A 72,089-nucleotide genomic window follows, 5' to 3' on the forward strand; every position below is an offset into this window, starting at 1 on the left:
GAGGCCTACAAACGGACTCAGAGTTATCTGAGCTGTGGCGCTAAGAGAAGAGGGTTGAGCATGCCTGTAAAATGTGCCGAAGAGGTGCACTCTGATGAGTGTAATGTAAGAAGTTTGAACATCACATACTGTTTTAAGGTTGTTTATTTGCACATACATTTTAACAAACCACAACTGATTCACAATAGAGACAGTTTATCAGACTGGTCCAACCTGTCTTGTTTAATTGACTCTGCTCATTGCTACCACATTAGCCAACGATGACTTCTGCAGAGGTGACACCTGACCTGGTATTTGTCTTGCAGTAATACCAGGCTTAGCAATGCTGTGCTGTCAGTTTATATTCCAGAAAGTTCTAGTGGCCCCTTGCCTGTTGACTCTCTCTCTTTCACACACAGACACACACACACTCAGAGAGAGAGAGAGAGAGAGAGAGAGAGAGAGAGACTTAAAGAGACACACTCACAACCAAAAACAATCACTGACCTTCCAGTCCCCCATTACACCATTAGCGCTTATGATCAGAGCGGGCGGGTGGCGGCATCACCTTTGATGTCTCCCTGATACACTCCTCCCCCCCCCCCCCCCCCCCCACCCCCCCACCACCCGCTGCAGCTGCTCTCAGCTCTATTTTGGGGAGGCTGCTTCGGGCCCTCAGAACAGGGCTTCCTTAACACACACATACACCCACAATGCGTGTAAACTCTCTTGTCATGCAAAGTGATATCATCCATCTCAGATCACACTCTGTTGCATGCACACGGGTCGTTCTGGAAATTCTGGGACGCTGTAAACATACCTAAAAAAGCAGACGAGCAAATGAACAGTGTAGAGCGTGACAGATACATGTTTGTAAGTGGGCCAACATTATCAGGACAATGTGCCAATCAGAATATAAGAATGGTCATATATATTTTTTTTTATATAAACTTATTTTATAGAACATTTACTTCAGTAGAAAGACAGAAGTCCACATTACAATAACTTAAAAATGTTTAATAATGTTACATATCTTTTATAAAGTTACCTTTTAAGGATAGCTGTATTTTGAGTACTTTTGCTTCGTCAATCAGTGCAGAATTGGTGCACGAGCCACAAAGCAAATTTGTACTTTTCATCCAGTGTATCCTTAATTGGCAAATAAATGTTCTCCTTTAGAGACAGCATTGGTATTCATTAAAAAAAAAAAAAACCCTGATTATTAAAGGCAAAATTATTTTTAAAAAGTTACACAGAAGTAGAATTAGTGATGTAGGTATGTAGAGCAGGCCTTACAATAATTTCACCAGCATTCCTAAGGATTCACCTCGGTATGCCACCAGTTTGAATAGAATGGAGCCGGTCAAATGTCAATACATTGGATCATTGTGAACTGTACAGTAGCCTAGATGCAGAGGCCTTGAATGAAACCAGGTCAGAATTTTAGTTATGATAGGGGGAGATGGGGGAGGTGTGTCCCTGGGCATTTCTTCTGTGAAAAGAGGAAAAGGCTTGTCACAATGAATTTGAGGGTACTGTTGCTTTTCGCCTGCAGCGAGTCGCGGTGCCCTGAAATTCTCATGTTGGCCTATTCTCATGACTAGTTCTGCAGAGGGGCATCCGTACTTGTGGCATGCCATGAACAATTTCACCTAATTTAAGAGAAGGATACCAATATGTAAAGACATTTAAGAAAAGAAGAAGTTAGAATTCAAATGGGGAAAAAAAATATTTGAATGAAAGCTTGGTGTCTACTTTGTGTACTGGAATTGTGTTATCTACAAGAAACCAACAAATGTCTAAACTCTTTTATTTGTCATGTGAGCTTATTAGATTGAAAACATTTTCTGTAAATCGTATGCTTCTATTTTTACGAGATGATGGTTGAGTCTGGCATTACAATTTAATAAGAAATATATATTTATATTCTGTACTACTGTTTACAAGTAATTTTATTTTTTTTCCCCCCAAGCTCTTGATTTATTAATCTCATATCCCTGGAGTTACAAAAGCACAGATAAAACACAGAAATAAGCTTAACTTACTTTATTAGTAAGTGTGGGCAATGCCTGGCAGAATGGCATGCTGTGGTCTGACCAATCACAGTGATCATCTTATTGTTTTCTTTTCTAGATCACAAGAAAATGATCCCATTTTCATGATTAAACCAGCATCGTTAAAACAAGATAAATCAGTTGGGAGCTTGATAAAATAATTCAAATGTCATCTTTATCGCAGGAAAAACAGCGTTGCTATCGAGATGATGAGATAAATAAATGGAGATCTCAAGAAAATAACTGGATTTGACTTGTTGTCATGGGAATATGAAGTAAAAAAAATGTACGGGTGCATGTTCATGTAGGGCTCCTTTAATTCTGCCATGTGACACCCTTATACACAGCTATGGAGTCTCTTAATCATATATATTTCCTGGATAAAAAGAGAGAGAAAATAGGATTTTATGTCCTTTATCAAAATGTATCAGAAAATGACACCTGCACAAGCCAGAGTAGTAACACAATATACTCTGAGTCATTGAAGCAACATTAGTAGGACTGTGATTAACAGAGCGCCCTGTAATGTAATAAACATTCAAAGCCACAGACTCATGCAGCCATTAAGACTGAGTGGTTTGCTCATAAGCTCAAACTGAGAATGAAGCATAGAAAAAATTATTCAAATCATAAAATAACCGAAAAAGATTTTTCAGCTTGTTTGTTTCTGTATCAGTGTAAGTGCACCGCCCCTACTCCACGCACCATGAAAGCTTCAAATGGCAGAACAGATGCATAAAAGGAAGTGACAACCATTTACATTCAGCAGCCTGAGGCTAATGCGCTGTGTTGAGGCCTTGTTTGTTTGAACTGTAATGACTCCCCCAACAATCCCCTTTCTATTAAAACCCCCACCATTACTCAGATGTCATTAAGTAAACACGACATGAAAAGTCTGAATGATACACAAGTGAATTGTGTTTATATTTTAGTTGTCGACATGGATTAAAAATTGCTTTTGGGTGTATAAACATATGCATGTTTGAGTGATAAAACACAGCTAATAGTTTAAATGAGTGCTACGTCTATGGTTTTATTACAGACATTTGTTTGTGTAAATATAACAGATGAAGTGATGCTAAGCTAAGCTTAGCTATGCCAGGCATGGAAAGGGGATCTGCTTAATACTGATGTCTTCGCAACAGTTTTTTAAAAACTCTGGCCGCTGATATCCCCTCACTGCTTACAAGCTTTAATCCAATTTTAGAAACACAACCAAGTTGTGTGTAGTGAGAAGGTGGAGGCTCGGCCTCAGAGAGGGGAGTCAATTATACACACAAAAACTATTTTTTTGTATTTTCTCTTAGTTAGGATACTATACGAACAGGCCAATAGTAATATACACACGTTAGTTGGAAGAATAAAAGGTTTGAAATCATGCTTGATTATTTTGTTTAACGACTAATTGGCAACAAATTTGCACAATGGGCCAAACAGCAGTAACTCCCACCCATACAGTATGGAGCATTTATAAACACTATAGAACAAGTTATCCACATAATAAAAATAAGTAAATATTACAATTTTCTATGTATTTATTTTGTATATTTGAGCAAACAGAACTCCTCCGATCACACATCTAATTCAATGAGCTAAATTATCAAAAATGAATAACATAACAAAGTGCTTGTTCACAGGTTAAATCGATATAAAGCCTTCATTCACTGCTTAGAAGTTGTGTGCTTTATATAAAGAGTTATTAAGAGAATTTATGATTAAAATGTACAAAAATAAGTTGATTCAAATGTAAAAAAACAAACATTTTTTGAATAGTTAAAATTGATTTAAAGTGCTGTGTGGGTCAATGAAATGTAACTCACAAATCTCATTTTGCTGACTGAGAGAAATCTGTATAAATTTCTCTTTTTATTTGGACCCATAAAAAAATAATGTCTCTTAATCCTACTTGGTGGGGGAAATGTCTTTATTACATTTACTCCAAGTTAAGATTTTAATCAATTCTCTTTTCAGTGGCACCAATGGGCTTCCATTGAGAATCTTTAAATGGGTCTTTTCTTTTTATAGAATCACCTTAGAGAGCTGTAATAACTTGACATGGGGCGCCGGTGGAGTGGTGGGTGTTGTGCGCGCCCCATGTATTGAGGCTGTGGTCTTCCAGGCGGGCGGCTCGGGTTCGAGAATTGGGGCACAAAAAAAGCCCCAAAAAGTCTAGAAATGACACAAAAGTGGCCTGTGAGGTAATCAATCATCAATTGGAAATCCTTCAGCCTACCAGAAAGTATAGTACAGTGAAAATAAAATACATGCCAGGTTATGATTGGCATGTTCTGTGCTGTTATGTGTGGGTAACCACAGTCCTGAGGTATTGAATTCATACGGTGTGTTCCAGATGGATACACACTTTGCTGAACATAAAATGTGAAGATGACCGTAGCTCTCCATCCCTGCCAGGGTCATAGCTGTCACTGTAATAAGTTAAATGGCCTCTATAATGGTAGGATACACTTATATGGTTTGGGTTTATATTTGTAAGGAATGCTTGTGCAATCAAATTGTATCCAGCTTGTTGTGCCTTATCAGAATAGTAACAGAGATATTCTATACTACTACTGACAAGTCCTGATTAACACAGAGGTTTTACATGCCAGGATATTTAAAAAAAAGTCTCTTCAGAGGCAGTGACACCATAATAGTCGGCGGCTATAATGACATCTGATGTTTTTACTTTACAAAGTAAAGTATTTCAAAATCTAAGGACATGCCATGTGCAATAGGTACAAAAATAGCAATGTGATTTTAGAATTTTGTAAATTAACTTTTGACTCTTTTCTAATCAAAAGAAGACTAAAACTGACCCATACGCAGCCTGTGGGGGTTGACGGACGAGGGTTAAAGGAGCGGATCGGGCACGCAATGCACACGTATCTGGTGGAAGTTCTGGGTGATGCATGAAGTTTTGCAGTGTCTGGTGATGTCGCAGGTTTTGGTAAGTGTATGACATGGTGTTGCTGATTCCAGGCAGGTGCCGCTGCTGCTGTAACATTACACGAGGCTGATCTGCAGTAGAAACAGTACAAAATGACCCCAGACAAACTGGGCCACCTGCCTGTGAAAGCGCCGCAGCTCCCCACCCCGACAACGATACTTTGATTTCATGTCTCATTTCTTTTCCCCCTGGATCTCATTATGAAGAAGTCAAAATGAGGTCATCACTAGGACAAGGTTCAGCCCAGATTAGACAGCGCACCCATCAGAAAGCTAAGAGTGAACACGAGACTGGAATTCAAAACATTTGACAAGTGGAAATACTTGAATAGTAAGTTAAATTCAGAGACGATGAAAGTATCTACTGTATGTTATATAAATGTTTGTTGTATGCTGGGCTGCACTGTTTGTATTTGTATTTTTTACTCAGTATATTGGAAATAAATCAACAAATCAAATCACCTTGAAGATTAAAAGTTAAGATCCTTTGGAAGTTGAATATTTGTATGACGTCTAAAACCACCATAATGTAATTTTTTTTTTTTCTGTTGTTATCTCAAGACCACTGGAAACTGAACATTATGGGTTATTAACCACAATCACATGGAAAGAAAAAGTGATTTCCTTTTATTACTTTAAAACAACGAGGGCTATAACAGCATGCATAGGAGGCATCCTGGCCAATTTAGCATTGAGTTAGATCTGATTTAATATAATTATGTCTGATTAGGGCTCCATGGTGGTGCAAAGTTTAGTGCTGTCGCTTTACAGCGAGGAGGTTCCGGGTTCAAATCCCCGTCGGACAGGAGCCTCTCTGTGTGGAGTTTGCATGTTCTTTACTTGCGTGTGTGTGTTTCCTCTGGGTTCTCCAGCTTCCTCCCACAGTCCAAAGACATGCTCGTTAGGTCAATTGGTGACTCTAAATTGCCCGTAGGTGTGAATATGGGTGTGGCTGGTTATCTGTATATATGTCAGCCCTGTGATTGACTGGCAAAAACTCCAGGTAGTACCCCGCTTCTCACCCAATGGCAGCTGGGATCGGCTCCAGCCCCGTGACCCCGAATGGGAAAAATCTGTAATTTGACATTGCTCAAATTACATCCGAGTGGTTGTATAGATAATGGATGGATGGAATGTCTGATTGAGGAGGGTATATTTTTGAGGACAGGTCAGGTGCAGATTTAGCTCAGTTGGTAGAACAGGTACAGAGGCTACAGTTCTCAACACATCTGCTGCAGTTCTATCTCCTGGCCTCTTTTTGTAAGAACTAATCAGTCGTTACTCTAATCACTGTTAAGTTATAAACCATGTTGATCTTGAAATGTGACATCAAGTGTGATCAAACGAACAAGGTACTCAGTTTTGAGGTTTCCATAATCTTAATCGTAAAAAAACAGGTTTCTTCTTGACACACACTGTATCCCATTAAGCAGCTGTTGGTCAAGACAATATCACCTGTTATCACATGAAAACAAGCTTTGCTATGTTGGTACCATATAATCATCTAAATCTGATCCAAATGATGAACTCTTGATTCAAGATCAATAATTGCGAGCATTCCCTCTCCTGGCTTCCATTCACTATTGTGAAAGTGATATAATTAATTATCCAAGTTCTTGATGCTGGGTTGATACTGAGCCATGGACAGAGGAACAAAATCATCAAGGTGTGGTTCTAGAATGAACAGGACACATTGGAAGCATGGCAGTTCTCAGCTTCCATCTATCAGTGTGTTGTCAAGCAATAAAATACAAAGGTATTAGCAAAATGTCGTTTATCAAGGCATAACATCTTTATTGTTATACACATAACTTCATCTCCAAAGACTTTGCACAAATCAGTGGGGTCACGTGAACCTTGAGATATCAAAAGTCTCCCACAGTTCATTATATCCTTAAATATTCAAACGAGTACATCATCTGTCTTTCACATCCCCAAATGGTACATACAGTACAACCAATCAGAAATAAAGATTTTTTTTTCTCCACTGTCAAACATTATCATATGTGCATTACATTACCAATTACAAACAAGTTATATTCCATTGTCAAAATACAGGTGTGCAAATTGTTAGAAAAATACCAACTCATACCAGATTCTGGATTGTGCTCTGTAAAAATCCTTACAAATAGTATATAATATTCTATATATAAATGACTACAACATGCAATGTTGCATTTCAAAAAAATATCCCATAAACAGGCTTGTTCTGTTAGACCCTCCTGAAACGCCGATCTTCACCATGCTTGTGTGAAGACAGTTCGAAACAAGAAAAAGAGGGTGTTGTACAGAAAGGGTGAAGAGTTGCTCCTAAATGCATCACGTTCATAATATTACAATTCTTTTGAATCATTCATTTCTTCGTCTGCTTTTATTGTCGAATCAAGATTTTGAACATATCGTTATATCGTTTTTTTGTTTTTGTTTTGTTTTGACGTGAACAGTTTGCAAACTAAATTTGGACGTGCTAACAGTTGCAGAAAAGAAAACGTAGCCATATTAAAGCCCTTTTTTGTGATTACAAATGTTCACAAACACATCAGTTATACAATGAATAAATAACGATTCTTGGTAGATGACACTAAATGTCAATCATATAAATAACCATTTCTTTTTTTTATTTTTATAAATCAAATAAACTCATGCCATACCTGCAACAAAGACTACAAACGGCTACAATGAGGCAAGATCAAAGCATGATTCAGGTGATGACAACAGTCAAAATATCCCCCGCACGACAAAGTTAAGACAAGGATGGCACCTCTCTCTCCCCCCCCCCACCTCCCCCCTTCCTCATCTGTTTCTGAGGTAAACAGTAGTACTGTTAAAGACTTTTTAAAAGGCATATCTCCTTCCTCCCTGCTGTCACATTCCCCATGGCCTTAACCTGAATAAATTCACCTTCAACTGTCCACAGGATTCTCTCTCAATCCTGTCTCACAAGCACGCGAGCACTGCTGGGCTGGCTGAAGCAGCTGAGTGAACTGCGTCTTTGCATTTGAGAGAAAAGAAAAATGAAAGCAAAGAATAAAATGAAGGAATTCAAGCTAAATGGTCTTGGCAGGTACAATGACATCCTTTTCCTTCTGAATTTAATAAATAACATAAGACATCTGTTACTTCACTCTCACAGAGCTAGGTAGCTTTTAAAGTGTGATCCTGCTTCCTACACACAGTGCCAGCTGCTCATTGACACCTTCTCTCAATACCAGTCATTCAAATGATGAGGTTGAAAAAATTAAATCCAACACTGGGTTTTCATTATTTCCTCTTTTTTTTTTTTTTTTTTTTGGCAAAATATACTATAAGCTTTACTTATAAAAAATAAAACATAGTGGTATTGCACTTTCATTAGCATGGATGCATAATGTCAAATTGCATCCGATTAGTTGAAATGAGTAAAATTTTGAAATAAAAGGGGGAAAATATTTACTCAGATTTTCTTTTGAACTACAAGTATATGACTGCAGGTTACCAACATTCAGAGAACAACGAAGAACAAAAAAGAAGGTACAATGTAATAGAAAACAAACAAAAAGAAAACGTTGAAAACTGTACCATGCACAGGGAGTGTGTCAAAGCGATGTATCCTGGGTTTACAATGGACAGAGCTCGACAAAGCTGCAGTGATGATCGGGTAAACAGAGTAAGACTGGAAAGTGACCGTGCTAGCACTGACTGCTGGCAACGGTCGTGCCCAGTTTCCTGCTGCAAGAGTGGTGTGAACCCCCCCTCCCCCACCCCCCCCCCAAAGAAAACGCACGCTCCCGCTGTGACTGTGCCACCCGCTTCCCCCCTCCTCCCACACTGTGCCGTCAGGCTCACATCTCCCCATCAAAACGTCAGATGGCAAAATAGAAAGGCAGCTGTTTGCTCCCGTCATCTAAAAGTGCATCTCCACACTCGTCCAACAAAGTCCGTCAGCCCACCGTTCTCCCTGCCAAGGCAGTGGGAGTGGGCTACAGAGACCAGTGCTTGGATCAGCATACGTGTGGGTTTCAATAACTTCTGTATTTCAGCCTGTGTGTGTGTGTTTGGTTGCATTTTTAAACTTTTTTTTTTTTTTTTTTTAATCTCACTAGACACAACATTTCCCCTCCAGCTTTTAGAATAACCAAGGGAGTGCTAATTCACGGGGCTGGCCCCTAAAGAAGGCCCATGACAGGTTGGTGGTAGTGTTGCCTCCCTCCTAGATTCTCTTCTCTTCGGTGTCATGTTGATTCCTCAACACCTACGTACGGCCACCCCCGTGTCCACTGGCGCCATTTTCATTTTCAAGGCCGGTGATGCAACTGTACTTGTTGCCATGGTTTCACTGCAACATACAACACGTTTGGTGGGATTTAATTGGCTGGACAGACTATTTGCACAAAAGCAAACGCAAAAAAAACATGAGGCAGATTCATCTTCAGAAATACACCAGGTCATCTCGCCTTGATTCTGTTTTCTTTATCATTAAAATATCCAAATGAAATCCACTCACCTGAGAAACAGCATCATCATGTCAGAAAATGGACAAATATAATTGCAAGGCCAATATTCAACAGCATTACCATTGCAACCAGGATTGAGTTAGGACCCTGCAAAAGGATGACATAATGATAATAATCAAATATCATATCATGATGAACAAACAACAATTTAATGATTTGTGCTGCTAAATAGCTCGACATTTAGGGATATGGATGTTCTCTTTTGAGCCAAAGATAGATGGCTGGTCCATTATCATTCTGTATGGTGGATATAAAACTACACCCAGCAGCTGGTTCGCTTATTAGTACAAAGACTTGAAACAGAGGCAAACAGCTTTACTGAATCTCCCAAAAGGTTACCAAATCCATCCAATCCGTATTTTCAAATCGAGACACTTTAATTTTACCGCCCATGTATTGATCCACGGATCAGTGACCTGCACTAATAACACAAGAAGGTTAGGTAAAGGTGCCCTCCTGAGCAGCCCGTTTAAATTGGTTGTCAGCTGCATTGCCTCCAGCCTGTACCCGTCGTTTGTGTTTGCTCGTTTGAATATGGCTTTGTAGGTCGGCAATTTCACCTTGTGCGACTGAAATCGGGACACTTGCAGGAAGCCGCAACTCTCCTGAAGCTCTTTTCGAAAAAACACTGACTTCCTTTTCGGCATGACAGTGAGCCTACCTGTCGTTAGGCAGCAGATCCTGTTAATATGTATGATTAGCTGGGCTAGCTATGCAACAGCCGCAAACATATTGAACTTTGACTCGTGCTGCAATAGTGATGTTTTTCTATTTGTTAAAACAGCCACAGCCTTTGCGACAACATGACTGACATATATACAGACAAATCAGTGATGCAAGCATGGTGTACTCTTTTGATTGGCTAACACCGGGTCAGGGACTGTTCAAAACCGGGTCATTTGAAGTGTTAAAGTGGTCACGGTAAAATCTTAGCCATATGGTCACCCTAATCCAGGGGTCTCAAACAGGTAGCTACCGGTAGCTCGACGGCAGGTTTTAAGCAGCTCGCCTATAGGTTGACCGACTGTGTTCAAAACAAAAATAATAAATCTGACGCCAGTAAATGCACCTCCTCCCACTGTTCATATATTCGGCCTATAAAAACTGTAAAAAGTGTGGAGTAGTAATGTTTTCTAGGACATTGATGTGAATTTTCAGCAACATAGCTTACTTTGTGGCACAATAAGAAATGCCAAATATTCATGTTTTTTGTCTTGGACCCTTGATGTGAATTTAAGATTATTGATAAGCATTGGCTTATTGCAATTTCACATGTATGTGTACAAACAGTAGCTTAACTCAGCTGATGTGTGCTATGTCAATAAATGCAAGTGATTTAATGCAAGTAGCTCTTGGCCACTTTCATTTTTTCAAAGTAGCTCTCAGATTAAGAAAGGTTGGAGACCCCTGCCCTAATCCAATTTTTTAGTTTTGACTACCCAAGACACTACATTCCACTTACAACTGGGACCTCCTGCACCTCCTTAAATGTAGATATTTGCTTTTAATCTTCAGACTCTGTTAGGGCTAGCTGTTTTTCAAGGTTTTTTTGCTAAGCTAAACGGTCCCAGCTTCAAATCTACCTCATTTCCCCAAAAAATCAAGCTGTTCCTTCAAAAACGACCCATCCTTTTGTATCCTAAACACTGATACTTACTGTTTCTTCCATACTGTCTGCAATCTCCATACTGGCTTTCTTTGCGTCTGCGAGGCTCTTTGGCTTTAGGGAATCCTGCTTCCTGAGTTTAGGTTCGCTCTTGCTCTCCCGTATGGAGGCTGCTTTAGGGGTAGGGGTACTATAGGACTTAGGGGGCTGTGGGGGCATGCGCGCCAGGGCCAGAGCACTAGGCTCTTCCTCTATATCGTCCTCAGGGTCCGGAGGGGGAGGGACCCTTGTGGGGGGCTTGACATAGTAACTGTGGTACTCGGTGTGGAGCTCGCCGTTGACTGGAACAGCAGGAGGCTGTGGAGGAGGCTGTGGAGGAGGAGCGGTCGCTGCGGGAGACTGCTGAGTCTTCGCAGGCTTCGCTGGAGCCTCAAGGTGCCCATGAGAAGCTTTAGGGCCGTCAGATACAGTCGGCCTCTCCTCTTTACTCAGCTTTCTACTAGACCGCTCGTCCTTGCTGGGTTTATGACTCGACTTCTCTTCTTTGCTTAACTTGCGGGATGGTTTCTCCTCTTTGCTGGTTTTGCGGCTGGTGCTGTTGGCGAGTTGACTTTTCTTCTTGCTGGAGTGAGGTGAGGGGGGAGACGTTGCTACAGGACTGGTTGCGGGGGATCGAGGAGGAGTGGTACCTTGGCGGTAAAAGTGGGGAGAATCTTTTGGGGACTTTTCCTTCTTTTCAACAGGGACCTCTTTAATCTCCACCACGGGCTCCTTCGACTGTTGTTTAACGTAGTCAGGTCCTGCAGAGGGGAGAGAGGTGGCACAGATTACCAATCAACATTATTATATTCCACAAATACACACCTAAACCTGCACATCTGCACCACTTTGTCTGACACCTACCCCGCAGCAGTGTTTGCAGGCATTCAAAATAGCGACATAGAAATAGTCATTCTAAATGCTGGTGGCCTTTGTTTGCTTTTGTAGCGCATAATGAGGCATCAGTCGTAATTTCAGTCGGTTTCATTGCCCCCTTAAAAAAACTTTAATGTGACGTGTAATTGGCTGTCTCCTGCCCATAAAGTCAGCGCTGTTGTGAAGTCAAGCATGGCATAGTTGACAGAATTTGCAATTGTAAAAGTCATTTAATGAGGAGCAAATCGAGTAGCATTTTTACACAAATGAAAGCTTCCATTTCCATGAAGGTTATTGAATGTGATAGAGAAAAAAAAAAAAGTGTTTCAAATGAATCACTCAATTACTCTCAGCCTGTCCAGGGAATAACTGTTTTGACTTGAATGTAATGAAATAAGGTCTCATGAGAGAGTCACAAACTAGAGTTAACAGCTGTGCAGCTCACATGTACGGGAGTAAAACATACAGGCTGACAAAAATGCAAATGCCCCTTCAAGGTTCAAGCATAGTTCAACAATGTCGCAGGAGACCCGACCTAATCCTGAAACAACAGCGATGCTATTCGGACATTTCTTGATTCCAGCTACTGTCCAAAAAGCCAGATTAGGGCGCCACAGCACTTTTAATTTGCAAACCATCCTTCTTAACTGCAGGATGCCAGCTTGATTGCTTTACGAGAGAAGCCTTCTTGCTCTGATGGACTTTCAAGGCTCGTCATTTACAAAGATGAAAGTGACGTTCAGAGATGAATAAAAAGAGAAGTAGCTCCCTCAATTTTATTTAGACTGCGATTTTCTAAGAAAGAGAAAAGACATACACTGTTCCAGGCTCAGTAAACCCATTTATTTTGTCCACAAAACTTGCACCTGTAAAACCAAGTATTTTTTATAAGCAGCAGATCAGTTTGGGGCTCGAGCAGGCTGAGGTGAGTACCGCAAGGAAAGGATTCGCTGTTCGCTAGATATAGATTAGAGCTGGCCCTAAGCAGAGTTGAAGTCTCAATTAAAATATTCATGAATCAACATTATATATTCAATAATCCTGCGAAGAGGGAGACAGGGAAATGGACCGATTAATGCAGGGTCACAGACACCCTTTGACAAAGCGAGCCTCCTCTGCAGACTCTCCTTCATCATCAGTAATTCTCTTTTATCAGTATGTTGTTTTCCTGGAAAGGCCCTTGTCACATCAATTCTGAGCATCCAATCAAACACTTTCACAGATAAAGAGAGTCGACCTTGAGGTGCAATTATGCCTTCCCTTTATGTCTCGGGAGGCTCTTACTGTAGCTGCACTCAATCAGGAGTTTATGGACAGCACTCCTTGATTATTTAACACAAATATGTTGATACTACTACATCTAGGATAAATGTGCACTCCATATCTTTTGAATTTCCATGATGGACATTATGTCCTCTAATGTGTGGACAGAAGACGCTGAATCTGAATGTAAATGTCTTCCTGCATGTGTGAAAAATGATACTTTATCTGTCCTTTTGTTCTGGGCTGAATTAATATGTATTAGAGACATCAGACTCTTTGTTGTTTGCCTGGCTTTTTTTTGTCTCTTTATCTAAACTAGGCAGCGTCAGTGTGACTAACACAGGGACAATGCTGCTTTGTGTGAAGTACATCAGATGGCATTAGCACTGAAGGATCCTCCGCACCCCGTGTAACCAATTTCAAACAGAGAGACAGAAATACAGAAATGATATAGACTGTATACTTGACATGTAAGTGTTAAAAGAAGCACACGAGAGGCGGATTACAGAGTTTATTTTACAATTATTTTGCATCTCCTTTTCACCCCCTGGTAAGTAGAAGGTACTCATTCAGTGTCAGATAATGTGATTCTGATGTGCTCTTGTTGGTGCATTCATTATTGACTGGGTTATTGGGTTGGAAAAAAGATCTCTTAATCTCAGAGATCAATCAAAGGGATCTACAAGAGATGCCACCTTTCACATTTGTGCACTACAAATCAATTAAAAAGGAATGCGAGTTGATTTGGAATTGACGGGCGGCTGTGCAAACCTTAATATCCAGAAGGGAACAAGTGTATCCCATCCCACATCAGTGTAAACAGCCTCATCACAGAGTCTTTTGGGCCTCAGTACGCATAAGCCCAAAGTATTTTTTGGCTGCATGTCATTCCTAATTTGTTTCATAACCTCCACAACTAATAAGACCCACTACAAAGAGACGGGGGGGGGGGGGGGGGGGGGGGGGGGGGGGGACATCAGAACATCTGCGGGGCTTAATGTATCTACCGAGCTTAATTTCACACCATAACTCAATAAGAGTGAGGCCTGCCTGGGCGGGGGCCCCCGAGCAGTTTCACGCTGTTTGGAGTCAGATTCCTGCGAGGGGGGTTCCAGGCATTTTCTGAATGGTTCACGGCGCTAAAATGACCCCAAGTCTCACACTCAGATAGAAGTGCTACATCAGCAGTCATGAAAAATGACAACCGTGACTCTTCAAAACACAATGAGACGATATGGAGTATTCATTAATCGTTTTTTAAACGTTGTTGATTTGTAAGTACTACAGCATGTGGCTGTGATGAGTGAGTGGAGATATATTGGATGTACTCTACCAGGGAATTCTGCTAGGTCAACTGGAACATGTACTGGGGACTCAATTACCCAAATTGCTGCGTGCTGTGGTGTTTCTTTCATCTGAACATTGATCATCTGGGCTGCAGACAGAGCCCAGATGATCAATGTCTCTCCACCACTCCCCCCCCCCCCCCCATAGTCATAAAAGCAGACCATGGTATTAGTGATGACCAAGACAAAAATACTCAGCCAGAAACCAAAATAAAGCACACAAACATTTATCACAGCATGGTTTCTGTTTGTCTCTTACATTTAAGTACCCATTATAATTGAGTTCCTTAAAGAAAATCACTTATTATTTACGTATTTCATTTTCCCCATCTTCATCATTGTCTCCTTGAGGACATAAGAATGCAAGCCTTTGGTTAAGCTCTGGTCACACTTCTGCTCATGTTAATCAACAGCACATCTTCAGCTCCAGTGATCTCTTAGCAGAGCACACGCACCGGACCAACGAGCACATCGTACACTTGAAACAGAAACAAAACAAAACAGATCGGCTGTTTAAGACCCGGCCTCACCCCTGCCGACCTTAATATGAGATAAACACCAGTAGCACGAGGGGAGCTCTAAGTACAGAATGTGCTGGTAACACATCTGTTGCAATAGTGAGTCATTGCGAGTACAGTGGTGAATCACAGGAGGACAGCAGCTCGACTCTGGTATCGAGAATGCTTTTATTATTTCACGCCAAATTTCCAAACTTAAGCATCTCGTGTAGCATTCATTATATTTTGACATTATATAAACCTAAATTAAACGCAGCTTATTTTGCACTATATACACCATTTTTTTAACAACGTGTCAGAGTAACACATTTGTGTAAAATCTCCATGGCCCGGCACACAGCAGTTGCACATGGGACTATTGGCTTAGTGCAGAACTTTTTGGTGAGTGTCAACAGAGTAAGAAGCTATCAAGGGAGAAAGTATTCATCTTAACTGGACATGAGTTGCCCATCAGCAGTGGCAAAACAGTTCAACATAGTGGAGGATAAACAAAGATCTTTTCCCAGCACTTGCTCGTCTTGCCCGGAAAGGAACTTCCTGCCCAAGTCTGATTCGCACATAAGTGCTGTCCATAAGAACATTTATACTCCCGCTGTGTGTCTCTCTTTCTCTGGGGGAGTAGAGTACTTTAAAACATCATTTAATTCATATTCCTCTCGGTTACGGTGGGACACTTAAATGATAAAACCTCAGTGTGTGAGCGTGTGATTAAAACATTTCAGCTGCCATGGGATGGGCCACTTTGTAGAAGTATGCAAACTGATAATGAATGCAAATAAAACAAGATAAAAAAACGTCTTTGCAGCCCTAAATACCATTCACATCCTCATTCAGGTAGTGGGAAACAGAAACAATAGCTAAATGAGATAGTTACTGATATTTGTTGGGTAATTTATAATTCCTTCAGGATTCAGGGAGAATGTAGCCGGAGAGAGAGAAGCAGCTAACAGTCTCTGTTTCCTCGATCTATTTATGAAATATATTTAACAACTAGGGATAAAGACAGTGTTAATGACGACTGTCATTTTTCTAGAATGTGAACATAGTGCAGAAAATACAATTCATGTGTCATTGTAAAAGATGAATTAATACTTTTGAGATGTTACTTTATAAATATAAAAACACCATAAAGCCAGTTTTGAAAAATGAAGCCAATGGGGGAAGTGCAAAGAACTGCAGTTCCTCAGGTGTCCACTAGAGGCTGGCTGCAAGCGACCCGGAAATCACATACAAACGCCATTCAAAAACGTGCCAGTTTTTAAAAAAATGTTTACAGCCTGGTACCAAAAAACAAACAGATTTTGATCTGATGAGCTTTATACAAGCTCAGTGATGAGTCTGATGAGGTATTGTCTTCATCGGCACGCACTGTTCAATGACGGTGAATTTTCTTTTTTTTTACAACTCATCTGTTTTGATTTATGAAGGAAACGATTTATGGATAGTTAGGTGCTTGTAAATAGTAATGGTAAATGGATTTGAGCTTGTAAAGCACTTTTCTAGTCATCTGACTACTCAAAGCACTTTTACACCACAGGTCACACCTACCCATTCACACTCATTCACAGGGGCTGCTTTGTATAGTGTACATCAGTCATATCAAATCCATTCATACACATTCACACGCCACCACCGAAGCAGGGAGCAACTTGGGGTTAACCGTTTTTCCCAAGGACACATGCCGCAGAAGCTGGGGATTGAACCCCTGACCTTCCGGTCACGGCCATGTGTGTGACCTGATTGACGGGGGTGTGATGTTTGTAAAAAGGCTTAAAACCCACCTCAGCTCCAGCCTTTAGCCGGTTGTTAGGCTGACTGAAAGTTAGGTAGAGACAGCATTTCTACGGCCTTCCAAAGCCCCCTGCAGTAACAGAGGGGTGATTTCACTCAGGCTTCATGTGTTAATCATCGATTAACTTGAATGTTTTGTATATATGTCAAAGCTTAAAAAATGTTTGGCATTGAATGGCATTTGCATTTTCCCTGGTTGTATTTCGTACGTATTAGTCACGTCCGTGGGTTGTAACTTCTCTTTCATCCTCCTACTCATGCAGACAGATGGACTAGAGGAGCTGTCATTGTTTGGCCAGCTTACTTGTACTACTGTTACGCATACATATGTACAGGCTTACATTTACACTGTCAAAACACATGCAATCGAAGTCAACCGCATCATCTGTTGGGTCTAATCACTGTGTTGCTGTTCTTTTCTATCAGGTGGCAGCATGAAAGAGAACACAGAAGGGCTTTCACTCTTACATAAACTGACATTAGATTGATGGAGAAAAGCAGACTGGAAGACACAATGAGGAAATACAGACTTTAACAGGTCCTTTAACAACACCACTTACGTGTTATGGATCTAAATGCATTTATATATTTGGGAAAAGACAAAGTGATTTTACCAGTCTACCTTGATGAATATCATTTCCATAAATGGGGAATAAACTTTTTAATTAAATGTTGTTTTGGAAAGGGTCAGATCAGTTCCTCTTTTAAAATAATTTACATTCTGTATCCTTGGAAGTCCAATGAAGTTGCTGCATGACTTTAAACTTCAGCTGATCTACTGTCTTGAAACTTACTCTACAACACCTGCTGCCATGAATTTTAAAGCAGCACCTGCTCACGTCTGGCGTTCAGCACTGACAAGTCCTGGCTTTTATGGTTCCACCTGGTCAAGTGTACCTTGAATAGGTCAAACAGGGCGGAGCGGGATCCCAATTCACCCCTGACACGAACCCCTCCCCCACGGTGAGCGGCTGAAGGAAGGGACAGCTGCTCTGCGTCAGCCCTTGAGAGGGCGAGCGCGGGGCCGGGTTCCTCTCAGTGTATAAGGATTTCAGCTATGTCTCCATTAGACCCCAGCGAGCACCAAATATAACCCAATTAACGTCACAACGCAGGCCCCGCCTTGCTAACCCTTGCTGCTCCCCCCTCCCGGGTGCTGTATGTGAACCAATCATAAAGGTCAGGGTCCTGTTCTCTGTGACCCTCTCTCTCCTTTTGAAGTGCACACTCCCAACCTGGGTGATAACCTGCTATGAGTCTGAAATGCCAATTACAAACAACAAGGGGTTTAGACCCCTAGTTGTTACCCTAGGGGACTTATGAGAAGCTGAGGGATGGGGTAAGTGAGAATATTTCCACCACAGAGGAAGACATTTAATTAGCAAAGGAAAGTCACACATGTACCTTGAATGATGGGCTTTCAGATTGAGTATGTGTTTTCCTACTTTATTACTGGGAGAAACAAGATGATAGGGAAATAAAATATAAGCATTTTATTTTATTTAACACGACACATTTTTTATTTATTTTGTGATGAAGCTGCAAATAGAGGACTGTGTTTATCATCAAACATAATATAACCTGAAGGACAAACTGTGAACCAGCAAGAAAAGTAAAAGTAGGCCATTCATGATTCCCCAAAAACTGCACCAAGACTGAGAATTTCAAACGGTAAAAATAAAATTGACATATGGGAAATGGGTTTTGGAACCTATGCAGGTGCCTGTCTGGCTCTCAGCTTGGCTTACCAGACTTGCTTACGGCTCAGATGTCGCCCGGAGCTGCACATTAGCATGACATCAGCCACTTTCTCATTCATAATCTGACTTAAAAGGCAAGGATGCTCTCTCTGCACAGACTTGTGAACCCCGGAGATCCCCCAGTTCTGCCAAGCATGACCACTGTTTTCCACAACACAAACAAGCGGCGGGATGTCTCTGGCCCGGGCTGACCGTTTCTAAGGCTTAGTGGAGGGGCATGCTTGAATGGGTTCCATTGTCAATCTATTTGTCATCCACTATTTTGTAGCGGCTTTTGGCAAGGGCCCAAGGTCGGCTAGCTCATAGGACTAAATATATTATACACAGTGGAAGAGGTGAGGCAAGTTCACAAAGCCTTAAATGGAACAATTCTTCGAAATTAATTTTCTCAACTGGATCAAATGTAAATATTTTGACAAAAGGGGGACAGTAGATTCATGTTCTCTGAGGTAACGCTCCATTAAAGATGATTTTTTTTTAAGCATTTCCAGTTGTTGCCCTCTTGTTCCACCTCTGCCCCTTCTTGCATCACAAGCTCCTTGACAAAAAAACAACTTGTGCCCATCCCTATTTGTGTAGTCTTAAAACTCGTAAAACTCAGCTTACCTTGTAAAATGAACTAAACAGAGTCGAGTTGACACCCTACGCTGTGTGAGCCTGTGTATAGTATGGCAGTTAGCTCGTTAAACCTTGGGGCAAAGGAAAGATGAGAACTCCTTGGTATTAGAGCTGGTAAGTTTCCTTGACCATCAACCTTGTACCTATAAGGCATTTCTTTGACATGTACCATCAAAGCACAGGTCAAATATAGTCTGAAAAACACCACAAAAAGCACAGAAAAATGTGCTTTCACACTTTTTCTGGCAGAGTTTACGGCTGCAAATTTTAGCAAGTTTTTCCGAGCAGCTAAAAAATGCCTTTGAGAGCACAGACAAGGCTTCCATCCAGAATCCTGTACCCAGTTTCAAACTGGCTCTGCTTTGTCTGAGCGCAAACACAGTCCTCCTTTGTAGTGTTGGAAATCATCCTCAGTACTTTAAGTCTTCGATTACGGTCCTGGAAAGCCAAACCCGAAGCTTTTGTGCACCTAAAACAAGCTCATTAGTGACTCGGTGTAAACATCTTTAAGACGTGCAAACATCATTTTTCATACCAAACTTCTTCCACTAACTCAGTTTCTGAACACATGAATGGAAAGACATTTCGCTTGATGGCTGTGTAGCATTAACAGAAACAATGGAGGTAAGCTGGGATATCAGAAAAGCACTGTTGAGTAAACTCAGGTGGGGAGCTGTTGTGTTTCCCCCAGCCAATGACAGCGCGCAGGTGAGTTTAGGAGTGGATTCAGCGGTTGGATGTGATTCAAAGCAACGAATATGATGGACTTGGAAAATAGCAGCAAATAAAAGAAAATATAATCATAGTGAGGCGAAACGCCAAGCGGATTAAGCTCGTTCCAAAACGAGGGTGAGCCTTGTGTTGGCCTTTTCCAGTGAACAGAGTTGGTCTATTTTCTGTTGGACAGGCAGGTGCCAAACAGCAGCGGTTTGCTTGTGATAGCTTGCTAAATTGTCCATTACAACAAATGTAACATTCTCATGTAGCCTGCAGTGTACGTAAAAAGCATTAAATGTACACACTTAGTCCTCTAGTGGGTGTGCACTCCATGAGCCGGGAACATTTCTACTAATGAAGAACTAAGACTTTGTAACAGTACTTAAATTGAGTTTAAAGGTATATGTACCTTAATTAAGTTTTTATTTTGCGAAATATGGGTCCAAACAGAAATATCTGTGCTTTTTAATCCTTTCAAGTTGGTCCAACTGAAATCATATGAAGTACAATTTCTAGAAGTTGGACTATTCCATCAAGTCAAACCGGAATGAAACTGGCATAGTCGATCTGTGAATGCTCAACAGTCCAATGCTGTGCTTTCTTTAAAATGGTGTTACACATATTGAGGTACATGGATGGAAGGAGAACAGTTTGCTGTTTGTAATGTATAAAACTAGAAGGTCCAGTAGCAACTAGCTGAAAGAGGGCACAAAGCCACCAACCTAAACAAAATCTGACATACTACCATCAAAAAGACGATTCTTGAATAGTGTAGTCCAATCAAAAGGCGTAATCGCGCGACAACCGTTGCTCTACTTTACTGTGCATAAAGAGTGAGTGGACTTCACAGAGGGAAAGACGCATCTGGGGTATCCATTGCATAACAGGAGAGCTTAAAGCATAAAGGAAATCAAACATTTTGAAACCATGTGAGAGCAGATATGAGCAGCAGATAATCCATATTCAACTTTATTTACACATATATTTTCTTTTTATGCTTTTGCTTACATTTGAGTACTACTCAAAGGATGTACTTTTTCACAGTAAAGAAGTTAATGAGTTGATTCTGTACTCTTACTTGAGTAGAGAATGTGTGTAGTTTTGCTATTTCTGATTAAAACCCTCCTTCAGGACTCCTTAACAGCCTTAGCAGGGACTTCATTTCTTGGTCCACCGCATCCAAAATATCTTAAAATCTTGCTTTAAGACTCTGCTCCTGTGAGTTCCAATCCAAATTTGTATGCAAACTGAGTCCCTTTGAAATATTCAAAATATGACATTACTTCAAGTGCAGTGAACACATGCGACCTTATTGACCCCATAGTGCACCAGCAGTCCAAACGTAACTAATTCAGAGGGGGGCGGGGGGGGGGGGAGGGTTATTTAAAGAGACTCTGCGGGACACTTTACCTGCTTAATCTGTTTGATGTCCACACTCTGCCTCGAGGAACATGCTTTAATATCATTTATGTGTGTTGTAAATGGTTACCTGGTTGGTAAAAGTTTGGAGAAAGCTCCCTTGCAACCGCCCTGGCAATTTCAGAGTCATGCACGGCTGAGATGGCAGCCTGCTCTGCAGCCTCGCTTTTTGTCCTGGCATGGGCCGTTCTGGAAGAAAACCACACAGAGACAAGAGACATATTTCAATTTCATCACCGACTCCAAGACCCAACGAAGCAAGTGTCATCATCTATTCTCTTTTTAAAGATGATTATTGGGCCTTTTTGGCCTTTATTATAGGACAGCTACCGAGAGACAGGAAACATAGAGACAGAGTTTTGGGGATGAAATGCACCAAACAGCATCAGGATAGAAAGTCGTACCTGCAACCAGTGCAACAAGGACTGCAGCCTCTGTCTGTACATGGGTTGCACACTCTACCAACACCTCCCTTTGACTCCCCCATCCCTGCCTCTTCCTCCTCATCTTTGAGCTGCATCATCCAGCCTGTCCCTCTCGTGGGGATGACATAACACCTCCCCTTGTGATCTATCTCAAATCCAAATCCTGATTTTCCAAATGGAGCGCAGCCACATCCAAGCAAGACCTTAATCCAGTCTGGAGCACTGCACTGCTGCTGAACCACACGGGAGCAGTGCCCAGAGGGTACACATGCACGCGCACACGTACACACAAACAAACAAACAAACAAACACACACACACACGTGGATACATATGGTACTATTATATCATATCAAGGTAAAACAGTAGGTGGTGTAGTGAAGGCTAAGGTTTGATTGCTATGCCGTGTGCAAAAAAAAAGGTGGAGGTTACAAAAAGCCAATTAAAACATTAATAAATGAAAAACAAATGCATCAAATAAAATTAAATAAAAATACCACGATCCTTCAAATGACTTGGAAACACTAAAATAGAATTAAAAAGTGCAACTGGTCCAACAGTAGCATAAAAAAAACTTAGCATCTACCTCCACGATATTGTGCTGATGCTGAAAAAAACCCAAAGGCAGAAGAGTAATACGTTTTGGAATCAATGTGAGCGCAGTATTAGCACTGAGAGGTATTATGGGAGCGTAGCATGGCTGGACAGATAGAGGCCGGGGCGCTGACCTGCTTAACAAATCCCTTGAAAACTCCAACGAAAGATATGCAACATGTACACATGTACACATGTGCACACAAAACACACACACACACACACACACACACACACACACACACACACACACACACACACACACATTTGAAGAGCCATAGAAGGGCATACATGCACTGCAACCACAAGATGCCGTCACTTTTGCAACAGTATGGCATTCATCATTTGAAGCTAGTGGTTAAGTTGCTTTGCTGAACTGTTAATGAAAGGAACACTTACACAATACATGACAGTGCTACATGAAATGCAGAAATCCAGATGTGCTGTCCGGGTATCACTGTAAGTATTGACAGCTGTGCCTTGCGCCCTGCTTAACCCCACTCATCCATCTTCCTCTTCCATTCACCATCCCTTCTCTCTTTCAATCAATGCGCCCTGTTTTTTTCCATCCTTCTTTATTGACGCTGCATCCCGTCATCCCCCCCCCCCCCCACATCCTCCTCCTCTCTCTCCCTCCCTCCCTCCCTCCCTCTCTCGCTCTGTCTTTCTGCCAGTATGACCCCAACGGACAGATGTCTCTATTTCTGACTATACTTCTCTGTCCTTGGACTCTGTGCAGCCCTGTTTTTGACAGGGCTGGGACAGTGTGATATTAAAATGCATGAGGAGCCATATGCTGGCGGGTGAGATGGACTGTTTCCTCTCTGGAAATAAGCTTCTGCATCACCCAAAGACAGAGGACACACTCAGGCTCTGTTTACCGACAGAACTTACCAGCTGCAGTCAAATAATCCGCATTTAAGACATTTTTATGGCGGACAATTCTTAGCTTTCAGCCATGAATTTACAAACCCATGATATAGGACTATCACTCTTCTAGCTAAAACAGGTACAGTATATTTTAGCTTGATGGTCTTAACTGTAAAACAGACATAAAAGCATTCCTGTTCCATCACACCACCCAGACATCCACTTGCCACACATGCTGCCACAAGGACGAACATGCTTCTATTTCTGAAATGTGTGAAATGTGCAGCCGAGTGAAAGGAGGCCTTGAATGCGTCACGAATGCATACAGCACGCCAGTGACATATCCTAAAGGATCTTAACAGTTCCTTTTGGTAGACGTGGCTGAAAGTCACGGGCAGACACAGGAAGCGATGCAGACTGTGCACAGGCAGGATGTCTGGTGGCTGGGAGGTGACAGGCAGAGAATGATGCGAGTGTGATGGTGCAGCCGGGACGAGAGCAGCGCACAATGAGAGGGGAGAAAACGAGGGCAAGTGAGGCGCAGGGATGAAAGGGGTTGCATGATTTTTTTTCCCCTTTCATCTGTAAATTGATATATGTATACGCCTTTATTCAAAACACAGAAGGGCTGGGAAAAGTTGAGAAACAAGTCGGGAATCGAGAAAAGTCTGATTTTTGCTTTTTTTTTGCTCCCTGATAGTGCGAAGAGAAACGGAAGAGGAACAGTGTAGCAGGCTGAACAATTTACAAAAAGTGACTCTTCATTATCACAAGACACAAACCTCAGTGGAACATACTGCTCCGATCTAATAACTACTTAGAAACACTGAACAAAACTGTTTCACATCGAAAATGTGTTTCATTCCAATTTAGGCGAGGCCTCTGAAGCGGCCGCGCTGCTGCTTCATTTGGTTCAATAACCGGTTTAAATATGAAAATGTCATTACTTAAAACACTCAGACAGTATCAGCCTGAAAAAAAATGATGTTTGGATTTGCATCTTTCAAACAATATACTCCTGTATTACTAGAGTTAGGAATCACCAGAGGCCCTACGATACGATATTGTTGCGATTTTAAACATTTTGTGATATGCTGAGAACTGCAATATGTTCTGGTTTAACTTTTTTAACTGCATATTATGTCCCAAAAAAATAAATCAAGAACTTTTTTGTTAAATAAGAAAACATTCTCAGTCTATTCATCTCACTTCAGTCTTTTTTTTATTTCTATCCAATGGGAGTCAAGCCCACAGTCTGACCAACACTGTGATCAAAGTTAAACCCTGTGAAAGGCTGCATGCAGCTCACAATCTGAATGTTTTGATTTCAGTTTCATCAAACTAAACTGAACACAAACATGTATGTACGACTTTACAACTGCAGTCATTTTAAACAGCACAACTGGATGAAAAGAAATTGTGCAACCCCTTCAGCAATTCAAAAATTTAAAAGCATATTTGCTGTTAATTAATATCATAAAAATATCCATACTTGGCCGCCATGAGTCAATATAATATAAAAACAAAAAATATCAGGATACTATGCTGTATCGATTTTTCCCTTCCACCTCTATGTTTACAACATTAAAGCACAAACAAAGACACGTCTTTTCAGTGCTAAAGGAGGGCAAATATTTTCTGCGACCACCACCCTCCATCTGGTGGAGTCATCCTTATTTTGCAACAATATACATTTTTATCAGGTTAATTAGTTCAAGTTTTGACATCTTCCACAATGCATGGCCAGAACCACAACCTATTAGGATATACACTATGAATGCAGATACAGTTCAGACCTTTTTGACCCTACGCTCAAAGATAAAACGCTTTGTAAACCTCAGGGCACTTGCTTAGTGAGGTAACAATTCTCTGTTTGTCACAATAAATGAACCCTTAAACATTACACATGATCCATTTTTTTACTGTAAATGATTCTTGTAGCAGCTTGAATTATGACTTGTCACTGCCAATCATTGGCTTCAGTTGCCCACTGACTGAGCAGAAGCACACATAAGAGGGACAGATACTTTTTCAGGCCAAATTTTAGAAGTCATCGTGTTGATTAACAATTTGAAAGTCTAGATAAACAACAGTATGCAAAGTCACGACTGACCTTTCAAAGAGAACTAGTCGGACCGTCTGCCTCCTCCCTACTTGAGTCCAGTCTGCCTCTGTCTGAATATAAAGCAACACCTGTTTATGTCCACCTTGGGTTCTGCAGGTGCTTATGTGGCTCAGTATCCAAAGAAAATTGAGCGGTTTGAATCCTTCAATGCACACACACACACACACACACACACACACACACACACACACACACACACACACACACACAACTGTTTACAGAAATGTGGACCAAATGTCGAAAAGGAGCCAAGGCTTTGAAGCTTTTGGACTGAGGCTCCGTTTGAGCGATTGTATTGATGACTGGTGAGATCAATGGTTGTTTCATCACTTGTGACAAATGAATTGTGTGAGAAGTGTTGAGTCAGTTTGGCACGCTGTGTGGCGGGACGTTTTTTCCCCCCTCTGCAGAATTTGTGCCTGTGTGTGTGTGTGTGTGTGTGTGTGTTTGAAATATAGGCTGAGGTTGAGAAAGCCAAAAAAAAATGAACAAATGAAAAGGTAATGAAATCAAAAGTAGAGAAAGACAGCACAGGAGAGAGAGAGAGACAGCAAAGAGGAGTGCAAAGACTCCTGGGTATTTAGAACTGCTTCGGTATGCATCTCAGGCCCCTCTAATTTTACTGTTGGGTTAAATTTCAAACCCCAGCTCCCATGCTGCACCGTGCATCCTCTAAGGTTTGTCATACCTCTGTCTCCCGCTGAATAAAGTGTTTGTGCATTATGTGCCTATTTGTGTGTAAGTGCATGTCTGATTGTGTGCAATGTGTGCACATTCCCCTTATTGAGGCCTTGGTTCATCACTCCCCGGGCTATGGCCTATTTGAGGAATCTCCCTCACATATGCTGACACAGATCTGCGCCCCCTTCGTCTCTTGATCCCCTCCACCAATCTACGCGTCTTCAAATCAACCCCCCCCCCCCCCCTTCCCTTTCTCCAGGCCCGGTAACTGGAATGCTGACTAGTATGGTATATAATAAGATAGAAGATGAGGCTCGACCTAGTCCTTGTAAACATCAGCAGTCAACAATCTTCTTTTAACCTTCATACCTTTCTTTCCCCACAGATGCCACTAAGACCATCCCCTCTGATTTAAAACTCAGGGTGGGAAGCTAAAGCTAACATCACTATCATTTCATCACCAGCTGGAAAAACAATATTAGAATTACAAAATATGGAAGGACATTAGGCTATATTTTAATTAAACAACAAATTTAACAACTCATTGGCTGCCACAGATCGGAGTCGAAACCCAGGCTATGGCCTCCGTACATGGAGCACGTACACTAACCATTAGGCTACAGGCGATCCACTCGCAACTGCTTGATGCTAAGTTTAGCGGTCTAACTGTGCGTAACTGTAGCCAAACATTTGTTGTTTTAACTGGAAACCTTGTTGTCTATTTCTTCATATTTTCAGGATATATTTGCTATTCTGGTAATAACTGATTTTTCGAAGAAGTTTGACATTATAAAAGCATTCAAGTTCCCAGCCTGAGTATCATGTCGGCTGGAAAAGGCAGCCACATGAATATGGTGAGTGCTCCTCCTTTTCAGAGGGCGCTAATCTTTTCTATGAAAGGATATAATACATTTACGGACATGACTGGCCTGTATCTTGTCCAAAGCAGTCCGCAGGTCTAAAGGAGCAGCTCAGAACGTCACAAATTAACACTTTGCTTGCCCTGCACATATCTCTTATGTCTGTGCAGGCAATACTATTGAACTCCTGAAAGGTGCTAATTCAGGATTACTCGAGCATTACTAACACCATTAGTGGTTAGCTAAAACCGACACTGAAATTATTCTGGAAATATTCCTTGGCTGAGGTCTGGGCTCACATTACAAGGGGCTGCAGTGGTTGTGGTTGTGGGGGGGGGGGGGGGGGGGGGGGGGGGGGGGTGCAAGAGACAATAGCTACAGCATATGAGGCTTTAAATGGAAGATGGAGTGGCTGTTATTATGAGATAAGCTAACTTTATCCTAAAGAGAGAGCTGTTACATGATGCTGTATAATAAGGATATTGGGACATAGCCATGTGCTTTACATGAAGCCTATTAAATCTTAACACATCCTTTTTTTTGCAAGGCAAAATGTTTATTTGCCTTCCCTCTCTTTCTATAGTTTTTCTCCTTTCAAAAGAAGTTCAGATAGGCATGCTCAAGAAAAAGAGAAAAGCAGCATCGGACATCAGTTAGGCTTATTGAATTTCCCCCAGTCTTGTGATTTGCAGGGCAATGTAATATGCCATCTTATTAAGGAATGTTTTTTTTTTTTTTACATTTCACCTAAAACTGTAGGGTTTGTCCAAGGTTACATGGCATTGTCAGCGATGTCAAATCCATAGAGAGAACCAGAGCATTATAAATAGGAAATGAAAGGTATAGGCTATTGAATAAAGCCTGGGAAATATGAAAAACACAGGATGAAAGCATTAGGGAAAATGCAGGGTAATGAATAGACCTGTCACAATGTGGAAGAAAAGGACATACGAGGAAGGGGAAGACATGACAGCCATCTTTACAAAATGCTTATCACCATAGCCAAAAGGACACGGTTTAGGAAAAACAACTACTCGATTTCTTGCTGAGAGTAAAATAATGAACATTGATTCCAATCTTATGTCTATATGTTTGAAAGGCTTTTATATACTCTGTGAGTCATGACCGTCTACAATGGGTGTAACACCCGAGTCCTGCTGTCTGTGATACTACAGTCCTATCTTCTGTTTGTTTACATCACCCGGACAGCCGGCCGGCTCATCCCCTCGTGTATAAAAGTTGTTTAGTTGAGGGACTAGAGAAAAGAAGAATAACATACTGTACTCACTGCTTAATTGAATGTCACGTAAGTGTTTCTAGATCATGGTCGTTTCGGGTAAATTTACATGCAGTGTGAAGATACAAGGATAATAAAGATCGCTAGCATTAGCATGCTAACACAACAATGCAGTGCAAGTTGTTTTGGTTTCATGCTGGTGCTCAAGGACGACATCTGCTGGTTCAAAAAATCGCATATAAAGCCTTTAATAATAAGCTACAGCCGGCCTGCCAGTGGCCTAGTGGTTGGATTGTGCACCCAATATACAGAGGCTGTTGTCCTTATAGGGGGTAGCCCGTGTTAAAGTCCGACTGCATGTCATTCCCCACTTTCTCTTTACCCGGTTTCTGACTCCATTCACTGTTCCATCTCAATAAAAAGACAAAAGCTTAAAAATAAATCTTAAACCCGCAGGTGGTTAGCTTAGCTCTATGGGAAGAACAGAAACAGAATATAGTTCGGCTCTGTTTGAACATTAAAAATATTGACCAACAAACAACTCTAGAAAATCATTTTACAAACAAGTCATATCTTGTATTACCTGTGGCAAACTGTGTCTTTAATTGGGGCATGAAACAAGTACGAGACAAGCTAACAACCCTTTTGACAAAGTCAGGCTAGCTGGTTCTCTCTGTGTTCTATCTTTCTTTGAGCAGGGTTCAAACTAAAAGAGCAACAGATTGTGCAGCCCTGGTACATCAGGAAAAAATCGAAAGGTATTCTTTTCTCTGAACCCAAACTAACTTGGGGCCACGCCGCTGAAACTATCGGCGTGGCCCCAATGAGCCTGCTAGCAGTTTGGGAAGTTTAAATAAGATCTCTGAACCTTCACATCACCACGTAATCAGGGCCAAAGAGAAGCAACAAGGACCAAAACCAGATATCTCCTCTGATGGTCATGGGGTTCAAACTGGGTAGAAATTGATCCAAAACATTGGTCATTTTAGCCCAGGCTATAAACAATGACTAATAAGGCCTGACTATACGAGCCACACTACAGTAACTGTCTTTACAAATATAACAATGGTACCAATGTACTCATCTGTTCACAAGAAAGCTGACAAGCGTATTTCCCAAAATAGAACATTATACTCAGACTATTTTTCTTACTTAATTGTGAACATTTAACAAACTTTCATAGCTAAGGTTTTTTTTTTTTTTTTTTTTAAAGCACTCTCATGGCCTAAAGATTTGAAATGTATTTTGAATCTGAACTGGCAGGTACTGTAGAGACAGATTGAAGATCAACTCCAAACAGACTTCAGTTCTAGGAAGAAGAATAAGTAGAATCAGTATTTGATTAAACAGAGACAAAACTCCACGAACATTTTCTGTCTGTGGATTACAAACAGACCTAATCTCTCACTAGTGTTCTTTACTCCGGAGCTTTGCACTGAAGCGTCCTCTGGGATTTCACCTGGACTTCATCCAAAAACACAGGTATGTGTATGTGTGTTTGCCTGTGCATCAGGATTTCACTTTGGGACTTTTTAGGTACATCTCAGAAACCTATGAGCCTTTTCAGATTATTTTTGCATAAAAATACGTCCCATGTGTAAGCGCATGTACTTGTGTGGAACATGTTCGGGCTCTGTTTGGTTTAAGGTTTGATACGCCCGCTGCTGACATGATGAGTCTGCTGAGAGAGTGACACAGAATCCCTCTCCGAGATGATCCCTCTGGTTTTGGTGAAGGGCAATGGCAGGGATTCAGACCTCGCTCTGCCCCGTGCTCTTTGTGTCAACACTGCTGGTGAAACATGGCCACAGCTGATATAGCCAATGACCCCGACTGAAGGGGGTTGGATAAACTTCACACAGTATCAGTATCTGTATCTGTATCAGTATCTGTGAGCCTTTAAAGCATGGATTTGATTTTTAATTTTACTGCAGGAAAAAAAATCCTTAGGAGTGACGAGCAAACAGCAACTCTTAAAGCTGTCAGTCAAGCCAATAAAGCCTCTCAAATATATGACACTGAAGCCTAAACACTGACTTAACAAAACCAAGAAACACATCACCCAAATCTTACGTTTCTAATCCCTTAGCTCTTCTAAAGTTTCCAAAAGCCCATGGTATTAAAATGAAAATGATATTGAATGCAGAGAATTCTGTTGCACTATTTGTGTTCCATAAAAGAAGAATTTGTGCTTTTTTAATCCAGTAGATGTCGCCCTTGAGCACCAGCATGAAACCAAAACTAATGCTGTTTGGCCACACCTCCGCCATAGTGAAGCCCTCGCAATTGCCTGTGGACTGCATTGTTGTGTTAGCAGGCTAATGTTAGCACGCTTTAGTTAGCTCGTAGCTTCACATTGCATTTGAATTTCACACGGAATGACCGCGATCTAAAAACGCTCACATGGCATTCAAATTAGAATGTCATTCTTCTTTTCTCTTGTCCTAGACTAAAACAGTTTGAGGAGCCTGCTGATGTAAACATGATGTAAACATGGCTCAGACAACAACACAGCCAGTGGGACTCGTGCTTCTCACTCATTGTAGACAGTCATGACATTTACAGAGGATATACTTGAGTTCTGCTGTATTCATGTGTACAATGCCATATTATTCATTTAAGGAACAATCAATAATAAAAATTGTTGTTGATTATTTTTATTGCCCATGGACAAATTAACAACCCGATTTATTGTTTTAGCACTTTAAAAAGTGAGAAAACTTAATTACATTAAATCAGTAAAATCAGGTTGAATCTCAGGACTCGATGTGTAATTGTTGTGTAGCTGTCAGGCAGCACAAGTCTGTTTTTAAATTCACAAGCTGTCGTTACCCTGAGAGTCAAAGAGCTGAAAACTTTAGCAAACTAACCTGCGTTTGCAGCGAAACAAACATATTCTGCCTGTACACACACATTCATAGACACAGGCCTCCACTGATGCAAATGAAGGCATGTTGTCACAAGACGATATGCAAATGACACACATAGACAATATATACACATACAGGCAGACGCTTGAAAAATGAGCCACCTCTCATGCAAATCAGGTACAAATCTGCATTAGGAGTTGAAAAAAGGGAGGCTCTGAGGAAGAGATGCTATAATGAGGTCTACAGGGAATTCAAGATTTGGTCTGAATAAAGGACGCGCTGAGGTGACTGCACAGGGTTGTGATATCTGTTCATAAAACCTCTAAATCTACACACATTGAACAAGCCTTTAAGGATGAATAAACACAAAGCCGAGCTAACAACGCCTCTTCACTCTACTTCCTCATGAAGAAAATCAACAAATGGTTGACACGATGATGACAGCGATGAGGCAGTAACCATGGCAACAAGCACAGACACTTGAGCAGGCTGTCCAACTAGGCATCTAGGCTGGATTAATACATTTAGCAAATGAACAAAGCTACATACTAAACTGTATGGGTACAATATTACAACTACTACTACACATCTTTTTGAATGTGATACCGTGACAAACTGAATATAATGTAAAAGGTTTACACACAGGTAATGAGACACACACACAAGCAGCCTCTCAGTGGTGCGTCTCATTTAACTACGAGGCTCAACATCCGAGCTGAACCTGTGTGAGTAAAGGTCACATTGCCTGGCAACCACTTGAGCTTAAGGAATAGTTTTAATTATGGTCTGAGCTCTCTCTCCTCCAATCTCCTGCCACCATTCACCCGAGTGTTTGTACGCACACAAAAACACACACAATCATATACACACACACACAACCATCAATTTCCCCTCTAGTGCAAAGCCAAAGGAGTATTAGCATTAGGTTACATCTGCCCACAGTGAAAAGTTGTGATGCAATCTTCTACGATCTATCTGCATGGAGTAGCTGCAGGATGTGCAAAGGCAATGCTGGCAGTATCATAAATAATTAATTATTTGAAAAACATTGATTCAATAACAACTCCCTAAACTCAACTACAACTGCTTGTAGTATGTAGGTCAAGCTCTGCGACATTACAATTATATAATCCAGGGGAATATTGCGAAAAGGCAAAAGTAGTCAAATAAAATCTCCTATTTCCATAGTCATGTTTATAAGTAAATGGTATAAAACTACAGATATACAAGAAAAAAAAATGCACCACAAAATATATATACCACACACACGAGGCCTATGCGTGTGACTACGAGTGTGGTTGCATGCTTGAAAAGGGTTTCTATGTGGAAAAGCAATACTCTGACAACAACAAGAGAAGTGATACTTCCATAATCCAATCCGGGAACATCTGGAGTCAAAGCTGCCTCTAGCTGGCCAATCAGAGTGGCTGAACAGATTTAGCAGGGCACATTGGTATCCAGAGGTTAAAGACGTACAGCTTTGGTAGAAGGTATAAAAAAAAAAAAAAAGAAACAAATAAAAACAGACGAAAGATCTTCAACATATTAGCTGCTTGAGGCAACACTGAAACAGGCTTATTGGTCAGTACGTGTGTGTCAGAGTGGCAAACACCAACACTTAAGGCTACAGTGTTAGAACCACTATTTGCATTTTAAGGTTCCTTTGGCGGGGAGGCTAAGTGCCCATCGTTTTGTCATCCTACTTCTGATAACACTATGCTCACGTTCATGCATTTCCATTGAAAATGTTCTTATGTTTTGTCCTGCAGAATATGACTCCTGCATTAGCTTTGAAAAAGTGACATTTAACACTGCATTTGATGACTTTCTGTGGTATCGGAACACAAATGAGAAAATTATTTAACTCACATAGTCTTTCAGAACAACTGAATGTACAGTTAGGAAATAGCATGGTGCTAACTTATTCCTAGAGTTATCAGATTATCTAACCCATAGTGCTACTTCCCTTGCTACTGTAGCTTTCCTATTATGCTAGACCAAGTTGCAGAAATCCTAAAAAAACTGCAGTTCCTTGAGTGTCCGCTTGAGGCTGGCTCCAAAAAACCTGGAAATCCCGCACTCCAAATTAAAATGTTAATTTGACTGCTGAAATTAACATGTCTGGTATTATAGCCTGGAACTACTTGTTCCGAGTAGTCAATGTCTTTATTTGGCACTGTACAGGGGGGGTATTTATTTTTACAATTCCCCCTTTTTGATTTTATGAAGGCAATGATTTATGGATAATTAGGGCCGTTACTGATCTTACAGCAAGTGGCTACAGTTTGTGAGGAGGCTTAAGGCCCACCTTAGCTGCAGCTCTTTGCCTCTTGTTAGGTTGACTAAAAGCTTGATAGAGTCAGCATTTCCAATATGGCAACCGCCACGGATGGGCCCTTCAGAAACCAATGGGTGACGTCACTCAGACTTTGTCCATGTTAACATGTAGTCGATGTGCTAGATCCACATAAGCACACAAACATACAGAAGTGGGTGTGGTTTTATCTAAAGTAGATAATTATTGTTTTGCATGTTTTCTGATGAAACATATCTTTATTTAATTCAGTACCAGCCTTTTTCCAAGCTAATAAGTCTGTACATTTTTATGACATGCTTTAGCGATGTTTGCATAGGAATACAGTTGTTGAGGATATTGACAGATTTAAGTAGGTTGGAAAAAATAGAGACTGACTTTCTCCAAAGGCCAGAAAAACATGCAAATGTAATTGCAAGTCAAGCAAGTGTTCTTGGTGCAAATAGCAGCACAAAAAATCAACAATAAGCTACACTGAATTAAAACTGATTTGCTTTTAGTAGAGCCCGGACCTCAGTTAAAATCTAATTGCAAAAGACATACAGTATAGTATATCAGCAAGGACCTAACATGTTGCACAAGCGTTCAAACATCGGCTGATGAGCACTTCCACAGGTGAGCACCACATTTTTTTTTTTTTTAAATGCCATTTGTGATTTTACATAATTTCCCATCATGTCCAGAGAAATTTTCAGTTGGATTGCAAAAACACATCAAAAACACACAAACACAAATAATTCCATGAAGCTCAGGCGTACTAAAACAAAAATTTGCTTGATCTCGTAATTTCTTTACATCTCAAATCACAGTGTGCCTCATACAATATTGATTAACTTCACTCCCATGATTCTACCTCTCATCTTTCCATTTACACAGTGGGTCAAAAGACGACAAAAAATAAGTAGTGCATCACTTTTCACTGTTTAATAATGGAGTACAGTCTTGTCGAATATTCATTATAAACCAAGTCTGCTGCGGAAACGAAGTAAAACGTCTGTACAAGAAGTACTTCTACATTTTTAATGATTGCAGGTGTACCACTACATGATTTAACCTCTTTATAGCAGCCCTGGACTCCACATAACTCCTACCCCCCCCCACCGCTCCACCACCTCTCCCTGCCTACCCGCTCGCATGCCTGACTCATCGCAGCCTTTCTTGAGAAGCAGCAGAAATATGTACCGTTCTCAGAGAGATTACAGGCCACAGCCACACAGTGCTAAGGCATGTCGGTGAAACTCAATCCTATCACCGCCGCTGTCAACACGCTCACGTTTACACACCGCTATTACCCACAGGCTATTCTCCTCTACTCTCCAGGGAACAAAGCTCTCTCATACAGGGTAATTATAAGTCAGAATATCTATCTGATCCCAACCTTCAGTCCAACATACAACAAACTGTACAGCCTGGACATCTTCTCTCCGCCTTATAAAACCTTCTCTTTTAGTGTGAAGTCCTCTAGTTGGACATGTAGGATGGTGATATCTGCCAAGATATTTCCTTCTCTTCTTGCCTTCCTAACACCTCCCACCAGGGAGAAGAAATATTAAGGAGGGAGAGAAGAGAAAAATAGTCTTTTCCGCTCACTCTCCAGATTCTTTCAACAGTATTCCTATTTACTGTGATGGATTACAGCAACATGATGTGTATTAAGTGCAGCACATGAGCCACTAATAAGATCTGCTCTTCTTTCTTCTAGTGGCACACGAGAAGAATCTTCTGTTGTGCATATATGTTTTAACTTGAAATAGTCTTTGTGACTTGAACAGTACATTTGCCTACAGCCATGTTAGCTGGTATGTGAAGCTGTATGAAGATGCAGTGGGGCTGTTAGCTTAGTGCTAGTGTTAGCATGCTACATTTTTTAAACAGTTTGTGGTGGCGTTTGGCTCTTTAAACTGTAAATGGAAATTAAACAATGCATTCATACTGATGTTTACCACTTAGGTGTAATTTACCATCTCAGTTGAGTTATGTTACCATCTTTAAAAATAGCAAAACAACAAAAGTACAGCAGAAGATTGAAATCTCCTGGTTTTAGATGAATGTGGCTCAAACCAAAGACTGGACAGAGTTCGAAGGCAAAGTGAAGGTTAAGATTAAACCCAGGTAATTACATTTGGGGCGCATACAATATACAAATTCTTTGTTGAACTAATAGTTGTTGATTCAATTTAAAACCACGTGAACCCAATGTCAGAAGTGAAGAGGTAAAGTAATGGTAATTTGATTTGATAAATATCAACCAATCAAATGACCCAGCCCTAATAGCTCCCCACATCATTAGCCTTTGGTTCTGATACTACTTACAGGGTTTCATCCACTGACATCTCTCCTGCTGCTAACGATGACTTTATAGAAGGCTAATGTGGTGAAGTACAGAATAAGATTACATTACAAGCTGTAATTTGATAAAACAACTCGACTAAGTCCAGTGCATGGGCCATTGCATCAGCGTCATTATTTATAGCTTATTTGTATGAACAAGATGGCGACGGCTTCGGTCTTTAATTAGACTGATATCGATAAAATGAGGCAAGGTGGATGGTTAATTTATGTGTGTGCTATAATTATTGTAATTTCCATAATTATTAGACGTGCCGAGGGATATGTTATATATATGTTGTGTATGTTGGGGCGTTACTATGACTTGTGATTCAGATGGCTGGTAGTCCTTCCCACAGTTACAGTAACTATATGCTCTGCCTCGCTGCTCCTGTACATTCTGTCACTTCATAAAGAGACCAACTTGATATACTTTTGAGAGGTGTGTGGCGCCACTTTATAGGAAGTCCATAAGTGGCAGCACAAGCATAGAGATCACACACACACGAAAAACATGAATCTTATTGCACTTCTTCACGTCTTTGGAGGAGGGGGAAAAAAGTCATCTGAATCTTGGCACAGCCAAAATGGAAATCTTACATGATGTACTAGTCTGGGATTATTTTGTTCACATGTTGAAACACAGGCTGATCTATAACTCGCTCCAAAAGGGCAGGTGGTGGTGAGTGGCTGAGGTCATCACACAGCAGGTGATAAACAAACACCCCTGGACACAAACGCACCCCACACACACACTTTCTCTGTTCTCTTGCCAAGTGATAGCAACCTTATCTCACCTCTCGCATCCAAACACACAGTTTCTCCCATTCTCTTCAAATCTCTTCTTCACATTTTTATGGACACACACATGCACACGCTCACACACACACATTCGTGAGAGATGATAGTGTGAGGGAGATGGCAGGCTGCTATATCAGTGCTGGGACGGGTATATATTCCTGGCTGGTGCTGATAAGCCAACTGATGCCTTGCCTTATTTAGTCAGTACTCACTGCTGACACACCAGCAGAGTAACAGACACCCCATGCACACTCAGTGTATGCATTTGTCTTGTGCGTGTGTGTGTGTATGTGTGTAAGGTCGGTGTTCCCGTGAAAGAGAAGTGGGTTCTGATTTAGCGAATGCACATAGATAGTGTGTGTGTCTGTAAGTGATTGTAAATGTGTGCATGTGTCTGGCAGGCAGAGCAGTGTACTGTATATGAAGACATGGTTAACACTAATAGGCCTATGGTTGCTAGCAGCTTTCAATGTATGACATAATAAATCTAAATATTTGACTAGAGAAAAAGATTTTAATACAGTTTTTGGGGAAATTTGAATATTCTACATTTTCATCCTATTTCTCACTTCTCCTTGATCCAACAAGGACGACTGCATCATAATTAAAAGAGCAATCAGAATCAGAAATACTTTATTAATCCCAGAGGGAAATTCGATTGTCTCAGTTGCTCCAAAATATGCAATACAGCAGTAGAAATATAGTAATAAAAATATGAATCAAATAGAATAGGAGATATCTTACAAATACAATATGTAAGATATCTACTGAATGAATTCATAAAATGTCCTTATATCATCAGGCATTTAGGAATCATGCTATGTTGGGGGTGCTGCCTTCTCTGTCAACCTTGCAGCAGCATGTATGTCCTCCTCTTAGTTTCGATAACGGTGCAGAATGGTTTGTTTTCATTTTGGCTAGAAAAGCAGGCGATTTTAAGGCACCCCAAAACGGCCGTTGTGAACGCCCCTCGGTTTGCCAGGTCAACGGCAAACCGACAGGTGTTGCAGTGATGGAAGCAAGCAATTGAACTGGTTCAGACAAAAATGAGGACCTAAAAAGCCTCTGCAATTTTCTAATAAACACCACGACCAGAAACGTGGTAAACCCAGGATAAGTATTGGAGATACTTTTGAAACCAGGAGAGAGGTTAGTACACAGAAAGGTTTCAAGACCGATGCAGAGCTGGCTAAACACTGAAGCTTCTGTGTCTATGACATGTCAACCTGCATTCAAGTCGACTCCAGAGAGGAGCGCTCTCCAATGTTTTGAATTTGGGCTGCAGTACCCATTTTAAACACTAGGTGTTAAATGTACATATTGCTCCTTTAATATCTAGTATAAAAAAAGTCTGTTAAAACTTCTGTTTGAAAGAGTTTGGTTGTCTGCCTAGCACCAAAATCCATACAGTTTTCTTAAACAAAGTAGTCGTACAGATAACGGTCTGTGTATGTGAATAAAAAAAAGTACAAAAACAGCTTCACAAGCAGTCGTAGGAATGGTACAATTCACAATGGTAAACACGGTGCACATTACTGAATAACAATAGTCTAACATTTCACTGATTGCTGTGAAGCAGAAATAAGTATCACATGAAAATATTTCCTACGCGCGGAGAGCGGCGTATTAGGTGTTAGTTAACCTTTCACCAGAGCCTGCAGAGTAAAGAGCGTATCCAAACAGAAACACACACTCGGCCTGCATGGATGAACTGGCAAACGGTGTGTTTGTTTTGGCATTTTAAACGTAACCCTGAAGCCTAGGCTGGGAAAGTGTGCATCATCGACTTAACCTCAGGTAATGAGGTCAGATAAACAGTGAAACAATCTGCAGCAGCATGTAAAAGAAGCTCAGAGGGGAAAATGTTTTCAAATTATTTTGAAAGTTTTGAGAATTGGAGACTACACTATAACACTTTGGCTGGTATAAGAGGGAACAGAGGTGTAACAGAGGCCATTACAGTAGATTACAGAGTGGTGTATACACACCACCAGGACTGCTGCTCTGTAACAAAAAGGCTTTATGGGAGAAGCATTTTGACACGTTAAACGTTTCAAAGCCACAGCCACTTATCTCAGTTCACAGGCCTCTGACACTACCACTACACACACACACACGCCCTCACACACACACACACACACACCCACACAGACACAAGAGCATGCTGTGTTTATGTGTGTGGAAGTCCATTTGACATAGATAAGGTTGACAAACTAACAGTGAATGGGGGTCACAGCCACAGAACTCTTGCCAGCTCGGTATCGATTGGCTGGTCAGAGGCGTGAGGTCATCAGATCCACCCTGGAGGCTGATGGGATAGCTCCTCTGTACGAGGGAGGGGTAGTTGGGTCCCCTCTGTGCCCTTTTTGAAAACAAATTCTACTTTTTTTCATTTCAAACTCCCAAGAAACCTCTTGCTCAGCAAATTTTCTGCATCCCCCATCTTATCCAAGCCACATTTTTTACCCTGGCTCTCCTACTTCAATCCATTTTTTTTCTCTCCTGCTGACTCTCCCACCAGCTCTGTCTCCCTCCCCACTTTCCCTTTGCATCCGCTCCACATCCAAAGACTGAGCGTCATGTGACCAGAACTGGATCGATACGAGTGCATCTTTCCCCCATGCACTGTATAATGAGACTTACATAACCTGCTTATACACAACCGTCACAGTCGGCCATGTTTACAACACAAATGCAGTCTTAAAAAGGAAAACTGTTGTATTCCAAAGCACTATGATGGGCGAGAAACAGGCAGTAATTTGATCACTTACTACAGCACAGGGGACCTTGTTCGCTGCCATTAACAGTTTGTATCAGCGTGACTGCTTTTACTGTTGTTGCTTTAGCGCTATTCATCAGGTCACGTCTTTTCTTCTTCTGTTGTTAAACCGTTGCTCTAATGCATTGTTATGACTCCTTTCAACGCTGTGTCTAGTTTTCTCTTCACTCCGGGGACTGAACACTATGCAGGACTTTAAGTATTTAGCATTTTAAATCCACCTTATGTAATCTTATATGCCTGAAATCTGCAGAATTAAGCCTTTTCTCCTCCCCAACCGCTGGAAAGGATTTATTACATTTTTTTTGGATATTATAGTAAAAACAGCCATTCAAATTAATTCTTACTGTATTACTGTAAATGGTTGGGTTCAGCTCTGAGGCAAAATACTCCTATTCATCATCTTCAGTGTTATATAATATTTCAAGTGTACATTTTGTTTATCAGTTAAATAGATTAGATTTGTGTATTCATAGAAAACATGGATTAACAGATTTGTCATTTATTCTGGAAATAACGATACCCATTTTTGACCGGGGCATAAAGTCACGATCTATTATTGTGCTGCCGTTCTAAAAAGAATTCAAAGAATCTTAATACTGTTGTCTTGCCACTTCAGAGTTATGACTCCACAGACGGCAAAGTCTGTTGGTTGGTCGACCACTTTGGCTTCGACTAGAATATCTTGATAACCATTGGACAAATTCCATTCATGACCCCCAGAGCTTAACTCCCTCCAATTTAGGTGATCCACTGATTTTCCCAAGTGCCATTATGTGGATTAAATGTGGATGTTTTTAGTGAGATTTCTCAAGTTCATCCTTATTGGACCACACATTCATGGTCCAATAAGGATGAAAGGAGGAACCCTCCTGATTTATAATCCCTTGACTGTCATCTTTTTTAAGTCAACTTTTGGATGGGCTGCCATGAAATTTGGTAATGAGAGTCATAGTGCCTGGGCACTGGTGGCGCAGTGGTTAGTGCGCACGCCCCATGCATGGAGGCTATGGTCCTCCAAGTGGGCGGCTCAGGCTCAAATCCAGCCTGTGGCTCCCTTCCTGCATATCATTCCCCACTCTCTCCCTGATTTCCAACTCTATCCACTGTCCTGTCTCTTCATTAAAGGCCCAAAAAGCCCATAAATAAATCTTTAAAAAAAAGAGATTCATAGTGCCTCAAAGGACTATTAAGAAATAAATTGGTGAACCCCTGGGTCTCACTGTAGCACCACCAGAAGGTCAAATCTTTAATTTTTCATGCAAAAAACCTAAAAGATCATCATGGATTTTCAGAGAAAAATGATGATTCATAACAACTTTGATGATCACCCAACATTTCCTTTGATTTTGACTAAAAATGCCTCAACAACTGAACAACTAATGGCACAGATGTTCATGTTCTCAACAGGATGAATTAGAATATCTTTGCTGACCCCTAAAGTTTTAGAGGCATCACTAGTTCAATCTTTGTGGCCAAAAACCTGCGAATTGTGTTCAGTGTTAACAAAAGAGAGAACCAGCGAGGTGAACTGAAGTGATGAATTAGGTAAGTGTTTCACCTGGAAAATATCAGCTCGTTAATATTGTCCCTGTGAATAAGTTGGCATTCTGACATTAGCATAATGATCAAACTAACAAACAGGGAGCATGCCCGTAGACTCTTGTTTTTACACGATATGAACACATTTCCAGTTTAATTTGTGCTCAGCAGGATAAAAGACTCATTTAACTGATTAACTTTGATTGTAGTTTATAATGTGTGTTTTGATTATTTGATTGTCTGAGTCATTGCTTCATAACTACCACTGTATAGTACAAGAGCCTAATTTCTTTGTAATGACTGTTTGCAAGGGATGGAAACACAATAAATATGCCTTTCTTTGGAAATTATAAATATGTATATATTTTTTTAAGGTGCACCTCTTGGGAGACAGTGAGAGTAAAAACACAAAATAAAATCAAAGCTTGCCTGATTGCACAGAGACCTTTTCACAGCTTGTACACATCCTCACTGCCCTGAGACTAATAATTCCCTGATGCAATGAAAACAGAGGATGTCAAAGTGATGCTGCGTACGCTGAACTGTGTCCCAGTAGGAGGGAGGCTTTAAATGAAAAGGTCACATCTCCTCCACCTGTTAAAGAGCAGATGCCACATCAGAGCAATGCCTGGCAGGAGGAGCAGGTATCGTTATTGGGCACATGAGATGCAGTTGGCACGGTTCAGGTATGGCTATACTGCTCTCACGCACACAAACTCATAGACACACATGAATCTCTCTCACACACGCCCTCACACAAGATGCCTCACCCCTCTCCCTGGGAATGACAGATATGGGCAGAGAATAGAAACAGAACTTTTTCCAGGGATGATCACGCTGGCTACACAAAAGCCCTGAGCGCCGGTGAGGTAGAAAGGTCGGCGCTGTTGTCACAGGAGTCCACTTACACAAGACTGAGCCTTCAATCAGACCGGGAGATGTTTGTCAAAAAGGCCACTGCTCTGATTCTGCTCTGAATGTCCGCTTTGTGTTTTTATGTTTACACAGCCAACACCCTCACACACATACAGAAGCAGGAATGAAAACATGTACACACTGTACCTGGAAGCTGCTATTTCCACTTTACTCCTGGCAATGGCTGCAGCCCTCTGTGCCCCCTCCACAGCCCGATCCACCTTCTCTTTGGTTTTGGGGTTCTTAAGAGGAATCAACTGCTTCCTTATTCCACGAACCAGCACGTTATTTTTGTACTTCCCTTCTTCTTTGGTGCCATCTGGGAAAACCGTGCACCCATAACCGTGGCGCTTGTTGTTAAGCCATTCTCCCTCGTACTTCATCCCGTTGGATCTCTCTGAAACACCAAATCCATTGCGCTTGTCGTTCTTCCACTCGCCCATGTAGGTCTCGGTTGTGGTGGCATCCACATGGTCCTCCAGGGGAAAGTCCTCGTCCGGCAGCTCGCCATCACCGATGGATATGGTAGAGTTGGCGTCACTGGAGCTGATGCGGCTCATGGCAGCGTCACTTCGCGCGGAGCTGCGTTTGCTGGAGATCGAGGTCCGAGAGTCAGACTTACGCAATTGCCTAAGGCTTCCGAAGAGCGAGCCGCGGCGGAACAGGCCCTTCTTCTTGCCCGTGACGACCTCGCTGTCTGAGTGGAAGTTTAGGACGAAGCCACCACGGCTGCCTGTGGGCGTGTCCGCAGGGGAGGAGAGGTCCTGGAGCACCGTGCCGTTGCTCTGCTCAGAGCGCAGGGAGGCCAGAGAGGTACGCAGAGGAGAGCGGATAACAGTGGCCATGCCATAGGGAACACTCTGACGTACGCCGTAGCCATGTCGCATCCCACCCATCCACTGGCCCTGATAGGTACCTGAGGGACAAGCAGACATGGGTCAGTGACTTATTCAATTACAACTCCTGTAAACATCCGGCTATGCTAAACAGTGTCACAACTGTTTAAACTTAAAGCACATTAAAATAAAGTTGTGGAACTACTTAATTCAAATGAATAACTTTACCAGACTAAGAAAGCTCAAAGTAAAGAAATAGAAAAACAAAGATAGTTGTGTAGCAGATATATAGCTTTTTACCTCTTCTGTATGTAAATAATCTAAAGACTAAGACACTAAAAGTTAAATATATTTAAAAAAAATAAAAATATGTACATGACACTTGGTATAAGAAATATTTTTTAAAGATTTTCAACAAGTCAAATTTTCAAAATGTATGGCTCCTTTTCACTGTCATTTACTTTATGTAATATGGTAAGTGTATGGCAGGCTGAATCGTGATGAGTTTAAACTGTAACCTCGTGGGTCTACTGTTATAACATCATAGCTATTTTCATAGGCTTGTTTTGTATTAGACTTGCAGAAACAACAATATGTTCAAATGTCATGTTCAGAATAGTGTTACCCTGTTTCATCGAAAATAAAAAACCTCCAGAATTGGCAGGCATCATAAAGCACAATAAGGAATAGTTCCAAAATGATAATTAAAAAGCGCAATTGACACTGAAATTGCTTCTTGTGTGTGTGTGTGTGTTGTTGTTGTTGCTGTTGCTAATATGTACAGACTTGCTGGTCTCACTGGGCCCACTTCCAAAAAGGGACTGTCTTTTATCTAAATCTACTGAAACAGAGTACGAGCTTAGAAAATATCCGCAGTGGGGGAATTGAGAAAACCTTTCAAGGAGGACTGAAAAAAAAAGAAAGAAATAATTTAATGTTCTCCTCATGGAAGATTTCTTAAGGGAAGTTTTTTTTTTTTTTTTTTGCACCTGTGCCAAAACAAAGCCGATTATTTGAAGATATGCATGCCTGAATAGCTTCACCAGAGAAACGTTAACTTTCATAGCAGTAGTGAGCTTTTGCTTATTCATGTACTTTCAGGGAAATCGACAGGGTTCTCTTTTTCCTCTGCCTTGCGTTTTGTTTGACAGTTCATTTGTTGCTGGGTGCAGCGGTGCAGTAAAGTCTGTCTGCCAATGACATGCTGTCTCTCATTCCCCACAGATCTGGAACTGTGAGCATAACTAACTCAATCACAGATATTTGATTAAGGTACTGATACTGAGGATCACCTGGGATGAATGTGAATCACTCAGCTAGGAACCTATTTTCAGGCAGCCTCTAACTCCCCCACTGACAGTAGGCACATTCACCATTTGTCTCTGACGGCAGGGATTCGCTATGAGTCACATAATGAGAGGAATACTTCATTAATCCCATTTGGTGCTGCTGAGCCCAATGAGCATGAGCTGGCCTACTGTAGCTTCTTCAGAGCATCATATTACAATCCCAATCCTAATAATAAGAAAGGCTCGTTAATCCTGTACTCCAATCGCATGGAGCAACACAATGAAATAAGCCGTAATGGTCTGATTGTAGAACAGAAAATGATATACCAGCCCCCGGCAGGAATTTAGATGGATAAACAGTGTGAGATTAACAGGCTGGCTCTGTGCTGCGGTTCAAATTGGTGACCCTGCAGATCAAGTTATCAGGATGTTGCAGGGTCAGACGGCCAGATGTTCTGTAGATCCTCTAGGATCAGCTGATTTCCCAAGCCCGGCCCCTCTGGAACTGTCATATGTGAAGTATTTATCTTGCGCCATAAGGCCTCTGTTAGGGGAGATGATGCTCACAAATCACCGGGGATGTTTTATAACCACAGAGGACGGTTTGTAGTAAACCACCTGCATTGCTTGCAAGTGCTTGTGTTTGTGGGCCAACCAGGATGTTTACACCTTAATCAAAACGGTCTAGAGACAATCTGTGAACACAACACCGGTTACAGAGATCAAAGTTCCAAGAGAGGCTTGCACTGACATCTCAGTTCCAGAAAGTCCAAGAGTATGTCCTTCGTATAATTTACCGTGGCTGAATGCTTGATGAATGTTTATTGATTTGAAATACCTTGGAGATATCTATCTTAAGTTTTAAAGTTATAAATAAAGGAAAGTGTATCCCATGTGTAAAAACATTTTCACGAGTTCTCATTGCAGACTCACCTCTTCTGTTAACTTTCTAGAAAGGTTTTGACACTTGCCTTAAGGACAATGTTTTTACTAGAAATGTTGAGATTGAAGCAAAGATACACTTTGAAATAAGTGTGCGGTTGCAGTGTAGGTTACCTTTTTAAAGTGAATGAGGAGTAGGTGATTGTCTTGCTATAATTGGCATTACAGACTGAGTTGCTGTGATTTTCAAGCTCCTTGGAGTAGGGACATGCTGCCACTGAGTTAGCGGCAGGATGCCCTCTCCTCCTTCTGTCATATGAAGAGCAACTGGTTGTTGCCAAATGAGTTGGGCATTGGAATCAGAGAGGAGCCCATCTCTTTAACTGTGTGCAGCAAGTTAACATCACCAGAGTGATAAATCATATCTTTGAGGGGGGTTGGGGAAGTTAATGATGATGCTTGACCGCGGTGCGCAGTGCGCAATCTCAGCTTCCAGTCAGTTTATATCAGATGGAGATTCATGCACCGATGTATTTCCATTAGCCTCCCTCATTTGGACTTCGAGCATCCTCTCACTCTCTCTCTCACACACACACACACAGGCTACATAACACAACATCAAGCACCGCTGTTAAAGCGACACACACACAAATAAGACAGAGTTTCTTACCGCCATCTCCATAGGTTTCGATCCCATATCCATCCTGCAGCCCGTTGCTCCAGGTCCCGTCATATCTAGCAGGTGTGTTGTGACTCTGTCGGACTCCGTACCGACCCTTAAAACCGTGACTCCACTCCCCGCGGTACATCCATTTGCCTTTATTCTCCACGCCGAGCCCGTGTCGCTTCCCCTGGGACCAGTAGCCTTTGTAGGTATTCCCGCTGGGCCAGGTATACACCCCTACTATCTCAAAGCCGTGCGACCAGGACCCGGCGTACTCGCCCTGGCCCTTGGGTCCGGTGCAGATGCCGTGTCCGTGGGCTTTGCCATCCTCCCACCCCCCGCAGTAAGTGCCGCCGTCGTCGAAGTCAAACCTTCCGCCCGTCATTCAGATACAGACTGGGAATAGAGCAGATCGTGCGCTGCTGCAGACTCAGGCGTCTCCAGGACCGTGGTTAGGGGATCCAGGACCGTTGGTGAGATGAAAGGATGAGCCGACAAGAAGATGACTAGAGGGGCACAAAAATAGGGGGGTGAGGAAAGAGGTTGGTACTTCCAGACACTGACATGCAATACAAAAAAGGCATGCGTAATGGTAAGTGTGAAGGTATGAATGGTGGGCGTCATTTACCGGTGGCGCACGCCGGGTTCTCCGCTGTGTGTTGCTCGTCTCCCCCCTCTCACCCACTGATCACAGAGGGAGAGAGACAAGCGTCGAGTCCATGCTAAAGAAAGACACCGGACCAATCGCAACGTCACGCCACAGGGACCTCCCACTCTCATCTCTCTCTCTCTCTCTCTCATCTCTCGCTCTCTCATCTCTCTCTCTCTCTCTCTCCCACCACTTTGAGGAGCGTAAATGTTCAGTACCTCTAAATAAGACACCTCTATATCTTTCCAAACTCGTATACACGTCTGAAAACGCGCCTCACTTTACATGTCTGTTCATAAATTAAAAAAAACACTCTGACGCCAACAGAATTGATATCTAATGACTTACTTATCAAGACTGAGTAAATGGTTATTTGTTGTATTTTGCCTCCCATAGGCCTATTTAATAATCCGCCTACATAATAATCAAACGTCCTATATTCCGAGGGTGGATAGGCTATCACAAGATAGCTCTAACATAAAACATACTGACTGTGTTATCAGGTTATCACCAATAACCTACATGCGATTTGTAGGCTATGTAAAAGTGACATGAGTGCCTTTATTGTGTACGCTACACTGAATTCTTCCTTTCCCTCTAACAGTAAGCCTGTGTTAAGTTAAAAGGACAACAAACTGTCTAATGATTGCAAAGGCCAATGCCTCTTAAAACAAGACTGCGTTTTAGAAAATAGTTACTAATTTTCACCTCACATGACTTTTGGCTTTTAATAATTAATTCACTTCTTATCAGAGCGAACTGAAAAATAACTCATTGAAGGAAGAGATGACAGCGACCTCTGCTGTCTGAATGCATTGCGAGGCTATAATATGGTAATGTGTTGTATTTGTGTGAAATGTAGTTGTTTCTCTGTCATTTGTCTTACATTGTGAATATGTATAGCCTACTTTAAAACGTAGAGGTCTACTTACTTAAAAAAAAAACGCGTATTTTTTAATAACCGAGTTTATGGCGCATGGTTCCTAAAAAAGGAACATTTTGAATTATAGCCTAATGCCTATGGTTACAACAACTTGAATCAAGCAGGACTACGATTTGACGTATAAAAACTTCATTGGGTTTGTCTTATCTTACCGTAAGAAGGCTTATAAATCGCATAACACATTAGTTTCCCCATACAATATAAATGAAATGTGAACAACTTGTTGAAGAGGGAAGATGTTCAAGATGTTCTCCTCCGGGCCGATAGGGGGTGTATGTTGTTGACGATCCTTTCGTGTGCTGTCCTCACTTGTCCCCTAAAATACTAACAGATAAAATGGCGTCCGAAAGCAGCCCTGGTGACACCCAAGATGAGAAAGCAGCTCTTTTGGAGACGAGCTCAGAACAGGATGTGCAGCAGCAGCAATGCAGTACAGTTGCGAAGCAAAGCGTGTCCAAGTTAACGCTTTATCACTGGACGCAGTCTTTCAATTCTCAGAAGGTGGGTAGGTCTTCACGTTTCAGCACCACGAATCAACGGACAGCTCCCCACCAGAGCTTTGATTTACAGACTGTTAAAATGAGGTTGATCTCGCTTCATGAACCAATCGTTCCACAATCTGTCTTCATTGATGGGACGGTTATAAATCGCGTTATTGCTCTTAATCCCAGGAATACTGGTAGGCCTATTAGATTGATTTAAAATCGTTTCAGAGGTTTTTAGACATCTTGTGGTAACTTCTGTTTTTTGGGTTTTCTTTTTGGACAGATCTGTTCCACATTAAAGAAGCCCAATATCAGCACCGTTAATACTTATAAAACACACTCTATATTTTCATTTATGTCAGCTTTTTTTTTTTTTTTACTGTGTCCTGACAGATTCATTAAACTTTGTGTGTGTATGTATGTAGCCTAGGTATAGTGTGTCATTTCTCCAAACGTACTTCCTCCGAATATTTATTATGTTGCGAAGATGCAATGTTTGGATTGATCCAATTATTAATATATTTAATACAACGAGTAATATGTTTTCATATTAGTTTATTTGTAATAAAACACTCATTCAGCCAATCCTTATTAAACAAACTCCCCTCATTCTTAGTATTTGAAAGAGACTGCAAGCAGTAGGATACATTTAAACAATTTTACATATTTAATGTCAGACATCTTGTCAAACACTGGATGTTTTTTTTAATTCACTGTGTACATATTTGATTTCTCTGATGTGCGTCACTTTGGATAAAAACGTCTTCTAGGTGAATTGTAGAATTATTTTTTTGTCCATTGTGTTATCATTGAGATATATGTGTATTTGGTAGTTGTTCCTTCGTTCAGAAGTACATTAGGCCTACTTAAGCTGGCATGTTGTTGTTCTGAATACTTTTTTACATATATATTTTGGGTCTTTTTGTGCCTTTATTGTAGAGAAAGGACAGTGGACAGTGTTGGCAATTAGGGATGTAGAGAGTGGGAAATGACATTCAGAAAAGGAGCCACAGGTCGGTTTCAAACCTGGGCCGCCCCCTTGGAGGACAATTAGCCTGCGTACTGTACGTACAGCGCACGCACTAACCACTAGGCTACGGGCACCCTGTTGTTCTGATTACTGAACAAAGTTTGTTTTTGTCTTTTTTTTGTCTTCATAGCAAAGTTTCAAGAGAGTAAAACGAGTAGATATACTTATTTGATGTAGTCTACTGTTTGCAGTCTTTCTTCTAAACACTCAGAATGAAGATGATTTCAGTGAGCTTGATTGATTATGCCAGTTGTTTTTGATCAAGAGCCAAAAATGGATTCAAGTACTATTTAGCGTCATAGTTATGAGCTCATATACATCTTACCTTGAACACTCATTCAGTAGTTGTTGTTTGACAGGTGCGTCTGGCCATAGCAGAGAAAGGTTTGAAGTGTGAGGAATACGATGTGAGCCTACCTCTGAGTGAACACAACGAGCCCTGGTTCATGCATCTGAATCCCACGGGTGAGGTGCCGGTCCTAGTACACAATGACAACGTCATCTGTGACCCGACGCAGATCATGGACTACCTGGAGCAGAATTTCAACGAAGGTAGGATTAAATAGAGATAGTTCTGCAGCCCTTAACCCTCATTCGCTGCTCCAAGTAGAGGGCGGGACAAGTTCCAATCAGGCACCATTCAAAGGTGGAACTCTTTTAAAATACTGTTTCTCTTTTGACAATTTTCTTTTTTTGCACTATAAGTTTGACATCTTTACGTTTGACCGTTTTTATTTTGTGTTTGTTGATTTTTGTCATTCAGTCATTTCTTTTAATTTTCTATTATTTCTTGGTTTCCTTTCACTGATCCATGAAAACTGTTTTTCAAGGGTTTCATCCAGTTCCCTAAAAGAAGAGAGAATCTGGTAAGCATGGAGCTATTTCAGCGAATGAAAAAGCTTGTATTTGAATACCTTCTGTAATCTCTTATATATTCTCCCATGTACAAAACTGTTCTTTTTCTCTATTAGTTGGGATGGAAATTAATTTCTCCTCTGCCTTTTTTCATTTGGACAGAGCAACAAAGTGTTACTTTCTCATCACTGCATCTTTCTTGTCTTGACATGTTTGTCTGTGGCAGGCACTCCAAAGCTCATCCCTGAAGAGGGCAGTACCTACTATCACAGAGTGCAGCACTACAGAGAGCTGCTGGACTCGCTACAGATGGATGCCTACACCCATGGCTGCATCCTCCATCCTGAGATCACAGTGGACTCCCACATACCTGCATATGCAGCCACATGTATACGAAGTAAGACATGCTGAGATGATTTGCAGAGGTTTTATACAGCCTTGATTCTACATATTCTCCTTGTACATAATATGAGCCCTTGTTGCAAATAGATCCGATATCCCAGAGATCCTTGCAACGATAGTATCATGAAGACAGTAAATGTTCAGTTTGGGGTACACTTTACTGCTCTCAAGGCAAAATATTTAAATGTTCTATTAGCGTAGCACCTTTGATTTTTGTTTTGCATGCTTAATACTTATTGAATGCACAGCTGAATTATCAAAGATTTAAATGTTGCAGGAAAGGAAAAATGTTGAATAAGATGCAGTATAGAGACATACACTGACGTTAATATATATGGACTTTTCTATGTAAATTAAGTGTGTTAGTAATGAAAATCAAGGCATTGTTCATTCTCTGTGACATAATGTTGTGTTTTCGTTTGACAGCACAGATCGGTAACACGCAAACTGAGCTAAAGAAACTGGCAGAGCAGAACCCAGAGCTCAAGGATGCTTATGTGGCAAAGCAGAGACGCTTGAAGGTAAGTTTTTCCAAGTTGGTGTGTGCCAAATAAGCAAAACTGTCGTACTGTGATTTACTAAGAAGAGTCCAGATTCCCTACAAATCCAAAACATAACTAAGAAACTCCACATACCTGCTCTAGTTTAGGTAAAGACTGGAGTTATTGGAGTTGTTCTTGAAATTGGCTTTGTCTTGCTTCCCACAATAACTGCCCTGAGGTTAATTAATGTCTGTGTTCAAGAGTCTCCGGTCATTCTTACTTTAACTAAGGGACATATACTGCTAAAGCAAGACAGCAATATTGAACATCAGCTGACTAAAGATGTATAGTTCCCATGGCTTTCCAAAACTTCAGTTTCCTTCAAGCTCCTGGATAAAAGCTGTAATGTGAAATAGACAACTATTTATTTGATGAGCCAACCTCGGGCAGACACTTTAATAGTCCACAAAGCTAAATGTGACAATTGCTGAATCTGGTTCGGATGGAAAATAAACGAACAAACAAGTAAATTAGTGCTAAAGTTAACTAGCCAAGCAGCCTGCTATCAACTGCCATCTAAGCAGCGGACTCTGATGGAATTTATGGGATTTGTTGTTGCTAAGTTACCTTAAAGTTACACATTGAGATGTGATGAATGTATTATTTGTTTCAACGCTATAAATAGTAGATGGACAGGCAGCAAACAGATACCTTTAAAACTACCCTCCATACATTGATACTTATATAAGATATATAATCTTTATTTATAGAGCGCTTTTCAAAATCAAGTTACAAAGTGCTTTACAAGGAGAAAAAAAAAAAAAGCAAATGAAAAATCAGGCAGGTCATAGAATAATACAAGAGGCAAGAATAAGAGATAACAAACATTTTAAGACATTAATTTAATTTAAAAGAACTATGAATACAGATTTTAATACAAAGATATACATTATGTCTTACCCTAACTAGAGCTATAAAAAATGTTATTGTCAAAGAGACCAAAGAGTGCAGTCTTTGCTTTTTTTGTAGTATTATGGCAATTTTTAAATGTAAAAATAATCCGCCTTAAAAAGACAAATTTGGAGCATGTTGATGATTCACTTACTTCGTCTGAAAATGTTCAAATCCGTTTCTTTTGCACAACTCTCTGCTGTGTCTTAAAGAAGTAACTGTGTGCTATGCATTCATTCTTACATGAAAATGTTTCTGTAGTCCAAGTTATTTGACCATGACAACATGAAGTACCTGAAAAAGCTTCTGGATGAACTGGAGAGTGTGATGGACCAGGTGGAGACTGAGCTACAAAGGAGGGTGGAAGAAACACCAGGTACACAACCACAACAGCTCGTCATTTAGCCACTTCTTTACACACAATAAAAGATAGATTTTTATGGTTGGTGTGATTTTGCACTGGTGCAAGTGCTGTCTCTTGCAACAAAGTGAACTCTTGTAGCAGTAGAATTCATAATGTGCTTTTTTCTTTCTTACTCTTCGTCTTCTTTCCATTTGCAGAAGAAGGCAGTCAGTCCTGGCTCTGCGGTGAGTTCTTCAGCATGGCAGACGTCTCCCTGGCAGTCACCTTGCACCGCCTCAAGTTCCTCGGCCTCTCCCGCCGCTACTGGGGCAACGGTAACCGTGTGAACTTGGAGACGTACTACGAGCGCGTGGTGGAGCGTCCGGCCTTTAGGAGAGTACTCAGCCATGTCAACAACATCCTGATCTCTGCTGTCCTTCCTGTGGCGTTTCGCGTTGCCAGGAAGAATGCACCGGTCATTGTTGGCACCACTCTGTTGATAGGTATTCTCGGAGGGGCGACATACCTCGCTTTTCTGTACATGAAGAAGAGGCTGACGGTCTCCTTCTGAGGTTAAAAGAGTTAGAGGGGTCTTGGGACTGAATTTGGGATGAAGAAAAACATAGAAATGATATGAGAAATGTTGACTATATCATAATATAAATTATTAAAAGTTTTAAAACATGCAGGACTTATCAGTGCGCATGCCCCGACCTTGCAAGCAGCCCGTTACAGTTTTCTGTTCTTTCGTTTTCTCTACCCTTTATTTCCCCCTGGGATTTGAGAGTTTCAGATTGTGATTGAAACATTCAGCAGGGGAGAGTAATATGCCACTAAAACTAACATTTAAGTCTTGTTTTCTGTTGTAGAGGTTGCACAAAATGCACTTTTAGTCCTCCTTATTGTGCTACATGATTGAATTACACATCGAAGGATCGACTTAGAGGAGAACACACACGTTTTTGTCATTTGTCTGAAATCACAGACACCGTATTTTTTCTGTGTGTAACATTTATAGTTATTCTTCGGCTTCCGCACACAAGGTAGCACACATGACTACATTTGACGAGAAGTTAATTATTAAAAAGCCATGAAATAGAACATGAATGCATCATTGCTTGCTGCAAAATAGAAAACATATGCCAAAAAAAACTTGGACTCTGTGTTCCCAACTTAAAATAAAAGTGTACTGAAAGAAATGGAAATAAATGTTTGCCTGATCACCTTGATGAATGCTTAATAGTCTTTAATGTAAAAAAAAGAAAGAGAGGAAAAAAACATGTTTGGTCAGACATCCTTTTGCATTTTAAGTCACTTCATGAGTGCCTAAAATGTTAATATGTGATTTAGTCCTTTGTTGTTGTCCATATTTGCAAATAAGATTTTCAAAAAAGGGACACAAGATGCTGCAACCTGCTTTTTGAGATGAAGTCTGCCAACATTTAACAAAAGTGATCTGCAAAACCTTAAACATAATGAACCGGTAAGCTTGATCATTGATTTATCTGGAGCTCCTATTATACCTGCACTCATGTTTTACAGTTTGACTGATGGATAATTGTTTGAAACTATCTACTGTAACAATAGTCAATTGAGGGCTTTTTAAAATCCCATGTCCATCATCTTTCAATCAAGTGTAACATCTGTTTGAAATTATACTACTAAAAAACAATCTGCAGTGTTTCACGTCACTCAAATACAACTCAAAACGACACATAAAATGCATAAGTCAGCGTGATTTAATAGGTCATTTTATATCATAAAGGTTTTTAATGTTGGAGGAAATTGCATTAACTAATCACATTGCCCAGGGTCTGGATGTAAGTCAACATCCACAGTTATTTATTTGCCCAATCATAACCTCTGAGCCAACTCTGACATTTAAAATATGCTCAGCTTCAAATGAAACTCCTCCTCACGTGAGCTCAGCCTCACATAAAACACAGACCTGCTGGGCCTGTCAACAAAGTCTGGTCTTTGTTTTGAGGGTCCAGAGGGGCTGGGTTTTGTGGCTGTTAAAAGAAAATGGCTCACACGTGTTAAAGCCACATGTGAGCCGAGCTGTAACAGGCCCATAAGCTCATACTGGTGTGTTAGCTCTGGAAAATCATACCCCTGCAAATGGTTACAAAGTAACGTCATTTTTGCTACAAGGTTATATCACATAGGTGAAATTTTATGGGATAAATGTCAAAGTCATAAATAAAGTGCAAGTATACAAAATGTACTGTTTTTGTTCTGAGTCAAAGAGTAAACTTCATTTCAAGTTTTTATGTGCCTGTTTAATTATAAGTTAAACGTGTACATGCCTGATTCACTGATGTCTTGTAGAGGGATCCATGCTTTAATGAGAGGCCAGAAACAAGATCAAACGGGTCGTTAGTTTAACTCAGTCAGTAGAACAGGCGGGCCATGCACAGAGGATACAGTCCTCATCGCAGTGGTTGACCCTCCTATTTCCAGATGTTCTATGAAAGAAAGGCAAAAGCGGGGAAAACGAATAAATAAATAAAAACATTATCAAATTGAAACTTTAGGTGAGATTATGTGCTATGACAATATCTGACTACGGCAGGTGGCCTGGTGGTTGGTGCGTACTGAATGCCCCATGGGCGCAAGCCGTGGTCTTCCTGGCGGGCGGCCCGGGCTCAGGTGATCTGTGGCTTGTTTCCCACCCTTTCTCCCCGATTTCTGACTCTGTCCACTGTTCTATCTCAAAATAAAGGCATAAAATACCACAAAATAAACATTAAAAACACACTTTAGCAGACAGGTAAATAGTAAAAGTTTAAATTATTATCTCTACAAATTACTCAATTTAAATAGTTTTTATTCTGCCATTAAAAAAAATATTCAAATGCATTTGTCTGACTTCAAACTCCAAAGAAATGATCATGCACGTGTATTACCACAAGAGGGCAGTGTTTCCTTAAACAACTTTGAATTTGAAGGAGACTAAAGAGAAGTATCCTCCATGATTCCAGGCATGCAGGGTGATTTGCAAGCGAACAGATCCATCCTTTGGATACATTTATTCGGTCCAGACTCCACACTGTTGTACATTAAAGCTGCATTTGGAACACAAGTCAATTCTCCTGCTGACAAAATGAACCTCTTGTTGGACAATGTTATGTATTGTTTAAATGATGGTTCCTGAAAACTTGCTCTTCTGTCGTGCAGAATCCAACAGGTGGGTCACAGCGATCAGGCTAAGTTCTCCTAACTCAAAATGTTAAACTTAAATAAGTGTTTGCTCAGCTGCTGAGTCATTGTCATGTAATGTTTGTAAAAGGTGACAGCTTGTTTACAGTTCGAAACACTTTGGCTGCAGACACATACAACTAAATATTTCACTTACTCCAAACAGAGAATAAACGGTTTATTGTAGCTCCTGAGAGGTTTGATAAATTAGCAAAGACATTTAAAGGACGGTTTTCCCATATTTGCTTTAAAAACTCAAATCTTTGGCTTTTACTGATTTGTGATTCCCGTACATTTTATAATCCCAGACCATGACCCTAACGGTGAGGTATGATTTGGAGGAACATGTTAGTTTTCCTGATGAACTATCAATCATATTAATTTATCTGCCAAAAGAATGTTTATAAATGTTAAACTGCTGGCATAACCAAAGTGAAATGTGCTGAATAAAAGACCAGTGAAGGACTTGGGGAAAAATTAGGGCCACATAACTAAATGGATTTTGGATGTTATTGATTTGCCTTTACTGTAAGTGAGTATACTGACTAAAATATGACTCAAAGGGAAAAATGTGTAAATATTGACAATAACATTGTAACCAAAGTTTTTAAGTGTTTTTTAGATGCCTAAACTTTCTACATTAGCTATGAGTAAGCCTTGTTTCTGCATTGATGTTAGAGTTCTCACAACTTATTTTTAAGAAAAAAGAGAAGAGTCTTCTGTTTTTGTAAATGAGAAGGACCTGAAACAAGGTAAAGGCAGTTTAAGGGTTCAGTATGCTCAAATGATATAATTCATATTGAGTATCATCTGTCTGAATAACTGACATTACTGTACACACTTAACCCTTGGATGGATCCATTATTTTTGCACTGTGCTGACAACAAATTAAGAAAGCAAGGCCTGTATTCTTATCTAAGTGTATCTTTGTGTCCTTTGCACAACACTGCCAAATAGTGTATCACATGGTGGAGCTTGCCTGATTGAACAGTTACAATATGATACAATATAATGCAATGCACTTTATTGTCTCAATTGGGAAATTGTCTTGGCCTCCAGTGCTGCACACATTTAGCTGACGCTGCTGTAGAACTACCAATGAATAAAAACAATTAAAATAAATAACAATCACCGCTCCACATGTAAACAGAGACGCATTACTAATGACAACCACAAACCCCGTATACCAGTTCAACCCCATATTGCACTGGTATCGATATTTAAATACATATGTTTACACATCATAATAAGTAAAAAAGTTAAGAACACCATGAAGCTAGCACACCCTGATAGTCTCGGGAATAATTAAGTATATTTATAGTGTATGACGATGAAGACAGGGCTTAGTTATGAAGTGAATCAGCTGGCAGCTTTCAGGTTCTTCATAGAAAATTAAAACAGGGTCAAAGGGATCCAAGCAGAGTTGAAGAGTGAAAGCTGTAATGGCAACATGGCAAACAGTAACTGGTGTGTCTGATGATGTGGCATTATAATTGAGATTATTTTGTACTGTTGTGTGTAGTCCAACTGATTAATTATTTTCCCATTCAGAGTGTCTTTAAACCCTCTCTGGTTTACATTAGAGACTGTGAGTGACGTAAGGTCAGAACACTTATAGAGAGCTGTACTCAGTTTCTTCACTGCCATTTAAATACACAAGGCATCCCAGACACAATATATTGCTTTCTCTTTCTGTCCCTTGAGAGGGTATCTACGTCAGAGCTGATGGGTGTAGGAGCAGTTGTCTGTTTTGGGAATGACAGAGTTGCATGGAAACCCCTGCAGACTTGGGTCCCCACAGACAGACAGACAAACAGTAAGTGGAGAGGGAGAGCGTGATGAAGGTTGTGGTAGTTTGTAGTGTGGATGACTGGGAGTGATGGATGGAAATATGCAATGTGTGATGCAAAATGCAAAAAATAGGACTGAGGACAAAACTGAGGTCAAAAAAAAAAAGAGGGTGAAAATTTGAGGCTTCACTTTGCTGCAAGGCGGGATAATCAGAATAAATACAAACACAGCAGTTTGAAATGTGCCTCAAAAGTAACAAAGACAAAAATGTCTTTCTAGGGCCATACTCATCCTTTCAGAGCAGGTATTCAAACTCTATTCTTCAGTCCCTGACTTAGGTGGACAGTGGGGTGATGATGTGCGAGCTGTGGTGGACGACCACAGACAGGCAGGCTGGGTAAACAGAAACCCACACACCACTACCTGACAGCCAAGCTTGCTTGATGTGGCTCTCTCTGGAGGGACTGTGAGAGTGGGAGCATGGAAACTTCAACAGACTCTTTTTTGTAATCAGATGCTGTGAGCTGCACAGGTATTAATAGTTTTTTTTTTTTTAAAGAAAGATGGGATTGTGTATGGGATCTCAGCTGCAGAAGGGAACTGTAAATTAAACCACTCAGTCAATCAACAGCCTTTTATTTACACAGTTATGTCATGACTTTCTGCTTAAAGAGCAGGTCCAGACCGTACTCTTTCTAGTATTATTTAGAGCGAATGAAAATTGCAAAAATGCAACAGTTGCAAGGAAGAACTCTTTCTTGACGGACACCCACTGGACATGACTCTTTGGGCCAAGATGGTGGAATAGAGACAGAGAGAGAGAGAGAGAATATTTTTGAGACAAAACAGACAGGCTTGGAGATGTACGGAGAGCAACAGACTTACAGTTATCATGGTCAAATTATGACTAATATTAGCAGGCGGAGATGCAATGATACGTCTGGGGAGAGGAAAAAAAATGGCTTAACGATCTATAAACCAATATTCTCTTTACCATCTGTGGAAACATTAATTCTTTCTTCCCCCTAATTGGACAGAACAAATGGAAAACATGCTGGGAAAAACTATCGAGCTTCATATGTTCCTGTTGGGTTATGTAATGACACTTAAGCCACAGGAATGACACGACAAGACGAACGACCACAGAGAATAGTGCAGCAGCTGTTTAGCTCTTTGTCACTATTGTCCAATCGGCATTTTTATTGCATCACTCCCTGATTGTACTCTCTTATATCTTACTGGAGTTTTTGTTTTCTCGCAAAAGATTACTTTGGACTCAGAACCAACCAGGGAAGATGTCCAAAGTCTGTTGGCACCTTCAAAGGTGTTCTGAGAAACTCCCAGCTAGGTCTTTCCAGCCGTCACCGCCTTTCTGAGCGATACAGTGTTTGCTGAGTCGACAGAGATGGGATCTCATGATGTTGACACTACTGTTACAATGACCCCCCGCAGGGTTTGCCCTTCACAGCTTTATGATGAAATCCTGTGCCACTATTCATCCCCACATGTGCTCCGCAAATATTTGAACTCGGCCTACATAAACACCACAGTGCAGGAGAGATGATACCCAACGCCGTTTGCTGCATTATAAATCTTTGTTCAATTGGGCAGGTGTGGCCAAAGCAAACACAACACCAGCTTTATATTGTCCAGATTATTATTTTGTGTACGACGGGTTTCTGCCATCTCCATGCAAATTAACCACAGTGATGGCAAGAGAAGTCTGAGGGTTTGAGATGAATTATTCTTTCCAACTTTTCTTCTCCCGTGTAGTTTGGACATATGTGAGATACCGCACAACTTCAGGATAGCAGAATCATCTCCTCGTTCTTTTATTCATTTTTCTTGATGATTCATTTTTTCTATTTTTTTAAATTATGTATTTATAGGCTTTTATGTGTTTCATGTGTCTCATTGCTTTAGTGTTCTTGTTACAGTCTTTATGGGTTTACTGTGTTTTCATTTCTGCTATTTTATTTTACTTTGGTAAACTTTGTTATTTTTAAAATGTGCTATAAAAAACATGGATTAGATTGACACTGTGAATGAATACAAAACAATATGTATAAACAAAGATAGTAGACTACAAATAAGGAAATTAGCACGTGTCTGTGTGTGTGCACACGCTAGCGTCGATACATCAACGTGACCATGATTAATGTTGCCTAGTGATAATGCATCGTCTGTCTGGTCTCTGAGGTCAGTGAAGGTCGTTCCACCTGCTGTGATTGTTGCTGTGAACATATCCTGTAAGGGGCTGGATGCAGCTGAGGTCGTATAAATGGATATCCTAATGTAAATAGTGAGCTACCTCTCGCTTTGAAAACACTTCCTCTCCCATTATTCCCAGAGGTAATAAGGCCTGAGCCTTTATACAAGTTATGGGCATTGGGCTTAGATTGGGCTCAGATATTGAGGGAACCCTTAGTCCACCTGCCCTGAAGTATTTCCAGATTTTATTTTACAACTTGAAGAGTAGAAATCAGTGCTAGGCAAGTTATCAATGTGATCAGTTACTCTTAGAATAATGTTCATGTAGAGGTAATAACATATTGAAAGTGATGATGCAATATTAAAAACTACTCTGTTTGGCCTCATCAACTCTCATCCTTTGCTACCAACAGACTCCAAAAGTTATAACTGTGACATATTCAACAGTACTGTTATGCTACTATTTCAAATCATCTTGACTTTGTAGTTTTCTCAGTTGTTCTTGTAAGTTTAACACATCAGTCCCACCATCTTCAGAACATGAAATCATTTAAATCTAGTTATCTTCACGTTTACAGCTTTGGGGTATCTCATGGCTGCAGCAAGTCAGCTGATAGATAAAACTTTAATAAAACAAAGTATTTCACTTTAGCTGGACTTCCATTTCTCCTTTTGTTCTATAAGTTTGCAATTTGGGAAGTCAGTGAGGGATCATTTTCTTGACTTGACTCTTTTGGTGGGTTAACGCCCCTGTGTGGAGAAGTGTCATTGTCGCTGCAAGCATCTTGCTTTCAGTTTAAAAGAAGCTACTGGAAACTCTAGCTTGTTAGACACATTTACACTCACTTAGAAGGACTTCAAAGCAACAGACCCTTTAACATGTCTGCATAGCTTCCTGAATTTCTCACATATTAAGGTAAAAAAGTAAAGGCCCCCAATCCACTTAATGCAGCCATAATATATTTGGCTTGCAAATTAGAATATCCTGCAATAATATTTTTAGGGTTTAAAACAGGAAAGGCATGCAGGAAGAGACACTAAATGATCTTGTAGTAGCTCTCCAGAGATATCAAGTATATCCATCCAGCTTGTCTCTCTGTTTGGCACTTGCTAACACATATCGAAGGGACATAAAGTAAAGCGGAAATGATATTTGCAGGCGTTTTCTTTGACTGTCAACTTACAGAGGGACCACAGGCCATATCGTCCAACTTCCTGTGAGATATCCAAAGCACTGAACGTTTTCCAATGAAGATTTTAGTTTTGTAGTTTGACTTTGTCATGCAAACACGGACATAAACAGAATATATTTCAACCATATATATATATAAAATATATATAATCTAAATGAAGGCTAGATTATAAGCATATTCAAAATTCAGACTTACACAATCAGTCGAAGCTTTTACATGCCCAGTTACCATTGTATGGTAATATACTCTTGCTCAGGGCACTGTGGTTTGTTGAACTTAAGACATCCGCATGAATGAATGTCAGTAAAATTACTGCTGACAGTTCCTTTTTTGAAGAAACCAAATCTTGTATTGCTTTTCACTTCTTAGAAAGAGGCAGATTTGCCAATTTTTTGAGAAAAAGCATGAAATTTAGAATCGTATTATTGTGAGTGGTGTACTTGTGAGTGGCCGATCAGATACAAATTTGCAGAATATGCAAGCTGGACATAAATACAGCTCGTTGACTTTATTCTTTGGTTGCTGATTTTGGTTCTGCACAGAAAGAATTTCCCCTCAATCACAGACACATAATAGGGCCAACATTAACATCAACAAACATGGCTCGGGCATTCATGCAATTACTCACCCACTGCAAGCAATGTTAAATTCGGAACCCTAATTTTGATATAATTTAAGTGAAATTCTTTGGTTAAATGAAGGTGGTTGAAGATTGGTTGTAGTTTAAGTCTATCAAAGCATATTTTACTCTGGTTTTCTATCTTTGACATTTTTTCACAACAAGCTCGATTTACTCGTTTCTGAAAGAAACAAAGAAAAAACAATTATGAATGACATAGAAATGACTGAAAACTAGTTTTGCTTTAATTTGATCAATTAATTTTAAATAAAGCAAACAGAATTTTACCGTCGATGATCACTACAGTAACCTGAATTTCTCTTTAAGGGTTCAAGTGCAAGCTGTAAACTAAATATATGCGGCAGAGCAACTACAGCCAAAACATGCGGCTGGTTACCACATTGTGTAGTCGTCCAGCTGTTCCATCCTCATTTCCAATCTTTGACTCTTTGGACAGAACTGCTCCCTCTCTCTGTCATTGCGAAACAGGTAGGGGTATTTTGTTATTAAAGTTTTAGATGTAGGACATTAATTCTGATAATTATTTGTGTTTTTTGAAGAGCAACATGAAACAAACCCAATGTAATGTTAGCTAGCATCATAAGTGCTAGCTTGGGTGTTATAGTAGTTTTTCCAGCAGTTTTGATTTTGTTTCTTATCTTATTCTCACTGGATTGTAGATAAATATTGCCCATTCATGTCTCTTCCAAGAAACAATTATGTAACATTAGATTACTTACTAGAAAAGAATGTAAACCTTGTTCAATTTTATTTTTAGATACAATCTTAGCACATTACATCATTTTGTAGCCATATTGATAGAGTTTCTGTTAGCCAAAAAAATATCAGTGAGAACATTATACCAACTTAGAAACTCAAGACCAAAGCAGCAGAGAAAACTCATGTCAGGAACTGAATTGATGAAATTAGCTGAGTCATACTGTGTAGTTCAACAAACTGCTTGTACTCAAGGACCTCTTAAAGGCAATGACTGAACACAACAATATAATCTGGATATTGTTAGTTGCGGAGATGCTTCCCTGAGGGGATTTTCTATGACAATTTGGAGTTTTGAAAAGAAATCCAAGGAGGGAAGTACAATGTGTATCTTTCTGTTAAAGCTACAATCAATTTATAGAGATGATTCAAAAGCTGCAACACGTCTCTGTTACAAACAAACATGCTGCTTTCAAGATGGTAGCCAGAACAACTGGGTTCTTTGAGTACAGTGTAAAATATTAAAGCCAGAACAATTTTCTAGCCTAACATCAGGCTCAAAACTTGATTTTTTTTTTAACATTTTTGAACACTGAATGTACACTTCACTGCAGAAAGTTGATCTACTCAATGAGAATGTAAAGCATTTCTACCCGATGTTCCATGCAAGGTTCTTGTTGTTGGGAAGAGCAAAGTACAGTTGGGTAGTAGTACTAACAAATTGTTGAGGTCACTGGGGACAAACCAAAAGCTCAGAGGATTAAGCACTGAATGTGGAAAAAAAAAGAACACTTGAAATCAAATTAACTTTACAAACAAAACCCCTTTTTTTTCACAGGATATCAGCCACCACTCGCTTCTTAAAACTCAACAAAGACACGAAAACATGCTGACTGTGTGGATTATCTCTGAGAATTGAGCAGGATAACAGGTGAAACTATATATGGTATTCTAAGCAGGCACTGGAAAGCAGATTTTGCATTGGCAGGGTTTCTGTGGTTCCGCTGCCAAGTACAATACTCGACATAATGAGAAACACTTGTTTTCGAAATGAACAATCCACCAAGCTTCACAGCCTTCGAAAGCAACCGAGCTCGGGAGCTCATAATTTACTGCATATTATTAACATTGATTATGTTTGGTGGCCTCAGTTCAGAGCCATAAAAATGTTCCCATACAATACTGCACGTCTGCTTTATAGACGTTTGAAAGGTGATTATGACTGGAGAACAGAAGGTGTGCAGTACCGCATTTCAAGGCGAAAACAAACTCAGCAGGGGAAAGTAAATGAAAGAGGACTGTAAAATAAATCATGATTAAAAAAAAATATGTCTAAGTTAATCTACCTCTGTCTTTAATATGAAAACTTCCTTAACAGACAAGTGTGTAATTGACATACTACAGTAGAAAAAAACAAATCAATTAAAAAGTAACTCTGTAACCGAATATCCAAAACAGAATAATAAGTCATTCCTCTATAGAAATAAAAAGAAAGGAGATGTCAATCATTTAGAATATGATTAGAAAATGATAAGTGTAAAAAAGGGCATGAACACATTGGATCTGTCAGTGGGTTTTTGTGATGCCAAAGGTCAATGCCAAGCTTACAGAGCTGATACCATTAAAAAAGTGGGCTTTTAATTAAATGAATCTGCAGGATAGAAACAGATAAAAAAGCAGTGTCCAATTCATTTGAAATAAAGAGATCAGCAATCATGTGTTTGTTTATTGGATGTCAATTTCCATCCTGTTTACTTGTTGGAAATTGCTGCCTCAAGTGAAAATGAAATGGTTGTTCAAAGTTTCACGTTTGGCTGTGTATCTCAGCAGTATTTCACTGTAACAAAGAGAGGCATTAAATGGGAGAGGCTTTTATTGACACGGCTGTATCCATGGAGGATTAGAGAGGTCTGTTTTCTCTGAGTAGTCTGAACCCATTAACACCGGCCAAGTAGAGAGAGACATTTTTTCCACTGCTTAGAGTTCTCAAACTTGAGGCTGGAGCCAAGGAAAGGAAGTGCTAACTATGACCCAGGGGGAAAGGGAAGAGATAGTAATGATTAGGTGGTGGAATACTTCCTGTAGAGGGCTTTCAGGGAGATTTTGCAATAAAAACTTGTTGCGTTCGATAACCTTCTCTGATCGATTGAGGATGCTACGAGTCTCTATGTGATTATTTTAGAGAAAAGTAAGTGTTAGCAAGAGTTCACACAATATTGACAAGATAATCCTTATTGGTTTTGTGACACATTGTGAAAGACCTGTTGCCGTCACTACAACCAAACTCTAGGGGAGAGAGTGGAGGAGCCAAACTATATGGTGGGTTGGTCTTATCTCAAAAGCTATTATATCAGCCTCTGGAAGTGATGGGCAACTTTCCATGCTTTTGGTGTAGCCAGCAGTAAGTGATAGAGGACCTTTTGCCAAGACTTTCTTTTATGCCATTGTTTACAGTCCGACAAGCAACTAGAGGATCAAGAATGGAGTTGGTTTTCAGAGATGATGCCTAAGAGCAGATTGTTAGCTCCACTTGCACACAAAATATTTTTTCAGGTCAAACCAATGGGATCCATATCAAGTTAAGATCAATTGAGGCAGATTGCGTTCTACCTCTATTGCTCACCATAGTATTGGTTTTCCTGCATTCAGCCAGTGCCTGCTGAATACCAATGGATAATGAAAGAGAAACCAGGACACTTCTGATGCCACATTTCAGTCCTGCACCAACAGATTCTGCATTTCATGTGACATCATCACATTGCTGTTCATAAAGAAAGGTTGATGTGATGAAAAACACCCCTTGCATCTCATTTCGCTCACCCCCTGGCTCCAAAAGACATTGAGTGCAAACAAATAATTTCAAACATCTGTGAGTCAGTGAACTTCACACTACAAAGTCTTTTCAAACAAAAAGCAAGAGGAAAGGAGTGACAACATCTCCTCCAGGAAGAAGTGTGTGCAGGCGTAGAGGAGCTACGAGTCAGCAAGATGAGTGGGACTTGGTCAGCAAGGAGCCTGGACAAGGTGGGAAAACACGCTGTAGCAGAAGATTCCCTGGTCGTAGCAGAATGAAAAGTTAAAATGACTCAGCTAAATCAGTGTGTCGTCCACCAGTTAGTGAGTCAAATTAGCCATGTTTGTTTCTGTTTTATAACCATGGCATCCAAGGTGAGAAGAGGAGGCTGCATCTGGGGTTTTATGCTTTTGGAGCTTTGGTGTGAGGACTTTATTTCTGGATAGCAAGAACGGTACTAACAAACATTTGCACTGATATGGAATTGCCCTCAAACCAACAAACTGTGAATGCAGTGTGTCTCAGTCTGAGTGAGACTTCTCAGATTATGATACACAGCTGCCATTTGGGTTTGTGACATGATACTTTTATTATATTATATTATTCTGTGTGCATATTGTATCGCAAAATCCCCTAGATATATACATTGGTATTAAAAAAAGTAATGCTTAAAGAGTCGGCTTTCAACGGTAAATCAAGGGAGCAATTTACGTTGTCTTTCATCAATATACTTAGAGCATACATAAAACTGCATAATACCGTATTTTTCCTAAAAGAAATATATAAGCCCATGTTTCACAGTCTGAAGAGTAATATAAGACTAGAAAACAAACAAATCCATTTTGCTCTACATATATTTTTCCTGAACATGGTATCTGACATTATTGATTTGTTCTTATCATGCTGATATGTCATATTATATGTCATATACTTTTCTATGAGACGTTTAGTGTAATCACTTATTTTGTGCTATAAAAAGGGGTATTACACCACGATTGACAGTTTTGTTGAGAAACGCACTGTGTGCTCTGGATTAGCAGTGTGGATGAGAACTTCTACAACTGAGTGTCTGCTTTAAAAGGGACACAAGGACCTGTTCTGATGTGGACTGTACTGACATGATGTTATCTTGGCGGTTTTAACCCTAACATCAATTCTCATTTTTGGTACCTGAAAGAGTGGACTGTATTTCATGGCTCAACCAGCTAGGGATGGATATCACCACTGATTGTCTGAATTGGTTCGATTACGATTAACAAGGTCCCAATTTAATTGTATTGGATATATTTAAGTTAGAATACCAGTTTTGCTTCAATGTTAAAGAGATTCTTGGAGACTTGTGCATTACTAAAAATATTAAGCTTTTACATTAAGACTTAACCCCAAAGCAGATACATGAATGTACTTTTGTTAACAATATAGTGCAACACAGACTCCACAGTAAGATATGACTGACCAGCTAAAAGTAGTTTAAGTGCTTTCTTTAGTGCAGACACAGTACAACACAGGCTTATTTGTAACTGTACGGCCACAGATGGTGGCTAAGTACAGCAATGTGCACATTTCAACAGGTTGAATGTAGTGAAACCTCTGGACATTGTGAACTGTACTGTAAAGTCCATGAAATAAACCCCCTAATGACTGTGTTCTCATTTCTTGGGGATTGCAATATTATTCTGCAAGAAAAGGAGCTGATCTACATGTTGCGGAGTAAGGCAACTCCTTTGTGCAGTAATTATCAGCAGCGGTTGAGAAAACTCTCAGGGACACTGGCCCTGGGTTTACAAAGATTCCGCTTTGATTGATGAGCCATTAAGGGATGTTCCCCTGCATGCACCCTCCATGCATGTAATGTTGTACCCAAATGTCCCCCTGGGATTAATAAAGTATTTCAAATTCTGAGTTATTGTGTGGCTGGCCCAAGGAGAGTCACCACTGCTGAAGATTCTTTTGACCTCTTCGATGGAGTAGGAGTGGCACTTCAACAGGACCAGGGTGGCTGTCTTCCTGCTGTAGAGGAACTGATTGCTCAGCACCATCACCATCAGATTCTTGCTGTTGAGTCACCTTGTCAATCACCAGCTTATGTGTGGGCAAGTTCAGTCAATTTCATAAACTATATTTGCAGCATTGTATGTTATGATGGCTGGGTCTTTGTTTCTCATTCTCTTATAGCCCTACGACCAGCTGATTCCTGGTCATCTGGTAATCTGTGATCAAGATTCTGCACTTCATCTGTAAATCAATTTGCACATTGTAAATTGTTTTAGTATGTAATGCTTTTTATGACGTGTGCTGCTGCCCTCTTGGCCAGGTCACCCTTGTGAAAGAGATCCTGAACGCAATGGGTTATTTATCTGGTTAAATAAAATAAAATAAAATAAAAATTCCTACTGCACTGACTTGAAAGGTTGTCACAAGAGCAAGATATCAATGCCTGTCAGGGGGAGGCTTTTTTGGATTCTGTTTGTACCCCGGGATGAGTTGGAGATGCAACGACCATCTTTATACACAGTCATTGGTTAACCTCTCAACTCACCACTCTTTAACCACGACAAAAGACTTGCTGTGATCAAAATGCTCCACTTGTCTCAATCTGACTCTAATCCTGACGACTGTAATAACTAAAATAACTGCACTAATTGTAATTTTAATTCACGTCATTAATGGTATTGTCCCATACAATTTTGCATTCACACATAGTCTTGCTGCTTATTTCAGTATGTTGGCTTAATGAATAAAGGGTACAGAGGGGACGAGTCTGACCTGGCTTTCAAATTTAGATTTGCAGACAGATTTCAGTTTCTACAGCTACTTTTTCCAGCCCTGCCCTGCCCTGTTCTGTCAATACCATACCAATCCAGACTAGACTCAGTACATCATAGTCTGTGACCGCTGTCCCACTGCCAGCAATGACAGGCCTCGTGTCCTGCAGCTCACCTAGACAGCAGTGATGGGCTAACCAGCAGCAGGAGCGGCAGAGCAGGCCAGGGCACAAACCAAAGCAAATAAATCCCATCATTGACTGAACGAGGTGAGACTTAGATACACAAAAGATAAACAACTACCCAGTTTAATAGTATTTTTGTCTTTGGAGTGAATCCACACCTTCTTGAGGAAAGTGAAACTGGACATCCATGGGGTAAAATGAGGTAAAGGAGGGATTGTGTATCAGGCAATTAAATGTGTGTTTATTTAGCCTACACTGTGGGTAACCATTGTTTTGATTTTGGGTTAGATGATGTATTTTGGTGGATAATTTATTTTCCATTCTACTAAAGCAGTCTGGCTTTGCAAATGGATTATTTCTGTATGAATATAACCGGCAGCAACCTGCTTTCTTACTTTCACTTTCCCTGAAGAAAGAGTTCATGATATAAACAAAAATGTCAGAGGGGTCATACTGGGTTAAAAGGCTGCCAAATTACTTTAAAGTATAATGAGTCCAATAAAAAGTTTGGAACCCATGAGTGAACTGTTGCACTTCTGAATAATTGACCACATCCAAATACTTTCCCTGACAGTAAATGACATGATGTGAATACTTTCACTTTTGGAATGCATTGAATCCAAATGTCATTATTACGCAATAAACTGTTCTGTAAACAGAACCATGATGACAATTACTTACTATAAACTGCTGTAAAACTGTTTCAATGTGTATTTTTTTTAACCCTTTTGAAAACACTCCAGCCACTCTTTAACTGTGATTTGAATAACTTTGGGTCAATGCTATTAGAAGGCAAGTCTTTGCTCATTTATAATTTCTGTAATTATTATCACAATATGTTCAACCACAGCAACAGGCCAGCTAGCTTACATGAGGACTTTGTGTTTATGTTTGAGGCTACCAAAGTACAGATCTCAGTCCATCTATTTATCTTGAACAACTACTCCAGGATAATGATTAACAAAAGCTTTTAGCTATATATTGATTCATAAATTGTTTGAATATTTATATAATTCCACAATGTCATACATCAGTGGACTGTCTATTTGAAGCAACAAACACATATTTTTTCCAATTGCCGTTATTAGTTTTTAAAGCAGAAGTGAGCATATTATGCGATCAACAAGGAGCTGGAGAGAAGCAAGGGGATGGCAGATGCTAACCCATAGCTAAAAACATGTATTCTTATTTGTTGTCTAATGAGATGAAAGAAGACGAAAATTTTCCTTTATGTCGCATCGTTTCTTATTTGAGAAAAAAATCTGACGAAAAAAAAGAAACGCAGAAATTATAAAGAGAAATGAGAAAGAATTCAGAGAAACATTTAAAGCAATAATAAAGAGATATCGTCTTTGCCTCATTTCTGCCTCAAGAAAGTTTCAAGAGACCAATATAAGAAATAAATTATCCTTATTGGACAGCTTTGTTTATAATTTGTCTCACATCTATCTTATTGCTCTTACTCACCCTGCTGCAGGTGTTCTTTGTGTTCTGACCAGGCTTTGAACCTGCAGTCTTATAATTTGTTGTTAACTACTACGATACAGACTACAAAATTCATTAAATGTGCGATGATGACTATATAAACATTTTAGATTAGATGCAAAATGGGGTACCATTGAAAGTTTCAAGGTACTTCATCTTGTCCTGCAGGCAGAGCTCAAAGCAACATAGTCAAATGATTTGTTATACAGGATTTTCACTTGTATTAAAGTTTGTGTACAGCCCTCTTGATGGCCTGTTAGTACAATTAATTGGACAGCTGACAGCTGTTTGTTATGGAGTTTATTTTTCTAATAAAACTTGCTCTGAAGGGCAATATATACATGTGACAATACACACAAACCTATCGATCTTACAAGTAATAGATTTTTTTAAAGTGACCCACTACTTAGGGGAGTTCTGCCAAAGGCCTATTTAACAATCTCCCTTTCTCACTTTACACAATATGCCCTGGTGTGTGAGTGTGTGTGTGTGTGTGTGTGAGTGAGTGAGTGTGAACCTCTCTGTGAACTGAACTGCATGTATTTTCTACATCAGCCTTAGTGCCAGGCTGCGTCATCTCTCTAATGGTTCTTTGCAATAACACTGGCTCAGTTACGTCAGTTATATCCACGGGGAATAGCGGAGATTCGGGAAAAAGAGCAAGTCATGGGCAAACTTTTGACTCCCAACAACCAGACATTGCCAAGCAGTTAATAATGATCATTAATGCAAAGACACATTTTTGCAAGGTTTTCAAAGATTACAAAGAATGTGAAAATGTGAATTAATAGTCGGGATTGTGCGCCACATCAGTCATTATGATCAATGGATCCGGGTGATGTGGTAAACTGGGAAGAGACATGAAAGTGAGTTAAGGTGAGCAAATGTTCTCCCCTGTGACGTCTAACTTGTTTAGTTCCTTTGAGTTGTTACCCTGAAACAGATGCAGAAACCTAAGAAACATCCATTGAGCAACTGCCTAACAAGGTTACAAATCTTGATGCACTAAAATCCTTCACATATCAGATAACCCAAACCTACATAAACCATCTTTTGTTGCCATAACTTGCAAATATTTGGGGTTCAGACTGCCTCCTAAAACGTCCTCCAACCTGCTAGGCTGGGATGAGAGGAAAAACAGAGAAGAAGGGATTGTTGTTCAAGGGTCTTAATAGTCTGTTCTTTGAGCGTGTTTTACGTCACTACCACCCACTGCTTTTCCTCCACATGTGGTTGAGTTCCAGGAATGTGTTTCCTCAGCCTGGTCTTGATGACATGGGTCACCTCTCTGACACTGCACATGCTGGGGAGAGATGAACCATCAACTCAAGGCTTCGGGCACCTTGAAGGGTTGATATTGGAGTTGGTGTTGTTGAATGATACCTTTGAATTTTGAAAGAGTTAGGATATTTAATTTATGACTTTGCACTTTTGAAAGTACTTAAAGTTCTATTTGCTCTTGTTTTCACTTAAGTAATGGTAAATTGTTTTAAAAACACTTAGTAGTAGTTTACAACTACAAGGGGACAAGGAAAGTAAGATTGGATATGCAAGCCCAACCATATGTCTGGATTTACACGAGTCGAGTATGCGATATTCTTTTTATGGATAATGAGTTCAATTATGCAATTAAGTCAACACGTATCTTGATTATGTGTCCGATCAGTGTTCATTGATTGGTTTTGGGTTTAATCTAAATTAGATCTGGACAGACTTCAGGGATTCTCCTTCCATAATTTCAGGAAAAAATAGTAGTATGTAAGGTTTTTCTTTTAAGTTTTTGTGCCAACAAAGACAGACAATTGTCAACAACACAACCTCTGTGGAGAAGTGGAAAAATTGGGACACTGGCAGAGATAATGGTAATGTACACTGGTTGTTCTGATATATTTTTTCCTCAGGCCCCAACAGACTCTGGAATCGTAACTGAGGACAGCAAATAGTTATCTGAACTTCAGAAACAGGGAAACAGCTAACCTAACTCTGTCAAAAGGTAAAATACTATGTTAAACTCACCAACTTTACTTCATACATGTGTTTAATCCATAAGAATTTAAGTGTAACTCAAAAAAGTTATAGTTTGGCATCCCCTTGAGATTACAAGTAAAGTCTGCCAAGAAAATGTAACAACACAACTTCTAGTTTTTACACATGTTCTCGTACAAATCAAGCAAACACGAAATATGTTGTTGATAGGATAGCGTTAAAAGCTGTGATAGTTGGACTTCAATAGTTTCTGTCATTCCCTCAGATAAGTTAACTGTCTCCAGCTCCATATTCAGTGCATACAAGCACAAGAGTTGCATTGAGCCTTATTCTGACTCCAAGAAAAGAAAAAAAGGAAAAAATTCCAGACTTGTTTTTTTTTTTTAACTCTGCATTCGACATATAAAAATGAAATGCAGCAGAATGGGAATTTCATTCGAATAGTCACTTCATAGTGATGACGTGACAGTAACAGTAAGGTGGTTTTGTGGGTTGAAACAGATTTACCCTTTCAGTTTTTTTCCACGACAGTTCAGTAAATGAGAGTGATGGAAGACGAACATGCCAGGGCCCTTTTCGGCTGTTAGGGTGGCTGACTTTACTTTTTTTGGCACATTATTTCATTTTTCACCACTCCATATGATGAACGTTAACGCTGTAAAATTACTTAAAGTCCCAGAATTATGGACACTAACCCAATAAAACTCTCAGATTTCCAAAGGTTGGAAATCCCCAATTTATTGTACTTTAAGCCAAATCCAAACATCATTCGACGGCATACGACTCATTACAGTATTGCAGCAATATATCCTAGCCTGGGGGACTCTAAGATAAAAAGCATATGTTAAGTAAAGAAATCTTATTAAATAATCCATTTCACACTCAGTTGGTGTAAAGTCTGTCTCTCAATCCAGCTGGAGGGGATTTTAAGTAAATCTTGAGCTCAAAGTCTTCCAGTTAAAACAGGCTGCAGTCTGTGGATTCCCACTAAAATGCCGCTTGGATCCAGCTGAATGCTAAATTGAGATATTTATGTACAGTTGGCCTGTGTTTGCATACTGGGGTATCTGCACTTTCCAGATCGTATACACATTTATAGGATCAACCAATACAAGTGTACAATTTATACTTTCTTGCTGGCATCAAATTGAACACTGATGGTAGATGATTTAATACTGATATATATATTTATCATCATTGCAGAGACAGAGTTTAAGGTCTGTTTGATTTTATCTTATTTAAACCAGGCTTTAACATACCTATACTGGATGAAATGCACAACATCTGTACAGATTCTTATGGTCTCCAGGGGATAAATCTTAATTATTAAGGCAATACATTAAATTTCGTCCTTAATTAGGTGGATTTTTATTTGCTCATTATGACTTAAAGAGCCCAAATTCTGCCCTTTTTGGGGTTTGTATATTTAATCTATGTACCTACTTTTGTACGTTCACAATAGCTAAAGTTCAAAAGAAGTGGCTGTTTTCATGTACTGCTCCTCCTTGCTCCTTCTACGCTCTGAGTCCGTCAGCTGCACTCTGCTGAGCCCACACTGTTAGACCC

The 72,089-nt window shown here is 40.3% G+C and overlaps 2 protein-coding genes across 3 annotated transcripts; one reads left to right on the forward strand and one right to left on the reverse strand.

The window, feature by feature from the left end:
* Nucleotides 1-6,747: 6,747 nt before the first annotated feature.
* jph1a (junctophilin 1a) lies at nt 6,748-46,218 on the reverse strand. 2 transcript variants are annotated; one of them, XM_065948652.1, is made up of 7 exons: nt 46,065-46,218; nt 45,443-45,942; nt 41,913-42,681; nt 21,496-21,614; nt 11,130-11,878; nt 9,463-9,559; nt 6,748-9,294 (listed from the first exon to the last, which is right to left on the reverse strand). In XM_065948652.1, exons 2-6 carry the CDS (start codon nt 45,819-45,821, stop codon nt 9,479-9,481), a joined length of 2,097 nt encoding a protein of 698 aa, XP_065804724.1. In that variant the 5' UTR covers nt 45,822-45,942; nt 46,065-46,218; the 3' UTR covers nt 6,748-9,294; nt 9,463-9,478. The 2 variants fall into 2 exon arrangements, with proteins under 2 accessions (XP_065804724.1, XP_020501026.1); XM_020645370.2 differs by lacking the exon at nt 46,065-46,218 and having other exon boundaries at nt 45,443-46,052.
* gdap1 (ganglioside induced differentiation associated protein 1) lies at nt 45,856-52,805 on the forward strand. The gene is made up of 7 exons (XM_020645383.3): nt 45,856-45,978; nt 47,360-47,529; nt 48,903-49,095; nt 49,625-49,795; nt 50,227-50,321; nt 51,495-51,609; nt 51,795-52,805. The coding sequence occupies exons 2-7, from the start codon at nt 47,365-47,367 to the stop codon at nt 52,145-52,147; spliced, it is 1,092 nt and encodes a 363-aa protein (XP_020501039.1). The 5' UTR covers nt 45,856-45,978; nt 47,360-47,364; the 3' UTR covers nt 52,148-52,805.
* The last annotated feature ends 19,284 nt before the right edge of the window (nt 52,806-72,089 follow it).

The sequence above is a fragment of the Labrus bergylta genome, chromosome 20, assembly GCF_963930695.1.
Source record: "Labrus bergylta chromosome 20, fLabBer1.1, whole genome shotgun sequence".
Lineage (NCBI taxonomy): Eukaryota > Metazoa > Chordata > Actinopteri > Labriformes > Labridae > Labrus > Labrus bergylta.

Bases quoted from the DNA above. Each gene is read 5' to 3' on its own strand.
- jph1a (XM_065948652.1), bottom strand. From the start codon at position 45,821: ATGACGGGCGGAAGGTTTGACTTCGACGACGGCGGCACTTACTGCGGG. The intron at 42,682-45,442 runs GTAAGAAACTCT...CTTGTCCCTCAG, and splicing joins CGAAACCTATGGAGATGGCG to GTACCTATCAGGGCCAGTGG. The intron at 21,615-41,912 runs GTACAGTGTGTA...GTTTTCTTCCAG, and splicing joins GTGGAAATAGCAGCTTCCAG to AACGGCCCATGCCAGGACAA.
- gdap1 (XM_020645383.3), top strand. From the start codon at position 47,365: ATGGCGTCCGAAAGCAGCCCTGGTGACACCCAAGATGAGAAAGCAGCT. The intron at 49,096-49,624 runs GTAGGATTAAAT...TGTCTGTGGCAG, and splicing joins GGAGCAGAATTTCAACGAAG to GCACTCCAAAGCTCATCCCT. The intron at 51,610-51,794 runs GTACACAACCAC...TTCCATTTGCAG, and splicing joins GAGGGTGGAAGAAACACCAG to AAGAAGGCAGTCAGTCCTGG.